Genomic DNA, 71,603 nt, shown 5'->3' on the forward strand with positions numbered 1-71,603 from the left:
TTTCGTCCGTCTGCCTGTCATTTTCTTCACTGCCTCCTACTGGCCTGGATCCCTCCGCTGCCACCAAATGTTAGGGAGCCTGACCAGAGTGGCAAGAAGTTTGGTAGGAGGCAGACGACAGAGACTTGTCCCGGCATCACAAGAGGTGTTTTATTTACAAAAACAAGTGACACGGCTACATGTGCAACCAAAAATATATATATAAAACAAAAAAAAGAAATTAACAAGTAACTTGGCTTAACTGAACAAACTTCAAATCATAATAACAGAACTTAACAACGTCACGTGTACCCAGCTACATACTGACGTCCCAACTCCCCAGCAGCTAAACAGCAACTCTTTAAATAGGCCTTCAATCAACCCCTGTTGAGGAAATATTTTTTGTCTCTTTTCCTCCTCGTCCCTTTTACGTAGGTGAAGTTGTTTTGGCAGCAATGATGTTGAAGAAATATTCAGACTCAGTAGTTGCTCATTATAAATCTTTAGTTAAAAATAAAACAGATTAATCTGGGGAGTCTGTGCGCTCCAGAGAACTTCCAGAGATCAGATAATTCCAAAGTAACAGTAGGAAGTATCCTAGTCTTTATACATTATAGCTAACCAATCATTTGTCATAAATCATCACATTGTCTCTCTTAACCCGCCTAACTCTGTCACTCTATGAAAGCTGAGCTGTCTTAACCTTTCGCCTATATAATGATGCAGGCAAATTGAGCTGGTGATCAAAGACCCACATCTCTTGGGCTGCATCACAGAGTCAAAACAGGCTGCATCCAATGCCATGGTTTGTACCCAAGTGTTCTCTGCACTTTCATTAAACAGACTGTACTTTGCAGCTCAATGTGTTTTAACAGACACACAGTTCTAATTGCTCAAGATGACTGACTTATTCATTTTAACATAATTAATAATAATTCTTCAAACAGTATGGCTTATCATTGTAGTACCAAACAGCATTTGAAATATAGTATAGAAATATATAGTAACATTTAGGAAAGGGTATTTTTGCACATGATTCTGAAAGTATTTAAATCAAACTTCATCATTCCTGATTTTCAATAAAAAGAAAAGAAAGGTGGGGGAAGCAGTGGAGTGAGGCATTATCGCGCATACGTAGCAGTCTGTGATTATGTTAGCTTGTTCCCGTGCGGAGTAAATCATGTAACTCCACCAAACCTTTGAGTGGTAGGATATTCAGTTCCCTGGAGCCATGATAAATTTGTTAGAAGTGAGTTCTGCTGTCGTTTTTCCTTTCTCTGAGCTATAGGGTTGTTCTCAGGAGAAAAGGCAAAGAATATTAGCATAAGTAGTCCAAGATGTCCTATCCCAAAAGCCCATTTTAAAACCCTTTTACAGGGCCTAGGGGGTGAGAGTTCTGATCGTGGTCGGTTGGGTCTGGGGCATATATCACCTGATAGGGTCCCACTTGTCTGGGATGTTTCCACTTCCGCTTGAATTTTTTCACGTAGACCCAGTCACCGGGGATTACCTTCAGCTACTCTCCTTCCTCTGCTGTTGGTGGTGGTCCTTGGGCCTGTTTGTTCTGGGAATAAATGACACTGACAACCCGATTTAAGTTTTTCAAATACCCACCAAGTTCTGATTCTAACACCTGCAAACTTACTTCTCCCATCCTGGGCCTAGTTGCTGGGACATTCATTACCCTCCCAGTAATCATTTCATGGGGTGTCAAGTGTGTTATCCTGCTCCTGCTATTTCTCATGGCCATGAGAGCTAGGGGCAGGCACTTGACCCATGACATTCCTGTCTCTTTGCATGCTTTGATTATTTTATTTTTTAGAATGCCATTGCATCTCTCGACTATGCCGGCAGACTGTGGATGGTAAACTGTGGAGAATTTTTGTTTGACCCCTGTCATTAAACAAACAGATTTGACGACTTCTGATGTGAAATGTGTGCCATTGTCGGAAGACAGGGTCTGGCAGACCCCAAATCATATCTATGTAATCCATCACTAGATGGGTGAATGGGCCTTGGGCAGGGGGCATGCTTCCTGGTTGTGTGGGTATCCCTTTGTGCATTGTTTTCTTGGCAAATTGAACAGTGTGAAATCCAATTGGTAACTGTTTCGGTTAAATTTGGAGAAAACCAAAATCTTTGAATCTTCTCGATCATCTCCCCCCTTGCAGAGTGGCACACACCGTGAGCCGATCTGCATAGGAGTTGCAACAGGGAGTTTGGGGCAACAACTTTGCCTGTGGAGTTCTGGCGCCATATATTTGTGACAGGATCCTTAGAGCAACCTCTGAATTTCCAGAGTTCTTGTTCAGTTGTGGAGGCAGTCTGCTGGACCTCCAGAAGTTCTTGCAAAGTAAATTCCTGTATTTCAATTACAGGGGCCTGATTAGCAGGCCCAGATGGTAGGTCAGCAGCTCTTTTAGCTGTAGCGTTGCCCTGGGAAACAGGGTCTTGTTTTTGTGTGTGCTGTACATTTGATCACGGCTAGCTTTGATGGCAGTTTAATTGCCTCGAGTAAGGCAGAGATCTCTTTTTTATTTTTCACCGGTGTCCCAGTAGCTGTTAAAAACCCACGACGGGCCCAAGTGGCCCCCCAAGAATGTACCACCCCGCAAGCATAGGAAGAGTCACTATAGATGTTGACGGACTTCCCTTCTGCCAACTGGCAGGCTCTAGCCAGTGCTACTATCTCTGCCTGCTGGGCACAAGTTCCTGGAGCAGTGTGGTAAGTAAAAGGGGCGTGTTGAGTGACAATGGCACATCCTGACTTCCTACAGCCTTTGGGGTCAATAAACGATGAGCCGTCAACAAACAAAGTCATGTCAGGGGTACTGAGGGGGTTTGTAAACAGATCAGGTCTAGCAGTTGAGTCTTCTTCAACTGTGGCTGTGCAGTTGTGTGGTTCTCCATCGAGGGGAGTGGTCATGAGAGTGGCTGGGTTTACAACCTGGCAGCGAGTGATTGTGATGTGTGGTTGAGTCAACAAAACTTCGTAGCCAGAAACTCTTCGGTGGGTTAGAGCAGATTTTCCTCTGGACAGCATGGAGTCCACAGCGTGTGACACATATAGCGTGGTTGGGTGTCCGGCCAGTAAAGGGTTTGCCTTGTTCATGGCAAACGCAGCTGCTGCTAAGCCTCTTTCACATGGGTGCAGTCCTCTTTCCACAGCGTCTAGCCTGGTGCTGTAATAGGCTAGCGGTTTGAACTGTTTCATGACAAGCTGTGCCAGTACGGCTGTGGCGAACCCTGCGGCTTCAGCACAGAAGAGATGGAATGGTTGAGTGTAATCGGGCAGGCCTAATGCTGGTGATAATTGCAGAGCCTTTTTAAGTTTAGAACAGCAGTCCAGGTGTATTTTTCTAGTTCTGGATGTGATGCTTTGACTTGTGGTAGAACCTATGCACTTGTAAGTCGCTTTGGATTAAAAGCGTCTGCCAAATGACTAAAATGTAAAAAAATGTAAAATGTAAGTTTGTCAAATGCTCCATCAGCTTCTGTAGTCCAGGCTAATTTTTGCATGTCTTTAGCCGTGCGAGGCCGTGGGACTTCAGTGATAGCTTTGATGCGATCAGGTGAGATGCTTTTGTTGCCTTTGTTCAGATTGTGTCCTAAATATTTCACTTGTTCTTGACAGAACTGTAATTTTGTCTTTGAGACTTTGTGACCTTTGTTGGCCAGCGTGGTAAGGAGTGCTCTGCTGTCTTGCTCACATGCTTCTTTGGATGGGCTGCAGAGCAGGAGATCGTCTACATACTGAATGAGTGTGCTCCCGTTGGATGGAGCAAAATCGGAGAGATCTTGTCGGACAATTCGGTTGAACACACTTGGTACACCTTGCGGCAGCCTGGAGTACGTGTATTGCTGGCCTCTGTAGGTGAAGGCAAAAAGGGCTTGGCATTGTTCATGTATGGGGATGGAGAAAAAAGCTGAGCATAAATCTATGACAGTGTAATGGGTTGTTGAAGGTGGGATGTTAGTGAGTATTGTTGATGGGTCCGGTACAATAGGAAACTCTGCTTTGACTTGAGAATTCAAAGGTCTGAGGTCTTGAACCATTCTCCATTTCCCATTTGATTTCTTTACTGGCAGGATGGGTGTGTTGTAAGGGCTAGCAGTCGGGTATATTACTCCAGCTTTTAGTAAGTCCTCAATTGTTCCTGCAATGCCTTCCTCTGCTTCCTTCTTCAGGGGATATTGTTTTATCTTCGGGCCTTCCATTCCGGGTTTGAGTTCCACCAGCACAGGGCCGGTGGATTTGATGAGTCCAATGTCCGAAGAGTCTGTGGCCCAAAGGCAAGGTGGCACATCTGCTAAGAACTATTCTTCTTCTTCAGTAAGCATCATGTGAGCCACAATATCCAGTGGGCGGCTCTCCAGTGTGATGGGGATGGTCAGGTCGGTGTAAATAAACCAGTCCTTTTGATTCTGGCCATTTATCAGTCCGCAAATGCCAGTATTCTTGTAAGTTTGTGAGCACATTCTCTTGACCATGGGGCCTACGTCTTTCGCATGGAAGCCAGGGTGGACCCCTAAGGTGATATGCGGTACTGAAAGGTTGTCCATCATGTAGGGTCCAAGTTCTGAGGGTAGTATTGAATTTGGTAGGTCCACTAGGGCTCCCACTCCTTCTTGTCCAATGTAGATGCCTCTGATTTTCACGGCTCCTCTCATTCCGTCCAACTGTCTCCAGTCTTCAGCATATTCTTTGTCTTCCCCAGTCCCCCAGGCAGAGGTTTGAGTGGGAGTTCTTCTGCTGGAATGCAGCGATCCAGGGGTCCGCCCCTTGCTGTAGCTTGGGCAGAGACTTGATCATGGTTTCCATGTCTGTATGGGACCATGGTTGGTACTTATGGAGTGGTTGCCCCCCGCCAGGCTGGGGTAGGGCAATGAGGGGGCATTGATTGTCTCCCTCATCGTTTTCACTGTTATCTTCAAACCCCAATTTCCTTCTTCCTTGATCCTTCAATCTGTGACTTTTCCTGGTGGGAGACTGTTTCTTCTTTTCCTGCCTTCGGACTTTCTTCTGGGCTCGTCGTGCAGCGGCCTCGGCCTGGTTTGCGAAGTGCTCTAATTCTTTCTGGTCCTCAGGGCTTCCTCCCGATTTTTGGTGTTTTTTCCGACATCTTTCTGGCTCTATGTGCGTTCTCACTAAGATGCAAGGCTTGCATCGTCAGTGCAGTGGTGCTTGGTTCTCTGTCGTCATCGGATGAAAAGTCCATCAGGTCTTTGTCTTCCCTTCTCTTGGGGTAGATTCTTAACTTCCCTTTGAGGATGCAGTCATCTCCATCCCTGTCCTCATCCATGCTGCTGGTGTCAAGGTACCAGGATATTATTTTTCTCCTTTCCGCCATCTGCAGGGTCTTCTCGCTGCCACTTGCCAGTCTCTGCTTTTCCCCACCTTCATCAGTGATGCACCGAAGTTGGGGTTCTTCTTCACATTGACTTGCTCTTTCCTTTTCTCGTCTCTCTTTTTCCTCCCTTCCTTTCCACAGGATAAAAGTCTCGTTCCCAGTACTAGCCTTCAGGGAGTGCTCTTGCTTCTGGCAGGGTTGCTCAGGTCTTGCTTCTGACAGGGATGGGGCAATGGATCTTCCAAACAGCTGGCTCTCACGGTCATCACTCTGCAATGAACAGAATGGTCTTGCCTCAAGGGGTGTTGAATTCTGGAAGGGCTGCTGACGTCCCTCTAGTGGGGAGGACAGGAGGTGCTCAGCTGGCCTTATAAGTCCCTTCACGCTGAGTTGTCCTTCCACCCGCAGGTCTCCTTCCATCTGTAATCCAGTGTCAGATGTATTCGCTTGACTTACCATCATTTGGACCTCCTCAATGTCAGGATACAATTTTCCGGTAGGGGGAGCTCCAGCATAAGGTGGTGGTCTCCCAAGAAGGGCAGGGCCGCTTGGTTTTGCATCACAGAGAAGCTCCTCCTTCGCAGGTGCCCCTCCCTGCTTCTTCCTGGTAGCTTCAGTCTCTCTGGCAAGCCTGTTCTGCGACTCAGCTCTCCATTCCTTGAAATGTTGTCGGTACATTTTCAACTCAATTTTGCTCCCCCAGCCTGGTTTCTTTTCCTTCTCGGTCAACACAGCATCAACACACTTCAAGTAATCAGGTTTAAATGTTCCAGTCTTATCTGGCCACACATTGTTGTAACCCTCCGTCCATTTTTTCCAAGTAGACATTGTTTTGCTATATTCAGTTTCAAAATGTTTGGACATATAGTCCAGGGGGGTAACAATCTTATCCGACATTTCTGAGCAGCCCGTTAACATCACAAGATCAACCTTTCTTCGTTGCATTTGCTTTTCCCCAATACTGAATAAAAACAACCAGAAAGAGGAAAGAAAAATAACCCTTTAAATGGAACTATGGAACTATGGAACTGTATGTGTTCCTCTTGCACCACTTTTTTATTATATATTTTTATTATATTTGAGAACAACCAATTTGTGCTAGCTCTTGGAAAATTCACAATATTCTTTAATATTTTTATTATCGTATCCTGATATGTATATTATAATTATGTATGAGAACAACCAATTTGTTCTCCCCCCTTGGAAATCCACAATATTTAATATTATTAACGCATATATTTACACAAGATTCTCAAACCTTAAAATAATGTAAAAAATATGTCAATATGACACACAAAAAACAAAGAGCTATAGTAGCTTGTGAAAGCAAGTATTTTACAAAATACCGGCAAAACTTCTCGTATGCGGCCTGTACCCGTGCAGCAGCCTGCCTTGCCCCTCTCTGGGTTGCTAAGGTCTTTCCAAAAGATAGGAAGCGATATGTACAATCCTCTGCACGGTGACTCTCCTCTAAAAGGAGTCTTTCGCCTTTAAATTATTAAGTCCCTGTTCCACATAAAATTCCACGTATCTCGAGTCAGTATGGGCAAGTCTGCCCGCCCGCATGCGTGCACTGCACCAACCGTCAGTATGCCCAACACAACTTCTCACTGGTTTTGGTTAGCTGTAAGGCTCATTTCTTATCATTCATGCTTTTCAACATCACACTTTTAAAAAGGCCACAACTCACCCACAGGTATCCGTCACTCCTTTACAGGCACTGCCAAAAGCTGATGGACCACGGGTAACGCCCTCACAGTCTTTTATAAAAAAGGTGACTGCTTACCTGTATCTTAGTTGTGCACTGGTCCTATTCAGGGAAGAACACCGTGTCCCATCAGCTGTCAGCAGTCCCGCTTCAGAAGATTGGATCCCGGGTTTCGGCACCAAATGTTGAGGAAATATTTTTTGTCTCTTTTCCTCCTCGTCCCTTTTACGTAGGTGAAGTTGTTTTGGCAGCAATGATGTTGAAGAAATATTCACACTTAGTAGTTGCTCATTATAAATCTTTAGTTAAAAATAAAACAGATTAATCTGGGGAGTCTGTGCGCTCCAGAGAACTTCCAGAGATCAGAGAATTCCAAAGTAACAGTAGGAAGTATCCTAGTCTTTATACATTATAGCTAACCAATCATTTGTCATAAATCATCACATTGTCTCTCTTAACCCGCCTTAATATTTTCTGTCACTCTATGAAAGCTGAGCTGTCTTAACCTTTCGCCTATATAATGATGCAGGCAAATTGAGCTGGTGATCACTAACTCAAAACATCTCTTTGCAAAGACCCACATCTCTTGGGCTGCATCACAGAGTCAAAACAGGCCGCATCCAATGCCATGGTTTGTACCCAAGTGTTCTCTGCACTTTCATTAAACAGACTGTACTTTGCAGCTCAATGTGTTTTAACAGACACACAGTTCTAATTGCTCAAGATGACTGATTTATTCATTTTAACATAATTAATAATAATTCTTCAAACAGTATGGCTTATCATTGTAGTACTAAACAGCATTTGAAATATAGTATAGAGATATATAGTAACATTTAGGAAAGGGTATTTTTGCACATGATTCTGAAAGTATTTAAATCAAACTTCATCATTCCTGATTTTCAATAAGGGCATTTTGATCAAACTTCAACACCCCAAACCCAGACAATCTAGGTTATACCAATCCCGCAAGTGTCTCTCCTGAACACAGGTAAGTGATACAATTATTAACCATTCCTTGTCCTCATTTAGCCCAACCGAAACCGTTCACATGGCTTACTATATAACATATACCTTTAAAACCAGGAGCAGGGCCCTATTTAACATTGTGCCAGCCTGCTTAAAGTGGAATTAACTGGATACTGGATTAGTGGAGTTACTGGATAACTGCACTGAGTGAAACCTGGAACCCTCCCAAATCTGGAGCATAGACCTAAGTAAAAAGAGCTGTTCTGGGCTTTACTCAGTGCAGTTATCCAGCATACTCAGTAATCCTGCTTTGTGAAATACCCCCCAGAGCTTTTAGCAAAGTACAAATGGTTTTGGTATTGAAATTAAGGCTCCATTTTCAGTCACCATTTGAAAGACTCTCTTTCAAGGCCTGTCTCCTATATTCCAAATCTGTGGCTTGTGTGCCATGTTTTCCTTTGGCTACATCATGAGATCAACTGTATCAGAAAGCAGGATTACAGAGTTAGAGTAAAGCGCTTTCTATTGCTGTCCATGTTCCAGATTTGTGTGTGGTCCGTGTTTTTGCTCAGCAATCCTACTTCATGAAACAGGGTCAAGTTTGACTCTGAAGTGCTGTGTGGAAAATGTATGGTTGAAAGATGGTGGTTTCAGAGCGGGATCCAGCTACTGCCCAGGCTCCTCCTCCTCCTCCTCCTCTCCAGCAGTGAGCTCACAGCTTGGCTGTCAATCTCTCACAAATGTCAAAGTCCTTGGCGGCGAGGGCGGGGTCTCTGGCCAAGGGGGCGGGGAGGACGAGGGAGCAGTCACTGTGGAAGTACTTCCCAGTGATCCCCTCCACGTCCTCGGACACGGCGCAGTAGATGGTGCTGACAGCCCCCTCCTCGGCCGACTGGGGGGGGGGGGGAGAAGGGGTACAGGGTTAATGAGTTTTTAAGGAGGGGCGGTACTTATGTTCTTCCCCCCATTAACAATGCCATGACCTCTCTTTCCTGTGAGTCACAGTCAGAAAATGCAACTAAAAGGTGCTTCAACTGTCCTTCATAAAAATGTTGTAAATGTGGAAAAATACAGTACTGTAACGTCTGAAACAATAATCATTTTCCATCTCCATCTTGTGAAAAGTTGCAGCATCTCAATACATTAACAAATATATACATTTCAATTTATTTCATTACCACCAGGGTTGTGGATGTTTGATTTGTGTTATCATAGATATTGCAGGGACAATGGGCCTTATGTGAAAACATTCTCATATTCTTACCCTAACCTTCTCATACCTTGTTTGTAAGATTCATTTGTAATACATTTGATATTATTTTTAAGATTATTATTACATCATTTTTAGCAGTGTCAATATTGGAATTAAGGGACCTGCAAAAGCCAAGGAATGGGTAAAAATGACTAATGCTCTAAATGTAGTGCCCGAACAGTCGGGGAGACGAGGTACAGTTGCAGCACTTTCCAGGCTTTGCGGTATTTCTCTGGCATAACTTGTGTTATAATATTCTAACCAGCAGAAAAAGAAAGGCGAAGCACTCTTATAATCATATATATGGTATGTTGATGTTAAAGTCAGCCCCAACATTGGTTTGACACAATGTTAAACAAACCCGTTCTCACGAGTGGTTCTTGAACGAGGGCTAATCTTCCAACAGTGACTCACAAATTTCAAGATAAAAACATATCACTTAGGGGGTTTTATAAACATAGTGGTGGGTCATTTTTGACCCTCAAGACAACACAAGGGTCAAGTCATTGAGGGTCAGAGGCATCAAACCAGCCCCTGTGCTGCCAGTAGAGACAGTATCTGTCTTAGATACTTAAGCTTGTTTTTCCAGCGTAGCCGGCCATTTCAATGTTTGAGACAAATGAACAGAATGTCAAATAAGAGTCATGCTTTTTGTTTGGTTGCATATCCTTTGCATGCCATGACTTCCTGAAGTCGGCGACTGGATATCTAGGAGTCCGGATATCTTACATTAAGTATCTTACAAGCGATACTAAAAACTCTTCGCATTTCAATGGATCTCGATGGGAATTGGAGAGTGGGACTAGACTCAGTAGATATGTTGTCTAGTTCTTTAACACATAGGACAGTTTTCCTAACAACGCTTTCCTGTTATGAAAAATAGTCAGGAGAAACAACTCTTATAAAGGATATGCAACCAAACACAAAACATGACTATTTTATTTGACTTTCTGTTAATTTGTCTCAAACATTGAAATGGGGGGCTAGGTATAAAAAGTCCTGCAATTGCTACATGGTGAAACAAAAAATAAGCAATAATTGTCACGTCCGTGCCCTTTGCCTGTTGTTTCTTCCCTTTTGTCTGTGTGCCTGTGCTTCTCTCCTTGTTTCTCTCTGTATAAGTCCATTGTGTTTTGTCTTTTATATCCTACTTTGCTTTCCGTAGTTCTGTTTTGTGTTCATTATTTGTTTCACCTGCTCCTCCCTCTCCTTATATGTATTTCCTACTTGTCATTATCGCTCTCACCTGTTTCCCGTTGTCTTGAGTATTAGTTTTGTTTTTAAGCCCACCAGCTTGCTCTTCTCCTTGGCTAGTTTGTCTTTTTCCTGTTTCAGAGTCTGCCTTTGTTTATTCCTTTCTCCTGGTTCTACCCTGTATTTTCTGACCAGTTTTCCCTGTGTGTTTTTCTGTGTATTCGTTTTTGGATTTTCTGGTTGTGATCTTTGTCTGGTTTTTGAACTCTGCCTGTTTGGTTGGTATGGTTAACTCAGAGTGTCAGGCATGTATAGCACGCTAGAGGCAGTATGGTTAACTCAGTGTGCCAGTCATGTATAGCACGCTGGAGGCAGTATGGTTAACTCAGTGTGCCAGTCATGTATAGCATGCTAGAGGCAGTATGGTTAACTCAGTGTGCCAGTCATGTATAGCACGCTGGAGGCAGTATGGTTAACTCAGTGTGCCAGTCATGTATAGCACGCTAGAGGCAGTATGGTTAACTCAGTGTGCCAGTCATGTATAGCATGCTAGAGGCAGTATGGTTAACTCAGTGTGCCAGTCATGTATAGCACGCTAGAGGCAGTATGGTTAACTCAGTGTGCCAGTCATGTATAGCACGCTAGAGGCAGTATAGTTAACTCAGTGTGCCAGTCATGTATAGCACGCTAGAGGCAGTATGGTTAACTCAGTGTGCCAGTCATGTATAGCATGCTAGAGGCAGTATGGTTAACTCAGTGTGCCAGTCATGTATAGCATGCTAGAGGCAGTATGGTTAATGGGCAGCGCTGTTACTTCAGTGTGCCAGTCATATATAGCACGTTAGCGGGCAGTGCAGTTACCTCAGTGTGCCAGGCATGTTTAACACGTTAATGGGCAATATGGTTAAGTACTGTATGCCAGCCATGTTTAGCACGTTAGCAGGTAGTGCCGTTACCGCAGTGTGCCAGCCATGTTTAGCACGTTAGCGGGCAGTGCAGTTACCTCAGTGTCCCAGTCATGTATAGCACTTTAGAGGCAGTATGGTTAACTCAGTGTGCCAGTCATGTTTAGCATGTTAACGGGCAGTGCATTTACCTTGAAGAAGAAGATTCCCACCATGTTGAAGAGGAACCTGACCAGCCAGCTGTAGTTCCTCATCACTTCAGTCATCACTACTCCTGGGTGCAGGGAATTTGCCGTCACTCCTGAGCATTGGCACACGGAGAGTACATGAGGAGATAGTGAACCACAGTTCAGCAGCATAGATGGCCCTTGTCTGTGGGCAGGCCTCTAGCATAGTGGTAAAGGTACATGACCGTTGGGCCCTTGAGCAAGGTCCTTACCCACATTGCTCCAGGGTAGGGGTGACTCCAGTTAATCGATTGTAAGTCCCTTTGCGTCAGCGAAATAACTTCTATCCTAAATCGTGTCGTGTGTGCTGAAGAGCACTGCGAAATAAGCTGTGAGAAATTCGTTAGATGTAAGCTGCTTACCTAAGACAGGATTTCATGGAGTGTCCGCTAAGCGTAACTAACTACTGAGTTGAGTTAATCTGTACAGCTTTGTTTAAGTATTTGTACATCATTCATTTGCCAATTCATATTGGAATGAAAAAACAAAAACACTTAATATATGTTAATGGGGTTAACCAATTATACTTTTATCCTATAGTCACACAACACGGAGAGTCAGACACATCTGCGTCACGCCCTCCCCCCACACCCCTGCTGGTGATACCTGTGCCTTGCAGCCGCCGGGCCAGCTCGTTGGTGCAGATGATGTTGTGGAGTTTGGTGTGGTTGTAAGTGCTGTCCATCCTGTAGGTCAGGTTGTCCCCACGGAAATGCGCAAAGTTGACCTCGCCTCTCCAGTGATTGAAGGAGGAAACGTTCACAATGCGCGCCGGGGCCGAACTTTTCATCAGGTCTGGGGGAGAGAGAGATGGAGAGATAGACACAGAGAGGGGAGGAGAGAGAGATAGACAGAGAGGGGAGAGAGAGACGGAGAGATAGACACAGAGAGGGGAGGAGAGAGAGATAGACAGAGTGGGGAGAGAGATAGAGATAGAGATAGACACAGAGAGGGGAGGAGAGAGAGATAGAGATAGAGAGAGACAGAGAGGGGAGAGAGATAGAGATAGAGAGAGACAGAGAGGGGAGGAGAGAAAGATAAAGATAGAGAGAGACACAGAGAGGGGAGGAAAGAGAGAGATAGATACAGAGAGGGGACTAGAGGTAGCCAACAGCCAACAGAGAGGACTGCTGGCTGAGCCAATAGCAAACAGAGTGGACTGTTTTCTCAGCCAATAGCAAACAGAGTGGATTGTTTTCTCAGCCAATAGCAAACAGAGTGGACTGATTTCTCAGCCAATAGCAAACAGAGGGGACTGATGGCTGACCCAATAGCAGGTTGGTGAGCAGGAAGGGTCCCAGATGATTGGTGGCAAAGGAAATTTCCAGCCCATCAGGAGTGATCTGTCTGCTCAGGCCTGCGGGAGAAATCAAGAGTCACCCACCACTGGGAGTCACACACATAAGAGTCATACACACCACTGAGAGTCACGCACCACTGAGAGTCACACACAACTGAGAGTCACACACAACTGAGAGTCACACACCACTGAGAGTCACGCACCACTGAGAGTCACACACAACTGAGAGTCACACACCACTGAGAGTCACACACAACTGAGAGTCACTCATGTAATCCAAAGTGACTCATAGTTGGTATTAGACTAAGCAGGAGAAAAGCCTCCCCTGGAGCAATCCTGCCCAATACCGCTTTGGGGGCAGGAGACGAGTAGAGGAAAGGAGGATACATTCTTTCCAGAAGTTGCCAGTTGCCACACTATTTATATTATTATTGTATAAAAAGGGGCTGGGCTCTGTATGCAGGAAGGAAGCAGGGCAATCAGAGGACCATGCTTCCTGGTTAAGTAGGCACACACACCTGAGTGGCATTATGAATCAGTCCAGGCTACGCAAAGCTACCAGTGCCACTCCTAAAATCTCATTGGCCACCCCAGGGCCATCCCAGTGCCACCCCTGCTTTTTTACCAAGACTTTCCTGGCTTTCCTGTTTTGCTGCCTTCCAAATGTGCATCAAAAGCGCACCTGTCAGAAGCACCAATCTGATTTGCACTCTATTCATTTATGTTTAGTCTTAGTAGACTAGTAATGCATAGTGTTTTTTTGCACATGAAACAATAAAAAAACAAGAGCAGCTTTACCACAGTCTCTCAATAACTTAATCGGTTCTGAATGTGAGCAAAACCCAACAGAATTACAAGACTAGGGTGAGCCAATAAATAGCCAAGCAAAAATGTATCTTAGGTGAACATTGGTCTAGCAGGGAGGGGGGGTGTTGAACCGAACACCACCTGAGGCCCCGGCATTGTTAACCAGTATGTGGAGCTGCTTCTCCTGGCGCAGGATGCCCTCCGCGAAGGCCCTGACGGAGGCAAGGGAGGAGGTGTCCAACAGGCGCAGGTGCACGTCCTGGTTCCCGGAAAGGCGACGAATCTCTTGTAGAGCCGCGGAACTTCTCGCCTCGTTTCGGCATGCAAGGATTACACGAGCGCCCCGCCGCGCAAAGTCCAGGGCAATAAACTTTCCTATTCCTTAGAGAAAGAGTAAAGAGACAGTAGAGAGAGAAAGAGATTCAGGAATACTGGGTTGTAAGAACTGATAACATTATGAAATTACACGTTTAGTTGTAAATGTAAGCTCTCACTGTGGCCTTTTATAATAGAATCCCAAGCAAGATTTCGAGCACTACAGTCGCTTGTTAAAAAACAAAAAATAAAAGGCGGAAAAGTGACAGACCACGGCTGAAATTGCATTCTTAGCATACAACTCATAAATCAATGAAAATCGCATGCTAGTATGCGGTTTCGAACGCAGCGCACGACTGCCTAGTAGATAAAAAAAAGTAGTCGGGAGATCACACATGAGATGGAGCAACAGGGGCTACTGCACTTATAAACTATACCAAATGTTCAACATTAATCGGATTAAAAGTACTTTAATTGCAACTACCAGTATTGGCCCCAGTGACGATGGCCGTCTTCCCTTTAAGTTCCACGGGACACGCGCGCGGATTCCACGGTCCCCTCCGTTGTGAGCGCAGGACGAGCCCAAAGACCAGCGTGGAAAAAGCCCACAGTGGATGCGAGAAGAAATCAGTCCACGCCATCTGGATGATGCCAAAACCACAAGTTCACGAACTCGAGCGAATGACACAACTGAGCGTAGTAAACCTAACTGCACAATATTAGCCTACAGTGTATCGCTGTTATCATAGTTGCACCCTACACCGTCCCATTCCACCACTTGATGAAAAGCCAAGGCTGTTGCCAGTCAGCGACGTCTGATTCACCGCGAGGTCTTAAAGTCAGTAGTACGTCTAGTTCAGCTTCAGATCTGTGTCTGAGTGATCTTGAATGCGTATTATGTCCGTATGCACGGCTCATTAATGGAAAGCCTCTTGTTTGGAGTAGATGCAACTCTTGGATTTTACGAATTAGGCTACATTAAAGGGGACTTAAAGGTGTACATAAAGTGCGTCAGGTTTTGTGTTCTGGGAAATGAAAAAGAGACATTGGAACTCAGATTGAAATGCGGGTCCACTTTAGTTTCAGTGAAGCTAAGTGAAAAAGGTGAAGTCAGGTGAATTGAGCCACCAGTTAAAATGGGCCAGATAAGGTTGGGGCGCTTTAGCGCTGTAAGATTTAATAGTCAATCACTGAAAATAATCTTTACCTGTTGCCACGTAGAAACTGATTTGATTGGTATCACATCACCAACGTTTGATACGGAGACTGGTGAAGAAAACGGCGTGATGAGTGTCCTGACATGCTAAGTTTTAGCTTTCAATGATGAAGTTGATATAAGAATGAGCAACGAATGGACACCTAGAAGTGAAGTTTTATGATCCATGGTCTGTTTCAATAGAATTGCGATATTTTGCAAAACAAACTTTTTTAAATGAAATACATTTTTAGTTACTGGCCCATTTCAGCTTACAATTTTTTTCTGGTTGCTTACACACAAAAATAGAATGCTTAGACCAAAATCATCAAAACCTTCACTTTTGTAACCATGCCATAAACAAACCAACCGTACAAACAAATGTTTTACTTTGCCCTTCGTTTGCAATTCTGCAACACACTTTTTTGCAAAACACTACACACTGTTTCTCACATTAGACACTTCGTTCAAGAATGAAACCTTCAAAATACAAAACATGGCGGCACACACACACATGAAAACACCAATCAGTCTGAGCCTTAGCACTACAAATAAACCTCGGGTAAGGTCACCTCTTTTGTGGGAACTTTGCGAACATGGAGGCAGTGAGAGTGAGAGGAAGAGAAAGAGAAAGAGAAAACAGAAGAGAGGAGGACTAGCAGCAGGAGGAGGAGGACGAGGACAAGAACAGAGAAGGGGACCAGCGAATAGACGGAGACATATTTCCGATGACATTAGGGCCGCTTTGGCGAACCGTGTCATAAATCATGAAGAGGGAGGCTGGGCAGAGAGTCCAGCCCGACCTGAGTCACTATACGGTTGCATCCATAATACGGACATTTATGTGGCCCTTAGCTACAAAAACCCAGTTCCATTATACCACCATATGTTATGATTACGCCACTCCCATCTATTTGGCGGGGATGGGAGAACCCACTGATACTCTACAGTAAAGATCCCTCCCCACGCTAGTGTTATTCAAATGAATGAAACCATTGGAGGCTGATGTATCAAAAGCAATACGGTAATACCTTATTTATAACATTCGTTCAGAGTAATTAAAATATTTGTTGTGTAGAGGAGCAACCTTTACTTACAGCAGTGTATTAGGGGTACATACATGAGTTCTCATAAACACAAGTTTATATGAAAGATTCCAATAAATAATGTTGGGCAGGACCCCAGTGCTCAATATTGACAGGGCTCCCCAGTGACCCAACACCCCAAGCACCGCAACCAAGGTGACACCATGTTAACCATAAAAGGCTTGGTCAATACACACCAATCGTACTCACACCATACGGGGGGTCCCCGTAACACATTGAGCATCGAGCCCTGCCCACTAAATATGAGAACTCAAGCAAAGCCAATTAAGATTTAGAACAAGTAATGTAGTAACAAGTAAAGTGCATAAAGTGCCAAGATAATCAGTTAGATTAGATTAGTTAGATTAGTTAGACAATTGTCCAAATTACACCTGCCCACTGGCACCTCCCCTTGTCCCAGCCTTGATATTGCACACTGCCCCCATATAATGGTTGATTACAATAGTACAGCCCACCCTTGGTATTGCACACTGCCCAAACACAACAAGTTGCATCAATAGTAAAACATCAATGATTAAAAGAGCTTATTTTCATAGACATGATATAAATAAATAAACATATACAAACTTCATATGTGGGAAAACAGTGACTAGCTGTCCAAACAAAATGGCAAAAACTACGAGTGGCAGGGTTCATTCACAAGCCGGCTCCCAGGCCATCCGCCCCCCCGCAGGCAGCAGCAATTAGGCAAACACTCTTAACACCAACACGATCTGTTGAAAGACATTAAATATGCATATTGTCAGCGCGCACAGCAGGGCACCGCTTCAATGCTTTGTTTATTATACACCCCTTACTGCTATTAAGAGGGAATCACTAGCGGAGATTTAAGAATCGTTCTATTTACCTGCAAATTCCACAAAACAGACCATAGCAAAATCACATTACGGCCCATCCCAAGGCTCACATCAAAACCACACACTTTATGGGAAGCATACCTACCCTCGTTAAACCCAACAAAATGCCTCCGTACTTCAGTGACTGCACACGCACACCCTTTAACACACGGAACGCCAATGCCCGGATTGTCTTCGTCCTTCGGTAATCTACAAGAACCCACATACTTATAAGCGTCGTACTCTATTATAAGGCAGCTAATGTTGGCCTAGTATAACAGCATGCCAAACAATTCCAACTTACCACACTTTCCACTCTGCTCCCCTTGCTAAGCAGCTGACTGATGACGCAAGAATCCTGCCCCTATGCACACCTCGTCATTTAAGCCCTTACTATTCGCCCCTGGGTGCTAAAGTCCCACTGGCTACATCTACCCCCCTTTTCAAATGTCACCGTCCCGGTGACAGTGCTCATACTCCAAGAACTGAGCAACCCCTGTGGATGAGACATTGAACACGGTAGCGTCAAGGGCTGTTTTAGACTATAGCCTTCTCCGCCTACACCTGTTACTATACCACTGACCGGGGTAGGTTGAAAGGGTTAGGATGGTAACCTGCTGTTACACGAGATGTTCGCCTAACCGCCTCCGAGCCCACCACCTCCTGTGCCGCAGGGGAGGGTGAGAAGCTATTGTCCTGGGTCACTGGTGACTGAATCACACTTTGCGGTTGTGTCTCTGGCCTTATTATTACCCAATCGCCAGATTGCTCTTCGTCATACCTCTGTGTGACTGGCTCATCAGGGACAGTGCTATCCTCTACCAAGGGGGCAACATCAGGCAAAGTCAGGGGTTCCACCATACGTGGGAGGGGTCTTAATTCAGTTCGGTGAATGTTTTCCTCTGGGCCTGCCTGGTCCCGTGGCTTGATTTTATACAAGGTCCCCACGTCATCCAGACACTGAACCACCACATAGGGAACGGAGTCCCAAATAACTTGGGGCTTCTAAATGTTTGCGAGCGTCCTTATAGACTGAGGTCAAGTGCTTTTGATGCTTATTGACCCAATCACTTACCCCCCCCTCCACTGGCTCGTCTTCCTCCACACCGAGGAGGGAGTCAATTGGTAGGTGGGGCTTACGACCAAACATTAGCTCATATGGAGAATGCCCTGTAGACTGGTGAACCGTGGTATTGTACGCAAACAGTACATGCGGTGGGTGGACTGGCCACCCCTCTTCTTTTCTGCAGGCAACGTACGCAAGAGGTCGTGTAGGGTCCGATTGAACCTCTCGCACTGCCCGTTACCCGCTGGGTGATAGGGGCTTGTGCGAGACTTTTTGACCCCATACAACTGGCACAGGCATTTAAGAAGTTCTCCCTCAAACTGTTTACCTTGATCAGTATGGATGCGTTGCGGAACGCCATAATTATAAAACCACTTCTCTGTCAGCACTTTCACTACGGTTCCTGCCTTCTGGTCTGGTGTAGGAAACGCCTGTGTATATTTAGAAAATACACCCGTGATCAATAATAGGTTTTCCGATCCATCACTGGACCGCTCAAGTGTGGTAAAGTCCAATGCAAGGATTTCCAAAGGCCTGGAAGCCATTAGGCTTCCGATAAAAGTCCTGATTTTTGGTTGTACTACTTTAGCGGTTACACACCGGTCACAGTTTTTACACCACTGCTCAATGTCTCTCCACATAAACGACCAATAGCCACGCTGTCGGGTCAGGTTGGTGGTGTGTTCTACCCCCTGATGCCCATGGTTATTGTGAAGACTCGTCAGTACTTCGGTCTGAAGGACCTGCGGTACCAGAAGCTGCAAGACTGGCTCCCGTCCACCTGGCTCAGGGGTGGCCTGATACAGTACCCCGTCTCTCTCCCGGATCCGGGCCCACTGTCAGACTAGCTCCACGACAGCGGGTGGTTCCTGTGCTCGCTCAGTCACTGTAGGAGGTAAACCCGTTTGCCAGTAACTTCTAAAGGCACTAATAACCGGGTCTAAAGTCTGCAGATTTTGTAAGTCTGTCTTTTCCCGACCGGGCACGGCCTCGATGACCAAGGAGGTGGCCAGCCATGACCCGCAAAGCCCCACAGAGTGGCTTTGGGTCTCCACTGGAGCAATAATTCCAGTTGCTACGTCTTCCATAGAGCAAGGGGTAAGATCCTCTGGCAGTCTTGATAGGGCATCTGCATTGTTGTTGGTGGACCCTGGCCTATACACAATTCTAAAATTAAACAAAGCCAACTGTGATGCCCAACGCTGTTCTACAGCCCCAAGCTTCGCTGTTTGAAGATAACAGAAAGGATTATTGTCGGTGTATATGGTAAATGGGGATATTCCCGAAACTTTTCTGTGACGGCCCATTTAAGGGCAAGCAACTCCAATTTCATTGCACTATAATTGGACATCTTCTTTTCGGTTGGTTGCAACCCCCGACTTGCATAAGCGATCGGACAGCGTTGCCCCCCCTGGTCCTGGGATAGCACTGCCCCCAAACCCAAGCTGCTGGCATCAAACTCCAACACAAAAGGCTTGGAGAAATCAGCATAACCCAAGACCGGTGCACTAACTAGCTTATCCTTTAATGTTTTGAATGCTTGGTCGCAGCTCCAGTCCCAATGGCTCTGCAAAGCGCCGCTGGGTCACGATTGTGATCTCTTACGTCCAGGCTGTAACTTCGACGCTAGTTTGTGGAGGGGTGCCGCATATTATGGGTAGCAATTGAAATTGTACTTCCCTCTAGGGTCTTTCAGCGCACTTATCCCTGGTTATGGGTATGCACTTTGTTGTACGTCACTCTGGATAAGAGCGTCTGCCAAATGCCAATAATGTAATGTAATGTAATGTTTCACCTGTTTTTCACTTCCTGATTGTTTTGTATTTTCTTTTTGTTATCTGTGTATATAAACCCCTCTGTTTGTCTTACTCGATGCTAGATTGTCATGTGCTATAGCCATACCTGCCAGCGTTTGTTTCTCTGCCTGTCTGTTTTCTACCCTCATTCATATCTTTGGGATACCCCCCTCTTCAGTTCAGACCACAGGTTTCATGGGATTTAAGTCTGGTGATTGATAACCATTGCAGAACAAGGCTGTTGTTTTTACTTAACCATGTATGTGTGGATTTTGATATATGTTTGGAGTCATTGGAGTTTGGAGTCAAATCTACCTATGTCTCAGCTTCCTAGCAGAAGAACCAGATTTTCTGCCAAGCTTTCCTTGTACTTTGTTGAATTCCTTGAGCCTTTGGTCTTAAATGGACCAGTGGCTGAAAAACATCTCTAAAACATCAATGACTCACTGCCATATTTGAAAGTAGGTATGAACTGCTTCAAACATTCAAGTTTGGCCTCACCTGACCATAGCACTCTCTTCCAGTCATAACACCAATGCAAACTCAAGATGCTTAGTTTTGTTTATTGTGCTCAGTGAGGGCTGTCTTCGTTGCATGCTTGTTACCTCATTTTTATACTCCAGTGAAACGAGAAGTGATGGAATGACAGAGTATAGTTCCTTCAGACTGGGATTAACTACATTTATTTCCAATTTCACTTAGCTTTATTTTCTCTATTTTTATTAAGGTAGAGCCTACTGTTTCTGAATAGACCTCTACCCTGTTTATGGAACAAAATAAAAAAAGACTTCACACCCTTCTGTTTCATATCCTACCTCATCACAACTCCTCTCAATGGCAGGTGTTTTCCCAAAATGTACAACCCTAAAGGCATACTATGCAGGATTCTCACCTTGAAAATATTATAAAACAAACATGCTCATTACCATGATACACTCACAACCTGTGTATGAGTTCGCTTCTGCCCAATACCTTGCTTTTCTACTTGTATTTGCTTTTAGAAAAACTCCTCGCAACTTCTGGGTTTACATATCTTTACTGTGCATTACTGTGTATCTGAAAAGCATGTGTCAAATACTCTGAAATCACATGCTCTATGATCCAATAGAAGGAGGAGGGCAGGATGAGATGTGTATGGACTGGCTGTTGCTGGGTTTGTGTACAGTGGTGAGCTGGGTTTGTGTGCAGTCGAGCTAGTGAGACAGTCAGAGCACGTGAAGTGTCAGGTTAGCGAGCAAGGAGCAGCGGCTAACAGTAGCGCCCAGCTAGACGAAGCGACAAGCAGCAGATTCACATCCCGTGGTGGTGAGAGAGGGAGAACAGGTTACGACAGGTCTGGACAAAGAAGAGGCACATATGCACAGGGAAGAGGTAACACAAACGGATACACGTGTAATAGATGCGGCAAACCTCATGGAAAAGCAGACTTCTGTCCAGCAAGAAATGTAGAATGTAGAAACTGTAGAAAGATAGGCCATTATGCTGCAGTATGTCTCACCTGTGTGGTCAACAAAGTAATTACACCACAAGAGGAGGGAGAAGTGGGATATTTTCTCGGAGAGATAAACCAAACAACTGACTCAGACAAAGCATGGACTGTGAAGCTGACAATAAAAGGGACTGATGTAAACTTTAAAATAGACACGGGGGATGACGCGACTATCATATCTGGAAGCACCTTTCAAAGCCTAAAATACAAACCCCGACTGCAGAATGCTACGGCCAACCTAGTGAGCCCAGGAGGCAAACTGATGTGTGTAGGACAGTTCACAGCCTCAACTACAGTAAAAGATCCCCAGTTTAGGTTTACAGTATTTGTGATAAACGCATCAAATGTGAACAATCTGCTGGGCAGAAACGTAGCAGTCGCCATGGGCTTAGTGAAAAGAGTAGAGGAGCTCAGGAGTGCTTGCCCATCCCAGATAGGTCTCTTAAAGATAGAGCCAATCAAGATAAGCCTGAAAGAAGATGCTGAGCCGTATAGTGTCAGTACATCTCGGCGTGTCTCAGTACACATGCTTCCTAAAGTGAAAAAGGAACTGGACAGGATGGTCCAAAGTGGCGCGATAGAGGAAATCCTAGAGCCAACACCTTGCTGCGCAGCCATGGTTCCTGTCCCAAAGAAGAACGGAGAGGTGAGAATCTGTGTTGACCTCAAGCAACTTAACAAGTCGGTCAAAAGAGAGAAGTTAGCTAATGCAAAGGTCTTCTCACTCTTAGATGCAGCCAGTGGCTTCTGGCAACTGCCACTAGATGAAGAAAGCGCCAAGCTCACTACTTTCATCACACCGTTTGGAAGGTACTTTTTCCATCGGGTACCGTTCGGTATTACTAGTGCCCCAGAAATATTCCAACGTGAAATGTCAAAGGTCCTACAGCACCAGGAAGGCGTCGCCGTCTTCATGGATGACATCCTTGTCTATGCAAACACGCCAGAGGACCATGAGCAAAGACTTCAGAACACACTCAAGACGCTCGAAGAGGCAGGATTACAGCTCAACACAGAAATGTCTCCTGCTCTGCTACCTAGGACACATCATAGACAAGGATGGGGTCTGCCCAGACACTGCGAAGGTCGAGGCCATCACACTGCTGGAGCCACCGAAGAACACCACAGAACTCAGACGGATGCTAGGTATGGTCCACTACCTGGGCAGGTACCTTCCACATCTATCGGAAGTGACAAAACCACTCAACGACCTGGTAAGAGGTGACACAGCATGGGTCTGGAGCGCAGCACAAGACGAGGCCTTCAGAAAGGTGAAGCTGCTCATCTCAGAGGCACCAGTGTTAGCTTTCTATGATACTACCAAGCCCACAATAGTCAGTGCCGACGCCAGTAGCCACGGCATAGGGGGGGTTCTACTATAAGACCATGATGGACAGTTAAAGCCAGTAGCATATTGCTCACGACACAGAGGTGCGCTATGCACAAATAGAAAAAGAATGTTTGGTAGCTGTGTGAGCATGTGAAAAGTTCTCTAGGTTCCTCTATGGTTTAGATAGCTTTACCCTTCACACAGACCATAAACCACTCGTGCCACTGTTCAACAACAAAGACCTTGATTCAGTGCCGTTACGCTGTCAGAGGCTACTTATGAGGATGATGCGGTTCAATCCACCGGCAGTGTATGTTCCAGGCAAGCTGCTGGTTTTTGCTGACACTCTCTCCAGACATCCAAGAGCGGCACTCACCCAAGAGATTGTGGAGCTCATCAGCGACATTGGGGCCCTTGAGGAGGCAGTCCACACCCCGTGGCCCATATCACCCACAAAGCTGGACTTGATCAAAGAGCAGACCGAGCAAGATGAGGAACTACAGATGGTGAAGCAGTACATGCGTGCAGGGTGGCCCAGGCACGCAGCCGACACCCACCAGGTAAAGCCATTCTACACCGCACAACAGCACCTCTCATACTCCCAAGACCTGTTGTTACATGGAGAAAGAATAGTCATACCGCGAGCTATGCGCAGGGAAATACTGCAGCGCATTCACGATGGCCACCAAGGCATCGTTAAATGCAGGGAGCGTGCCCGACAAAGTGTCTGGTGGCCTGGGATAAGGAAAGATATTGAGAACATGGTCAGTAGTTGCAAACACTGTCAAGAGTCAAGGCCAAGTCAAAGGAGAGAACCCCTCGTGACCACTCCATTACCAAACCGCCCATGGGAGAGGGTTGCTGCTGACATCTGTGAAGTAGACAAGAAACATTACTTGGTAGTTGTGGATTACTTTTCCAGATATATTGAAATTGCCTATCTGCAGAACCTGTCAGGAGAGACTACCAGAGCACGACTAAAAAACATGTTTTCACGCTGGGGATGCCCTGATGTTCTCATCACAGATAACGGGCCACAGTTCACTGGACAGGCTTTTGACCAGTTTGCTACAGACATTGATTTCCAGCACATCACCTCCAGTCCTCACTATGCTCAATCCAATGGAGAAGATAGGCGGTGCAGATAGCGAAAACGATCCTGAGACAGCCCGATCCCTTCCTAGCTCTGATGAGCTACAGAGCAACCCCACTCCAAGCCACTGGTGTGAGCATCCTGCATAGTATACCTTTAAAACCAGGAGCAGGGCCCTATTTAACATTGTGCCAGCCTGCTTAAAGTGGAATTAGCTGGATACTGGATTACTTGAGTTACTGGATAACTGCACTGAGTGAAACCTGGAACCTTCCCAAATCTGGACCTAAGTAAAAAGAGCTGTTCTGGGCTTTACTCAGCGCAGTTATCCAGCATACTCAGTAATCCTGCTTTGTGAAATACCCCCCAGAGCTTTTAGCAAAGTACAAATGGTTTTGGTATTGAAATTAAGGCTCCATTTTCAGTCACCATTTGAAAGACTCTCTTTCAAGGCCTTGTCGTGAGCCACGGACCCCTTGCCGAGCTCAGACCTCACGTTCCCACGAGCAGTACCTCACCATGAGGTGTCTCGGGGACGAACTCAAGTACTCCAAACGTTCTGGAGCCCTGGTAAGTTCTACTGAACTTCCAGCCCAGTCTCGAAGTGAAGGGTGTGATGCAAATCTGGTATTCGATGTCCTGTATTCAATGTATTCCTCTAAAGAATCTTTATCACATATGATTATAGTAAGATATACTTTATTATAATCAATCAAAAGAATAGAGTTATACAGATTACAGTGTAAATATCATCTTTCAGTTTGCTGATCACATGCAAGTTACATATACCCCTTTAGCTCTTTCTAATTTACCTTTCCACCATGATGTTTAAAAGTCAAGGTACACCCCTCAAATACCCATCCTCCTCTTTGGCCTTTACCTTATCTTATGGCTCCCCCTTCACGGAGATAAAAGCTACTGAACTTCCATTAATACAATGGGTACGAACACCCCTAAAGTCTACTACTTATTTATATCGTACATAGTATCTTACTAAAAAATAAAAGACATAAAAATGAAAGGAAACTTATAACGTTGAGCTTCTATGTACTACTTTTCCTACTTTTACAAGTAATATAGGTTATAATTACCACCCATGCCCTAAATATAGCCAGCTCGTTTTCTGCGGGATTTGATCCCTCCTCCTTGCTGTTGATGAGCTCTTTGAACAGCTGCATTGGTTTGGGAATCTGGGGCAGGATCAGGACCCAGACTTTCGAAAGACGTGACTTTGCACTTCGTACTTCTCCTGCCAGTTGTATGGGATGTGCACTGGTATGTCTTCGAACACGTCGGGGGTTTTGCAGTGCAGCCGCAGCATATGCCTCTCCTCACTGACACTGAGGTTAGGGGGGGAGGCTTCAGGTTCTTGGGTGGGTCCAGCAGGAAGGTGTTCTGTAGCGTGGAGGAACCCCGCGTCCCGTCTGTTGGCCTCCAGGTGCAGTTCACGGCTCCAAGCATGTCGTAAAAGCCCTTTAACTCTTTCACCAGCTTTTCTGTATGATGAGGGATGCGCATGAACACCTCTTCGACATCAGTCCTGCTGCCACAACTCTTGGGCTGAGTCCGCACTGCGTACGTCACTCCTCTCTCCATATCCATATCCTGGAGTGGCGCGCAGAGGGAGCGCGCCACTCCAGCTTGACTACAGCTGTCTTGCGTTGCTCTCTCTTCAACAGCCCATAGATATCTTCTGAAGCAAAATTCTAAGATGCCATCCTAAGGTCTAAAAGCTTATTCCTTATATATCTTTTTTGCATACAAAAGTGTACCTTTTTGATAAGAAATGTCCCCAATATTTCAAGCGGGAAGACATTTATCTCTTATGTAACTTGTTTTTTAATGACCATATTCATCATTTCTGTTTTTCCCACTGTCATTTTCTCATACCTCAAAAGAAATTTCCCCAATACTTTATCTCATGTGCCCCTCCGGTTGGGAATTTCCACCATCTTAATATACGAGTGGAAAAACACTAGCTTTTTTGTATTTTTTTAAGGAACCTATTCATCACTGGTGTCTGTTTCAATTTCATAGTCTCTCCTTGACTTCCTCCACACCTTGATCTCATGCAAGCCAGAAGTTAATGCCTGCCACCATCTCAATACACTCTTCAAGTGCCCCTTTTTGTGGTGCCTTAAGGGATCTACAAAGGACATCCAGCTAATAGCTGAGTGTAATTCATCATTTAACTCCTCCACTGTTAGTCCTTTGAATCTATCCGATAAATTATTTGTGCTATAATCAGGAAGGCCCTTGAAGCCTCTTAATCTTCTTTCGGTATTGACATCCCTTCCGTTTTCCTTATCTTTTTGCTTTAGCCAGGCATTGTGCCCCTCCCTTGTAGGGTTGGGGTATTCTCAGTCAGAACTTTAACCTTGCTCCTTAAAACCCTAAATCTAAGTCCCCCGACTTCAGACTCCTCTACTGACAAGTATGGCTGCTCATTATCTCTGAACCACATATTTTTCTTCTTACGGGCGTTCTTACTACCACCTCGATGGCGTGTGCGAGGGGTTAACAATGCATTCCTTCCTAACCCATCCCCCGTCAATCTCTCATCAGGGGGGCCTAGGGCCGGGTCCTCGACAGCCTGTCCCCTATATTCCAAATCTGTGGCTTGTGTGCCATGTTTTCCTTTGGCTACATCATGAGATCAACTGTATCACAAAGCAGGATTACAGAGTTAGAGTAAAGCTCTTTCTATTGCTGTCCATGTTCCAGATTTGTGTGTGGTCCGTGTTTTTGCTCAGTAATCCTGCTTCATGAAACAGGGCCAAGTTTGACTGAAGTGCTGTGTGGAAAATGTATGGTTGAAAGATGGTGGTTTCAGAGCGAGATCCAGCTACTGCCCAGGCTCCTCCTCCTCCTCCTCCTCCTCCTCCTCCTCCTCTTCCTCCTCTTCCTCTCCTGCAGTGAGCTCACAGCTTGGCTGTCAATCTCTCACAAATGTCAAAGTCCTTGGCGGCGAGGGCGGGGTCTCTGGCCAAGGGGGCGGGGAGGACGAGGGAGCAGTCACTGTCGAAGTACTTCCCAGTGATCCCCTCCACGTCCTCGGACACGGCGCAGTAGATGGTGCTGACAGCCCCCTCCTCGGCCGACTGGGGGGGGGGTGGGGGTGGGGGTGGGGGAGAAGGGGTACAGGGTTAATGAGTTTTTAAGGAGGGGCGGTACTTATGTTCTTCCCCCAGGTAACAATGGCATGACCTCTCTTTCCTGTGAGTCACAGTCAGAAAATGCAACTAAAATGTGCTTCAACTGTCCTTCATAAAAATGTTGTAAATGTGAAAAAATACAGTATACTGTCACGTCTGAAACAACAATCATTTTCCATCTCCATCTTGTGAAAAGTTGCAGCATCTCAATACATGAACAAATATATACATTTCAATTAATTTCATTACCAAACATTCTCCTATTCTTACCCTAACCTTCTCATACCATATTATTTTTAAGATTATTATTACATCATTTTTAGCAGTGTCAATATTGGAATTAAGGGACCTGCAAAAGCCAAGGAATGGGGAAAAATGACTAATGCTCTAAATGTAGTGTCTGAACAGTCAGGGAGACCAGGTACAGTTGCAGCACTTTCCAGGCTTTGCGGTATTTCTCTGGCATAACTTGTGTTATAATATTCTAACCAGTAGAAAAAGAAAGGCGAAGCACTCTGTTATAATCATATATATGGTATGTTGATGTTAAAGTCATGTTGTGCACTTATGCAAACCAGCCCCAACATTGGTTTGACACAATGTTAAACAAACCCGTTCTCACGAGTGGTTCTTGAACGAGGGCTAATCTTCCAACCGTGACTCCAGGTGACAAACCAGACGAGCGATAATGAACAACCCCGACACAATAATGGAAACAATGCAGAGTTATCAGTCAGGAGAATCAGCCAGCAACGTTTTCGCAACTGAGGGTTCAGAGAGCGCTGATAAGAGTCTGGAGGAAAGGCTGCTGACTGTGACTGAGAACACAGGAATCACATTACATTACATTACATTATTGGCATTTGGCAGACGCTCTTATGCAGAGTGATGTACAGTTCATGGGACTAAGCAGGAGACAATCCTCCCCTCGGTTAAGGGCCTTGCTCAAGGGCCCAACGGCTGTGCGGATCTTATTTTTGCTACACCGGGATTAGAACCACCGACCTTGCATGTCCCAGTCATTTACCTTAACCACTACGCTACAGGCCGCCCCTTGCATAGTCTTAACATTCTGCATACTCCCCTTGTCCTAAGCGCCTTCACTAAACCCCTAAAATAAAGCAGCTTCATTGAATTTTAAATGATCTTCATTTAATCTATTTTGTATGAAGAAAGAACCTCTCACTCATCACAAACTTCAAATTTCAAGTTAAAAAAATATCACTTAGGGGCTTTTATAAACATAGTGGTGGATCATTTTTGACCCTCAAGACAACACAAGGGTCAAGTCATCGAGGGTCAGAGGCATCAAACCAGCCCCTGTGCTGCCAGTAGAGACAGTATCTGTCTTAGATACTTAAGCTTGTTTTTCCAGCGTAGCCGGCCATTTCAATGTTTGAGACAAATGAACAGAATGTCAAATAAGAGTCATGCTTTTTGTTTGGTTGCATATCCTTTGCATGCCATGACTTCCTGAAGTCGGCGACTAGATATCTAGGAGTCCGGATATCTTACATTAAGTATCTTACAAGCGATACTAAAAACTCTTCGCATTTCAATGGATCTCGATGGGAATTGGAGAGTGGGACTAGACTCAGTAGATATGTTGTCTAGTTCTTTAACACATAGGACAGTTTTCCTAACAACGCTTTCCTGTTATGAAAAATAGTCAGGAGAAACAACTCTTATAAAGGATATGCAACCAAACACAAAACATGACTATTTTATTTGACTTTCTGTTAATTTGTCTCAAACATTGAAATGGGGGGCTAGGTATAAAAAGTCCTGCAATTGCTACATGGTGAAACAAAAAATAAGCTATAATTGTCACATCCGTGCCCTTTGCCTGTTGTTTCTTCCCTTTTGTCTGTGTGCCTGTGCTTCTCTCCTTGTTTCTCTCTGTATAAGTCCATTGTGTTCATTATTTGTTTCACCTGCTCCTTATTTCAGATCTCCGCCTCCCTCTCCATATATGTATTTCCTACTTGTCATTATGGCTCTCACCTGTTTCTCGTTGTCTGAGTATTAGTTTTGTTTTTAAGCCCACCTGCTTGCTCTTCTCCTTGGCTAGTTTGTCTTTTCCTGTTTCAGAGTCTGCCTTTGTTCATTGCTTTCCCCTGGTTCTAGCCTGTATTTTCTGACCCGTTTTCCCCGTGTGTTTTTCTGTGTATTCGTTTTTGGATTTTCTGGTTGTGATCGTTGTCTGGTTTTGGACTCCCGGTGTTTTTTTGATTTCGTGTTTGTACTTTCGCCTGTGTCGACTGCCTTCCTGTTTTTGAACTCTGCCTGTTTGCTGACTACTCTTCTGATCACCCTGCATGTATCTGTCTGGTTGGATTATGACCATTGCCTGTTCTGCCCTTTGTTCATAAAGCCTGCCGCATTCTAATCCTTGACTTTCCACGGTTGTTCTGTCTCACATCCCGACTTAATATAGAGCTTTAATAAAAGCAGAATATCTGCACTTTTGACTTTTGTCAATTTCCCCCTTTCTCAACAGAAATTGAAAGAAAGAAAAACCTGTTTTTCCATTTTTTTTCTCATTACAGTAGGTAATCTGGTAACAAACAAAACCAGAAAACAATGTAAGTGTTTGTTTTTGAGGTTTTGAGGTTAGCATATAAATTAAAAAAAAGAAAGATATGTTTGTAATAGACTGTAGCCAAAACTAACTGAAATGTCTACCGATTACGTATCACGACACATACATACATAAATATCGCTCATGTGACTGTTTGATAAGAAGGGCACCTCAGTGTGCGTTGTATGTGGCCACAGATAAATCTTCTTAGAATGATGACTCGGCATATTCTGCATGTTTTTTTCATTAATATGGCTCACATTCTCAACGTGTTTATATGCTATATGAGCCCTTGCCTACTTATCTATGTGTTACACAGCTCAAAAGCATTAACACTACCTTTTTAGCAAAACACAGGCCAATCCACGAGCGCACACACCTGCTGTTCTATCGTTAAACGGTTTTAACACGCACCTTCCAGCCAGTCAAAGTGGAGTATTCACTCAGACCATGGGGTAACATTAGAGTTGTATTTGTGCAGGTAATTATGGTTTATTGTTGTCACATGGGAGTGTGCTATGGAAGTCTCCTCTTTCACTAATTAAAGCCTATTGATTTACCACAGCCTTTAATTCATTAATAATAATAATAATAATAATGTTACATATTTTAATGTAATTGTTTGCAATATAGCATAGCAAACATCCAGCATACAGAGAGGGGGCCCAGGATCGAGGTTGGGAACCACTGGTCTCGCCTTATCTAAAACCTCACTTTGTTTGTTCCCTTCAACGAGTTCCCAGGACAGCACATCAAACTGGAAAAAAAGGTTTTCCTTTCTTTTCAATTCCCATTGAGAAATAGAATATAACTCCTGAGCAATCTGGATTCAGTAACAGACTATGGAGCTCATTCACTGAGAAACTGCCTTACCAACACATACCATGTCTGCAGAATTCTATGATTGAGTAGTTTATCTTTTTTTACATAACTATTTAATCAAGCTAATTTTCCAACGTCTTCTTGAAACCAACATATATTTTCATGTTTTTTTCAGGGAATAGTCTTCGTTTGTAGTTTATATATGTACTTTATATCCAGAATGTAGGTCACACAACATTGCTTCTCTGAAAGCATTCCTTTGTAGTGGTTCAAATGTAGACAGAACTGTGTTATGCAAGACAAACATCTGTGCGAAAGCTGTTTAAATAGTTACAGTTACTCTTGTTCGAGGGCACAGTGTTTAGCACGTTAGCGGGCTGTGCAGTTTCCTCAGTGTGCCAGCCATGTTTAGCACGTTAGCGGGCAGTGCTGTTACCTCAGTGTGCCAGCCATGTTCAGCACGTTAGCAGGCAGTGCAGTTACCTCAGTGTCCCAGTAATGTATAGCACTTTAGCGGCAGTATGGTTAACTCAGTGTGCCAGTCATGTATAGCACGCTAGAGGCAGTATGGTTAACGGCCAGCACTGTTACTTCAGTGTGCCAGTCATATATAGCACGTTAGTGGGCAGTACGGATACCTCAGTATGCCAGTCATGTTTAGCACATTAACGGGCAGTGCAGTTACCTCTGTGTGCCAGCCATGTTTAGCACGTTAGCGGGCAGTGCAGTTACCTCAGTGTGCCAGCCATGTTTAGCACGTTAGCAGGTAGTGCCGTTACCGCAGTGTGCCAGCCATGTTTAGCACGTTAGCAGGCAGTGCAGTTACCTCAGTGTGCCAGGCATGTATAGCACATTAGCGGGCAGTGCAGTTACCTTGAAGAAGAAGATTCCCACCATGTTGAAGAGGAACCTGACCAGCCAGCTGTAGTTCCTCATCACTTCAGTCATCACTACTCCCGGGTGCAGGGAATTTGCCGTCACTCCTGAGCATTGGCACACGGAGAGTACATGAGGAGATAGTGAACCACAGTTCAGCAGCATAGATGGCCCTTGTCTGTGGGCAGGCCTCTAGCATAGTGGTAAAGGTACATGACTGTTGGGCCCTTGAGCAAGGTCCTTACCCACATTGCTCTAGGGTAGGGGTGACTCCAGTTAATCGATTGTAAGTCCCTTTGCGTCAGCGAAATAACTATCCTAAATCGTGTCGTGTGTGCTTAAGAGCACTGCGAAATAAGCTGTGAGAAATTCATTAGATGTAAGCTGCTTACCTGAGACAGGATTTCAAAAAGATTTTAAAAGTCATGGAGTGTCCGCTAAGCGTAACTAACTACTGAGTTGAGTTAATCTGTACAGCTTTGTTTATCTATTTGTACATCATTCATTTGCCAATTCATATTGGAATGAAAAAACAAAAACACTTAATATATGTTAATGGGGTTAACCAATTATACTTTTATCCTATAGTCACACAACACGGAGAGTCAGACACAACTGCGTCACGCCCTCCCCCCACACCCCTGCTGGTGATACCTGTGCCTTGCAGCCGCCGGGCCAGCTCGTTGGTGCAGATGATGTTGTGGAGTTTGGTGTGGTTGTAAATGCTGTCCATCGTGTAGGTCAGGTTGTCCCCACGGAAATGCGCAAAGTTGACCTCGCCTCTCCAGTGATTGAAGGAGGAAACGTTCACAATGCGCGCCGGGGCCGAACTTTTCATCAGGTCTGGGGGAGAGAGAGATGGAGAGATAGACACACAGAGGGGAGGAGAGAGAGATAGAGATAGAGAGAGACAGAGAGGGGAGGAGAGAAAGATAGAGATAGAGAGAGACACAGAGAGGGGAGGAAAGAGAGAGATAGATACAGAGAGGGGACTAGAGGGAGCCAACAGCCAACAGAGTGGACTGTTTTCTCAGCCAATAGCAAACAGAGGGGACTGATGGCTGACCTAATAGCAGGTTGGTGAGCAGGAAGGGCCCCAGATGATTGGTGGCAAAGGAAATTTCCAGCCCATCAGGAGTGATCTGTCTGCTCAGGCCTGCGGGAGATATCAAGAGTCACTCACCACTGGGAGTCACACACATAAGAGTCATACACACCACTGAGAGTCATGCACCACTGAGAGTCACACACAACTGAGAGTCACACACCACTGAGAGTCACACACAACTGAGAGTCACTCATGTAATCCAAAGTGACTCATAGTTGGTATTAGACTAAGCAGGAGAAAAGCCTCCCCTGGAGCAATCCTGCCCAATACCGCTTTGGGGGCAGGAGACGAGTAGAGGAAAGGAGGATACATTCTTTCCAGAAGTTGCCAGTTGCCACACTATTTATATTATTATTGTATAAAAAGGGGCTGGGCTCTGTATGCAGGAAGGAAGCAGGGCAATCAGAGGACCATGCTTCCTGGTTAAGTAGGCACACACACCTGAGTGGCATTATGAATCAGTCCAGGCTATGCAAAGCTACCAGTGCCACCCCTAAAATCTCATTGGCCACCCCATGGCCATCCCAGTGCCACCCCTGCTTTTTTACCAAGACTTTCCTGTCTTTCCTGTTTTGCTGCCTTCCAAATGTGCATCAAAAGCACACCTGTCAGAAGCACCAATCTGATTTCATCTCTATTCATTTATGTTTAGTCTTAGTAGACTCGTAATGCATAGTGTTTTTTTGCACATGAAACAATAAAAAAACAAGAGCAGCTTTACCACAGTCTCTCAATAACTTAATCGGTTCTGAATGTGAGCAAAACCCAACAGAATTACAAGACTAGGGTGAGCCAATAAATAGCCAAGCAAAAATGTATCTTAGGTGAACATTGGTCAAGCAGGGAGGGGGTGTGTGGAACCAAACACCACCTGTGGCCCCGGCATTGTTAACCAGTATGTGGAGCTGCTTCTCCTGGCGCAGGATGCCCTCCGCGAAGGCCCTGACGGAGGCAAGGGAGGAGGTGTCCAACAGGCGCAGGTGCACGTCCTGGTTCCCGGAAAGGCGACGAATCTCTTGTAGAGCCACGGAACCTCTCGCCTCGTTTCGGCACGCGAGGATTACACGAGCGCCCCGCCGCGCAAAGTCCAGGGCAATAAACTTTCCTATTCCTGAGAGAAAGAGTAGAGAGACGGTAGAGAGAGAAAGAGATTCAGGAATACTGGGTTGTAAGAACTGATAACATTATGAAATTACACGTTTAGTTGTAAATGTAAGCTCTCACTGTGGCCTTTTATAATAGAATCCCAAGCAAGATTTCGAGCACTACAGTCGCTTGTTAAAAAACAAAAAATAAAAGGCGGGAAAAGTGACAGACCACGGCTGAAATTGCATTCTTAGCATACAACTCATAAATCAATGAAAATCGCATGCTAGTATGCGGTTTCGAATGCAGCGCACGACTGCCAAGTAGATAAGAAAAAAGTAGTCGGGAGATCACACATGAGATGGAGCAACAGGGGCTACTGCACTTATAAACTATACCAAATGTTCAACATTAATCGGATTAAAAGTACTTTAATCGCAACTACCAGTATTCGCCCCAGTGACGATGGCCGTCTTCCCTTTAAGTTCCACGGGACACGTGCGCGGATTCCACGGTCCCCTCCGTTGTGAGCGCAGGACGAGCCCAAAGACCAGCGTGGAAAAAGCCCACAGTGGATGCGAGAAGAAATCAGTCCACGCCATCTGGATGATGCCAAAACCACAAGTTCACGAACTCGAGCGAATGACACAACTGAGCGTAGTAAACCTAACTGCACAATATTAGCCTACAGTGTGTCGCTGTTATCATAGTTGCACCCTACACCGCCCCATTCCATCACTTGATGAAAATCCAAGGCTGTTGCCAGTCAGCGACGTCTGATTCACCGCGAGGTCTTAAAGTCAGTAGAATGTCTAGTTCAGCTTCAGATCTGTGTCTGAGTGATCTTGAATGCGTATTATGTCCGTATGCACGGCTCATTAATGGAAAGCCTCTTGTTTGGAGTAGATGCAACTCTTGGATTTTACGAATTAGGCTACATTAAAGGGGACTTAAAGGTGTACATAAAGTGCGTCAGGTTTTGTGTTCTGGGAAATGAAAAAGAGACATTGGAACTCAGATTGAAATGCGGGTCCAGTTCAGTTTCAGTGAAGCGTGAAGTGAAGTGAAGTGAAGTGAAGTGAAGAGAAAAAGGTGAAGTCAGGTGAATTGAGCCACCAGTTAAAATGGGCCAGATAAGGTTGGGGCGCTTTAGCGCTGTAAGATTTAATAGTCAATCACTGAAAATAATCTTTACCTGTTGCCACGTAGAAACTGATTTGATTGGTATCACATCACCAATGTTTGAGACTGGTGAAGAAAACGGCGTGATGAGTGTCCTGACATGCTAAGTTTTAGCTTTCAATGATGAGGTTGATATAAGAATGAGCAACGAATGGACATCTAGAAGTGAAGTTTTATGATCCATGGTCTGTTTCAATAGAATTGCGATATTTTGCAAAACAAACTTTTTTAAATGAAATACATTTTTAGTTACTGGCCCATTTCAGCTTACAGTTTTTTTTCTGGTTGCTTACACACTAAAATAGAATGCTTAGACCAAAAGCATCAAAACCTTTTCTAACCATGCCTTAAACAAACCAACCTTACAAACAAATGTTTTACTTTGCCCTTTGTTTGCAATTCTGCAACACTACACACTGTTTCTTACATTAGACACTTCGATCAAGAATGAAACCTCTTGCAATAATTGGGAAAACACTTCTATTCAAAATACAAAACATGGCAACGCACACACACATGAAAACACAAATTGAACACCAATCAGTCTGAGCCTTAGCACTACAAATAGACCTCGGGTACGGTCACCTCTTTTGTGGGAACTTTGCAAACATGGAGGCAGTGAGAGTGAGAGGAAGAGAAAGAGAAAGAGAAAGCAGAAGAGAGGAGGACTAGCAGCAGGAGGAGGACGTGGACAAGAACAGAGAAGGGGACCAGCCCATAGACAGAGACATATTTCCGATGACATTAGGGCCGCTTCATAAATCATGAAGAGGGAGGCTGGGCAGAGAGTCCAGCCTGACCTGAGTCACTATACGGTTGCATCCATAATACGGACATTTATGTGGCCCTTAGCTACAAAAACCCAGTTCCATTATACCACCATATGTTATGATTACGCCACTCCCATCTATTTGGCGGGGATGGGAGAACCCACTGATACTCTACAGTAGAGATCCCTCCCCACGCTAGTGTTATTCAAATGAATTAAACGATTGGAGGCTGATGTATCAAAAGCAATACAGTAATACTGTCACGTTTCAGGTCTGTCTCGCCATGTTTTATGTTTATTCATGTTGTCTTAGTCACGTAGTTTCTTATCATGTATTATGTTAGTCTAGGTTCGTCATGTTGTTTAGTTTATTTCTTGTAACGATTTATTTTCTCGTCATGTCTAGTTATGTTTCATTACGATTATATTACCTTGTTATGTTGAATGGTTATCGTCTTAGTTTCGTTTTGTATTATGTTTTGATTTATGTTTATTGTTACGTTAACTGGTCGTTGTTTATGCATACACTTTTACATGTCTTTCCGCAAACCTTGCGTTCCGCCTTTTCTCTCTCGCTCCTTCTGTCATTCACTCCCTAATTATTTCCATTTGTCTATTTACTAAAACGACTAACGCTAGATCAGGATTGGGTAGAAACTAACAAGACTAATCATGTGTTCATGTTACCTTACGTTTCTCGTGCATGTCATTTACTAATTTACTAATGCTAGGGCAGGATAGGTTTATTACTAACGATTACTAATCTCCTTGTTAAACTTGTCATCCATCGCACCTGTTTTCCATTTCCTTGCTACGCTCTAACTAATTGTCTACACCTGTCTACACCCGCATTTATAGCCCAGTCGCGCAACTGTTCTTCGCGAAATTGTCTGCCTCTGTTTTCCACGCAACTCTTGAGCATTTACTGTTTTGATTACACGTTACGATCCAAGCCTGTTTACCGACCATAGTTTATTGATTTCTGTTTTGTGACCATCGTTTGTTTTTTGACTACGTCCTCGCCTACCGTTTTTGTACTTTTGCCCCGCTGATTGTTTCATGGTTTCGACTCCCGCTTCGCCCACGACTACGCCTCTGCCTGCCGTCCGCCTGTTCATCTGCCCCGCTGACAGCTCTCCTGCTACCGGACCTCCCTGCACGTCTACCGACTACGAGATTGCCTCTTCCCTCGGCACCGTGCTTTTTGTTTGTTTTATATTTGTTTGGCTGGATCTTCGTGTATGGACTTTGCTTGTGTTTACTACGCTCCTGGGACTCGTCCCGAATAAAGCCCTAACGGGACTTTATTTAACTATTGTTTCTGAGTCGTGCATTTTGGGTCCAACCCCCACGCACCCGTCTCAGAACAATTTCGCCAAAATGGACCCTGCTGACTCTACTGCCATGTTCCACGCCCTCCAGGAACAAGGAGCCATCGTCCGGCAGCATTCACAAGGAATCTCCGAACTTCACCTGGAGATTCGTGAACTGTGTGCGGAGATGAGGAGGCTCGCCGTCGCGGTCCTACCACAACCACGGGAGGAGCCTTCCCACCCACCCACATCCCCAGCGCTCAACCCCACGGGAACCTGCCAATTCCGTGAGCCCCAACAACCCCCTCCGGAGAGGTTTGGTGGAGAACCTGAGAGATGCAAGGCTTTCCTTCTACAATGCGACTTCGTGTTCAGGCAACAGCCCCAGACCTACAACAGCGACGACCGTCGGATTGGCAATGTGATGGGGCTACTCAAGGGGAGGGCGTTGGACTGGGCTACGGCGGTGTGGTCCGGGGATTCATTCCCTCCTCTTTACCCAGTCTTCGCCGATGAGATTCGGAAGGTCTTCCAACACGCATCCAGCGACCAGGAGCCATCCCAGAGACTGATTGCTCTGCGCCAAGGACGGAAGACCGCGGCAGACCACTCCATCGACTTCCGCACCCTCGCGGCGGCTACTAGCTGGAACGATGCGGCGTTGGCAAATCTCTTTTTGGCCAGCCTGAGTGAGACGCTCCAGGACGAGTTGGCGCGACTGGACCCCATCACCCAGTTCGACCAGCTCGTGCACACCACGATCCGCCTGGACAACCGTGCCAGACAACGTCGGTCGGAGAGACCGATCCTTCCTGGCAACCATTACCCCAGGCAGGGGCCAAGTCCTCGACTGGAGGAGCAGCAGTCTGAGGGATCCGAACCCATGGACCTGTCCCGGGCCGGTACAAGGATCTCTACCGAGGAACGAGCACGCCGCAGAACCACTGATTCGTGCTTCTACTGTGGGAGGCCGGGTCACACCCAGGCTCGGTGCTCCTTCAAGACCAGGAGACCAGTGGAGGTGAGAGCTGTCGACAGACATAAGGGGTCTGACAGAGACAACCATCGTCCCACGCTCACGACTCTCTTAATTCTGCCCGACAGAACGACCCGGATTAACGCGTTGGTGGATTCTGGAGCGGACGCCAATCTCATTGACGAAGTTTTGGTGTCTGAACTGAACATCCCCACCCTCCCTCTACCCCACCCTGAGAACGCGCGGTCGCTGGATGGAAGGACCTTCTGCCGCATGACACAAATCACCATTCCCTTACAACTGATCATTTCTGGGAACCATCGGGAGATGATCCAGTTCCGCGTCATCCAGTCCCCTAATGACCAACTCATCTTGGGATTACCCTGGCTCCAGAAACACAACCCCACGATCAACTGGAGTTCTAACCAAGTGCAAGCATGGGATCCGAAGTGCCATCTGTCCTGCTTGCGTTCCGCCTCACCACCAGCAGAGGGAGTGCCAGCTCTACCACAGACTCCCAAACCCTCCCTGGAGAGGGTCCCCTCTCCTTACCATGACCTGGGCACAGTGTTCTCCAAGACACAAGCTCAGTCTTTGCCGCCTCATCGACCCTACGACTGCGCCATCGAGCTCCTCCCTGGTTCGTCACTTCCCTCAAGTCGCCTATACAACGTCTCCAGACCAGAGAGGGAGGCGATGGAGAAATACATCCGTGACTGCCTGGCTAACGGACTAATTTGCCCTTCTTCCTCTCCCGTCGGTGCGGGATTCTTCTTCGTTCAGAAGAAAGATGGCTCCCTACGCCCGTGCATCGACTACAGGGAGCTGAACAACATCACGGTGAGGAACAAGTATCCTCTGCCCCTGATGGACTCCGCGTTCCACCCACTTCACGAGGCCACCATCTTCACCAAGTTGGATCTCCGCAACGCTTACCACCTGGTCCGTATCCGCGAGGGCGATGAATGGAAGACCGCCTTCAACACCTCTCTCTGACACTTCGAATACCTGGTCATGCCATTCGGCCTCACCAATGCTCCTGCTGTGTTCCAGGCCCTGGTGAATGATGTTCTTCGGGACTTGTTGGGTCGCCATGTGTTCGTCTACCTGGATGACATCTTAATCTACTCCACCAATGCCAAGGATCATGAATACCACGTCAGGCAAGTCCTACAGAGACTCCTGGAGAACAGACTATTCGTCAAGGCGGAGAAGTGCGTTTTCCACTCCGACACAGTTGAGTTCCTGGGGTTTATCCTTGAGAGGGGACGGATCAGGGCGGATCCCAAGAAGATTCTGGCAGTTACCAACTGGCCCACACCCACCTCACGTAAGCAGCTCCAACGCTTCTTGGGATTCGCCAACTTCTACCGAAGGTTCATTAGATCCTATAGTCAAGTGGTCTCTTCTCTAACCAAACTCACGTCCCCTGCGGTGCCATTCCGGTGGAGCTCCGAAGCTGAGACGGCCTTCACCAAGGTCAAGAGACTGTTCTCTTCCGCTCCCATCCTGGTACACCCCGACCCCACCCGCCAGTTTGTGGTCGAGACGGATGCTTCCGACACAGGGGTGGGAGCAGTGCTCTCTCAGGTGGCGGCCGCTGACAACCGACTACACCCCTGCGCCTTCTTCTCCAAGAAGCTGTCCCCGGCGGAGAGGAACTATGACGTTGGGAACCGAGAGCTGCTAGCAGTCAAACTGGCGTTGGAGGAGTGGAGACATTGGCTGGAGGGGTCCGAGAAGCCGTTCATCGTTTGGACCGACCACAAGAACCTGGCATACCTCCAGACAGCCAAGAGGCTGAACTCCCGACAGGTCAGATGGGCACTGTTCTTCGGGAGGTTCAACTTCTCACTCACCTACCGCCCGGGTTCTAAGAACGTTAAGCCTGACGCCCTTTCTCGCCAGTTTAACACCTGTCCTGAGCGTGAGGTTCCAGAGAACATCCTTCCGGCCTCCTGCACCGTTGGGTCCGTCACCTGGAAGATCGAGTCGGTGATCCAGAGAGCTCTATGGGATGAACCCGATCCTAGGCCCAACCCCGGATTACGCCTATACGTTCCCGCAGCCGCTCGGACACAGGTGCTGCAATGGGCCCATTCATCCCTCCTTTCCTGCCACCCCGGCTTTACCCACACCTTGGCGGTGCTGAAGAGGAGATTCTGGTGGAGCTCCATGATCCCTGACACCAGGCGCTTCATCAAGGCATGTACCACCTGTGCCAGAAGCAAGGCCTCCCACCAAGCCCCTGCTGGTCTACTCCAACCTCTGCCTGTGCCCAGCCGACCCTGGAGCCACATCGGCGTGGACTTCGTTACCGGACTTCCCCCTTCCGAAGGTAACACCACCATCCTCACTGTGGTGGACCGATTCAGCAAAGTGGCACACTTCATCCCCCTGGCTGGATTGCCCACCGCCCAAGAGACCGCAGAGGTTCTGGTGAGAGAAGTATTCCGCATTCACGGACTTCCCTCGGACATCCTTTCTGACCGCGGCCCCCAATTCATCTCCCAAGTTTGGAAGGCGTCCTGCGTGGCCCTCGGGGCCACAGCTAGCCTCTCTTCGGGCTACCACCCTCAGTCCAATGGCCAAACGGAGAGGGCCAATCAGGATCTGGGGGCCGCTCTACGCTGCGTATCGGCAAAGAATCCAGCCGGCTGGAACAAGATGCTAACCTGGGTGGAATACGCACACAACACCTTACCCTGCGCCGCCACCGGGAAATCTCCGTTTGAGGTCTCCTTGGGCTACCAACCTCCACTGTTTCCTGACCAGGAAGCCGAGATCGCTGTTCCCTCCCTCGCCATCCACATGAAACGGTGCTCCAAGGTTTGGAGGGATGCCAAGGCCGCGCTGCTAAGCACGGCAGATCGTAATCGGCGTTTTGCTGATCGCCATCGCACTCCAGCTCCGGCCTACAAACCAGGTGACTCCGTCTGGCTGTCCACTAAGGACATTCCCCTCCTAGCCACTTCCCACAAGCTGCAACCCCGCTTTATTGGTCCCTTTAAGATCCACAGAATCATCAACCCTTCCTCTGTTAAACTGTCACTCCCTGCTTCCCTTAAGATTCACCCCACATTCCATGTCTCATGTATTAAGCCTGTATCCTCTCACCCCATTTGTCCCCCCGATCCCCCACCCCCTCCCCCCCGCATCATTGATAACCACCCTGTATTCACTGTGAAAAAGCTTTTGAACATTCGTAAGAGGGGCCGTGGTGTGCAATACTTGGTTGACTGGGAGGGCTATGGCCCTGAGGAGCGTTCCTGGGTCGCTGCCAGTCTCATTCTGGACAAATCGCTCATCAGAGACTTCCATCGTGACCACCCTGATAAATTCCAAGGACCGCCAGGAGTCGGTCGTTAAGGGGGGGGGGTCCTGTCACGTTTCAGGTCTGTCTCGCCATGTTTTATGTTTATTCATGTTGTCTTAGTCACGTAGTTTCTTATCATGTATTATGTTAGTCTAGGTTCGTCATGTTGTTTAGTTTATTTCTTGTAACGATTTATTTTCTCGTCATGTCTAGTTATGTTTCATTACGATTATATTACCTTGTTATGTTGAATGGTTATCGTCTTAGTTTCGTTTTGTATTGTGTTTTGATTTATGTTTATTGTTACGTTAACTGGTCGTTGTTTATGCATACACTTTTACATGTCTTTCCGCAAACCTTGCGTTCCGCCTTTTCTCTCTCGCTCCTTCTGTCATTCACTCCCTAATTATTTCCATTTGTCTATTTACTAAAACGACTAACGCTAGATCAGGATTGGGTAGAAACTAACAAGACTAATCATGTGTTCATGTTACCTTACGTTTCTCGTGCATGTCATTTACTAATTTACTAATGCTAGGGCAGGATAGGTTTATTACTAACGATTACTAATCTCCTTGTTAAACTTGTCATCCATCGCACCTGTTTTCCATTTCCTTGCTACGCTCTAACTAATTGTCTACACCTGTCTACACCCGCATTTATAGCCCAGTCGCGCAACTGTTCTTCGCGAAATTGTCTGCCTCTGTTTTCCACGCAACTCTTGAGCATTTACTGTTTTGATTACACGTTACGATCCAAGCCTGTTTACCGACCATAGTTTATTGATTTCGTTTGTTTTTTGACTACGTCCTCGCCTACCGTTTTGGTACTTTTGCCCCGCTGATTGTTTCATGGTTTCGACACCCGCTTCGCCCACAACTACGCCTCTGCCTGCCGTCCGCCTGTTCATCTGCCCCGCTGACAGCTCTCCTGCTACCGGACCTCCCTGCACGTCTACCGACTACGAGATTGCCTCTTCCCTCGGCACCGTGCTTTTTGTTTGTTTTATATTTGTTTGGCTGGATCTTCGTGTATGGACTTTGCTTGTGTTTTTACTACGCTCCTGGGACTCGTCCCGAATAAAGCCCTAACGGGACTTTATTTAACTATTGTTTCTGAGTCGTGCATTTTGGGTCCAACCCCCACGCACCCGTCTCAAATACTTTATTTATAACATTCGTTCAGAGTAATTAAATTATTTGTTGTGTAGAGGAGCAACCTTTACTTACAGCAGTGTATTAGGGGTACATACATGAGTTCTCATAAACACAAGTTTATATGAAAGATTCCAATAAATAATGTTGGGCAGCACCTCAGTGCTCAATATTGACAGGGCTCCCCAGTGACTCAACACCCCAAGCAACCAAGGTGACACCTTGTTAACCATAAAAGGCTTGGTCAATACACAGCAATCGTACTCACACCACACGGGGGGTCCCCGTAACACATTGAGCATCGAGCCCTGCCCACTAAATATGAGAACCCAAGCAAAGCCAATTCAACAAACAGCAATACAACAAACAGACTGGCTCAAGCCCTAACCTCAGATTGTTCAAATGAGCAATAACGAAATTACACTTTACCGTATCTAGTGGACGGTCCGCAGCAATACCACACACCTGGTTACAATGATGCACTAATGACGAAGGACTACTACCGCGAGGCTAATATACGCTGGCGTCGCTCTGAAGACGCCTATTTAAAGCACCTACAAATCGCTCACAAGCAGTATCAAATCAGCGCTAATCTCCTGACAAACTCCTGACAAACTCAGCAATTTCAAACAAACGTTCAGTCTTAATTCAGTTCGGTGAATGTTTTTCTCTGGGCCTGTTTGGTCCCATGGCTTGATTTTATACAAGGTCCCCACGTCATCCAGACACTGAACCACCACATAGGGAACGGAGTCCCAAATATCGTGGATCTTGTGTCTTGTGTCTACCTGGGGGATGGTTCTTCCTATACACTAAAGTACCAGGCACCAGAATAGAAACCAAGCTTGGATTGTCTTTCCCCCTACGGACGGCTGCCGCTTCTAAATGTTCCCGAGCGTCCTTATAGACTGAGGTCAAGTGCTTTTGATGCTCATTGACCCAATCACTTACCCCCCCCCTCCACTGGCTCGTCTTCCTCCACACCGAGGAGGGAGTCAATTGGTAGGTGGGGCATACGACCAAACATTAGCTCATATGGAGAATGCCCTGTAGACTGATGAACCATGGTATTGTACGCAAACAGTACTCTTCACAGCCTCTTCTTTTCTGCAGGCAACGTACGCAAGAGGTTGTGTAGGGTCCTATTGAACCTCTCGCACTGCCCGTTACCCGCTGGGTGATAGGGGCTTGTGCGAGACTTTTCGACCCCGTACAACTGGCACAGGCGTTTAAGAAGTTCTCCCTCAAACTGTTTACCTTGATCAGTATGGATGCGTTGCGGAACGCCATAATTATAAAACCACTTCTCTGTCAGCACTTTCACTACGGTTCCTGCCTTCTGGTCTGGTGTAGGAAACGCCTGTGTATATTTAGAAAATACATCCGTGATCACTAATAGGTTTTCCGATCCATCACTGGACCGCTCAAGTGTGGTAAAGTCCAATGCAAGGATTTCCAAAGGCCTGGAAGCCATTAGGCTTCCCATAAAAGTCCTGATTTTTGGTTGTACTGCTTTAGCGGTTACACACCGGTCACAGTTTTTACACCACTGCTCAATGTCTCTCCGCATAAACGGCCAATAGCCACGCTGTCGGATCAGGTTGGTGGTGCGTTCTACCCCCTGATGCCCATGGTTATTGTGAAGACTCGTCAGTACTTCGGTCTGAAGGACCTGCGGTACCAGAAGCTGCAAGACTGGCTCCCGTCCACCTGGCTCAGGGGTGGCCTGATACAGTACCCCGTCTCTCTCCCGGATCCGGGCCCACTGTCAGACTAGCTCCACGACAGCGGGTGGTTCCTGTGCTCGCTCAGTCACTGTAGGAGGTAAACCTGTTTGCCAGTAACTTCTAAAGGCACTAATAACCGGGTCTAAAGTCTGCAGATTTTGTAAGTCTGTCTTTTCCCGACCGGGCACGGCCTCGATGACGAAGGAGGTGGCCAGCCATGACCCACCAAGCCCCACAGAGTGGCTTTGGGTCTCCACTGGAGCAGTAATTCCAGTTGCTACGTCTTCCATAGAGCAAGGGGTAAGATCCTCTGGCAGTCTTGATAGGGAATCTGCATTGTTGTTGGTGGACCCTGGCCTATACACAATTTTAAAATTAAACAAAGCCAACTGTGATGCCCAACGCTGTTCTACAGCCCTGAGCTTCGCTGTTTGAAGATAACAGAGAGGATTATTGTCAGTGTATATGGTAAATGGGGCGCCAAGAAGATATTCCCGAAACTTTTCTGTGACGGCCCATTTAAGGGCAAGCAACTCCAATTTCATTGCACTATAATTGGACATCTTCTTTTCGGTTGGTCACAATCCCCGACTTGCATAAGCGATTGGACAGCGTTGCCCCCCCGGTCCTGGGATAGCACTGCCCCCAAACCCAAGCTGCTGGCATCAACCTCCAACACAAAAGGCTTGGAGAAATCAGCATAACCCAAGACCGGTGCACTAACTAGCTTATCCTTTAATGTTTTGAATGTTTGGTCGCAGCTCCAGTCCCAATGGCTCTGCAAAGCGCCGCTGGGTCGCGATTGTGATCTCTTACGTCCAGGCTGTAACTTCGACGCTAGTTTGTGGAGGGGTACTTTGTTGAATTCATTGAGCCTTTGGTCTTAAATGGACCAGTGGCTGCAAAACATCTCTAAAACATCAATGACTCTCTACCATATTTGAAAGTAGGTATGAACTGCTTCAAACATTCAAGTTTGGCCACACCTGACCATAGCACTCTCTTCCAGTCATAACACCAATGCAAACTCAAGATGCTTAGTTTTGTTTATTGTGCTCAGTGAGGGCTGTCTTTGTTACATACTTGTTACCTCATTTTTATACTCCAGTGAAACGAGAAGTGATGGAATGAGTATAGTTCCTTCAGACTGGGATTAACTACATTTATTTCCAATTTCACTTAGCTTTATTTTCTCTATTTTTATTAAGGTAGAGCCTACTGTTTCTGAATAGGAAACATCAGGGATTTATCATACTTCATCGTCAGCTAGCTGTTAGTCATCAGCCGCACTTCTTTTGTTTTTTCACCCTGAGTGAAGCCAGGTGCACGAAACGAGGGCGTGTGTATAGGACAGGAAAGCATTTTGCTCTAAATGGGGCTAAACGCGACAGATGTTTATGTGGTTGTACAATGCTAGTTTATTCAGGCAGGAACGTTGCCTTTTATGTGAGTTCATGCATTTTGTTTTTCCAACTACTTCAAGCTCTGGTTGGAATGGAATTTCATGAAATGGGCCTATATTTTTTCCTGTGTCAAAAAGATTTTTTGTTGTAATAGAATCAAATAATGAAATAAACATTAGCAGAATTTGGAGAAAAATTTAAAATGGGAGAAAATCGGAAACAAATTTAAAAATGTTTTAATTAAAATGAAAAAAGAATCATGGCGAACATTGTTGTGGAAATGAACCACTCTGGATTTCACTTGGAGAATATTTATTCATGCAACATCATCATACAGTGTGCAATGAGGCTCTGAAAAATCCTTCCACAAACTTTTCTTCCACAACATCGTAATGTTATAGAAACAGGATATTCACTGTGATTTTTTGTCAGTTGCCAGTGGATCCACACTTTGCAGTTGCAGTGCTAGTTTTTGTAATGGACTCAATATCAATATCTTTTTAGTGACTGGAATAATCTAAAAGTGAAGGAATTTGAGCAATTTCCTGGAAAGGAAATGGTGGAAGTTATAATCAGTTATCTGGAAGAAACCACCTAATTTTTGTAAAATCTTCGAATAAAGTTTTATGGTCTCCCCTCCCTGCTGTACTGATTGTGTGTGTGTTCTGTTTGTGTAACACCTGAATGATTGTGACACAATGCAGCTATATGACACAATGTCACTACATTTAAAAAACATATTGTGCATTGCATGTCAACAAAAATATAGAATTTGCGCTACCCTGTTTATGGAACAAAATAAAAAAAGACTTCACACCCTCCTGTTTCATATCCTACCTCATCACAACTCCACTCAGTGGCAGGTGTTTTCCCAAAATGTACAACCCTAAAGGCATACTATGCAGGATTCTCACCTTGAAAATATTATAAAACAAACATGCTCATTACCATGATACACTCACAACCTGTGTATGAGTTCGCTTCTGCCCAATACCTTGCTCGCCTACTTGTATTTGCTTTTAGAAAAACTCCTCGCAACTTCTGGGTTTACAAATCTTTACTGTGCATTACTGTGTATCTGAAAAGCATGTGTCAAATACTCTGAAATCACATGCTCTATGACCCAATAGAAGGAGGAGGGCAGGATGAGATGTGTATGGACTGGCTGTGGCCGGGTTTGTGTACAGTGGTGAGCTGGGTTTGCGAGAGATTAGCCTTGGTGGCTAACCATTAAGCAATGGGCCAGCTAGCATTTGGTCCATTACAGTAAGTAGCTGCAGTTATTACCTAACTAAATTCAGTTTCGTATGTCAGCTGGTTGGCCATGATAGCTCGGTCCCACTGTGCAGAACTGCTGCTTATATTTTTGGGAGATTTCCACTCCTGGGCAGGGAGCTCATGCCTAAATCATAGACTCCCAGACATTCTGAATGTCTGATGAAAATAAATCGATGTGTTAGTGAGTATGCACGCTTATGTTACAGAATTGTACAATGCTTCCTTCCAGGCACACGAGAGCAGACTGAAATCCCCTGGTGTTAGAGTAACGTCAGTGAAATGGCTTGTGTGGAAAGTGACAGAGTCGATGTTTCATGAATCATATTAGACCATGTGTTGTGGGACTACTTTATGGTTCGCAGGAATACATTGCCTATAAATGCTAGGGTGCCGCGAGAGGGCGGAGGGAGTGAAGGGAGATGACATCAGAAGATAATGTACCAGCAGTTGTTCATTAAACAAGTAAACAAATATCTTGCTTCCTCGTGTGATATTGCAACTTACAATACAGACCACAGTCGTCTTGGCTGATTGCTATCACATGGTAGTCTGCAACAGATAGAATCATCCTGCATAGTATACCTTTAAAACCAGGAGCAGGGCCCTATTTAACATTGTGCCAGCCTGCTTAAAGTGGAATTAACTGGATACTGGATTAGTGGAGTTACTGGATAACTGCACTGAGTGAAACCTGGAACCCTCCCAAATCTGGAGCATAGACCTAAGTAAAAAGAGCTGTTCTGGGCTTTACTCAGTGCAGTTATCCAGCATACTCAGTAATCCTGCTTTGTGAAATACCCCCCAGAGCTTTTAGCAAAGTACAAATGGTTTTGGTATTGAAATTAAGGCTCCATTTTCAGTCACCATTTGAAAGACTCTCTTTCAAGGCCTGTCCCCTATATTCCAAATCTGTGGCTTGTGTGCCATGTTTTCCTTTGGCTACATCATGAGATCAACTGTATCACAAAGCAGGATTACAGAGTTAGAGTAAAGCTCTTTCTATTGCTGTCCATGTTCCAGATTTGTGTGTGGTCCGTGTTTTTGCTCAGTAATCCTGCTTCATGAAACAGGGCCAAGGTTGACTCTGAAGTGCTGTGTGGAAAATGTATGGTTGAAAGTTGGTGGTTTCAGAGCGGGATCCAGCTACTGCCCAGGCTCCTCCTCCTCCTCCTCCTCCTCCTCCTCCTCCTCCCTATCCTCTCCAGCAGTGAGCTCACAGCTTGGCTGTCAATCTCTCACAAATGTCAAAGTCCTTGGCGGCCAGGGCGGGGTCTCGGGCCAAGGGGGCGGGGAGGACGAGGGAGCAGTCACTGTCGAAGTACTTCCCAGTGATCCCCTCCACATCCTCGGACACGGCGCAGTAGATGGTGGTGACAGCCCCCTCCTCGGCCGACTGGGGGGGGGGGGGGGGGGGGGAGAAGGGGTACAGGGAGTTCCTGTGAGTCACAGTCAGAAAATGCAACTAAAATGTGCTTCAACTGTCCTTCATAAAAATGTTGTAAATGTGAAAAAATACAGTATACTGTAACATCTGAAATAACAATCATTTTCCATCTCCATCTTGTGAAAAGTTGCAGCATCTCAATACATTAACAAATATATACATTTCAATTGATTTCATTACCACCAGGGTTGTGGACGTTTGATTTGTGTTATCGTAGATATTGCAGGGACAATGGGCCTTATGTGAAAACATTCTCATATTCTTACCCTAACCTTCTCATACCTTGTTTGTAAGATTCATTTATAATACATTTGATATTATTTTTGAGATTATTATTACATCATTTTTAACAGTGTCAATATTGGAGCCAAGGAATGGGGAAAAATGACTAATGCTCTAAATGTAGTGTCCGAACAGTCGGGGAGACCAGGTACAGTTGCAGCACTTTCCAGGCTTTGCGGTATTTCTCTGGCATAATTTGTTTTATAATATTCTAACCAGTAGAAAAAGAAAGGCGAAGCACTCTGTTATAATCATATATATGGTATGTTGATGTTAAAGTCATGTTGTGCACTTATGCAAACCACCCCAACATTGGTTTGACACAATGTTAAACAAACCTGTTCTCACGAGTGGTTCTTGAACGAGGGCTAATCTTCCAACAGTGACTCACAGTGACAAACCAGGTGAGCGAGAATGAACAACCCCAAAGCAATAATGGAACCAATGCAGAGTTATCAGTCAGGACAATCAGCCAGCAATTTTTTCGCAACTGAGGGTTCAGAGAGCGCTGATAAGACTCTGGTGGAAAGGCTGCTGACTGTGACTGAGAACACAGGAATCCTTTGCTGTGAAACTCCCCCCCTCCTTCACCCTTGCATCACATTACATTACATTATTGGCATTTGGCAGATGCTCTTATCCAGAGCCATGTACAGTTCATTAGACTAAGCAGGAGACAATCCTCCCCTGGAGCAATGCAGGGTTAAGGGCCTTGCTCAAGGGCCCAACGGCTATGCGGATCTTATTTTTGCTACACCGGGAATAGAACCACCGACCTTGCATGTCCCAGTAATTTACCTTAACCACTACGCTACAGGCCGCCCCTTGCATAGTCTTAGGCATCAAACCAGCCCCTGTGCTGCCAGTAGAGACAGTATCTGTCTTAGATACTTAAGCTTGTTTTTCCAGCGTAGCCGGCCACTTCAATGTTTGAGACAAATGAACAGAATGTCAAATAAAAGAGTCATGTTTTTTGTTTGGTTGCATATCCTTTGCATGCCCGGACTTCCTGAAGTCGGCGACTGGATATCTAGGAGTCCGGATATCTTACATTAAGTATCTTACAAGCGATACTAAAAACTCTTCGCATTTCAATGGATCTCGATGGGAATTGGAGAGTGGGACTAGACTCAGGAGATATGTTGTCTAGTTCTTTAACACATAGGACAGTTTTCCGAACAACGCTTTCCTGTTATGAAAAATAGTCAGGAGAAACAACTCTTATAAAGGATATGCAACCAAACACAAAACATGACTATTTTATTTGACTTTCTGTTAATTTGTCTCAAACATTGAAATGGGGGGCTAGGTATAAAAAGTCCTGCAATTGCTACATGGTGAAACAAAAAATAAGCTATAATTGTCACGTCCGTGCCCTTTGCCTGTTGTTTCTTCCCTTTTGTCTGTGTGCCTGTGCTTCTCTCCTTGTTTCTCTCTGTATAAGTCCATTGTGTTTTGTCTTTTATATCCTACTTTGCTTTCCGTAGTTCTGCTTTGTGTTCATTATTTGTTTCACCAGCTCCTCCCTCTCCTTATATGTATTTCCTACTTGTCATTATCGCTCTCACCTGTTTCTCGATGTCTTGAGTATTAGTTTTGTCACGTTTCAGGTCTGTCTCGCCATGTTTTATGTTTATTTATGTTTATTTATGTTGTCTTAGTCACGTAGTGTCTTATCATGTATTATGTTGTCTAGGTTCGTCATGTTGTTTAGTTATGTCTCGTTACGATTTATTTTCTTGTCATGTCTAGTTATGTTTTCGTACGATTATATTACCTGGTTATGTTGAGTGATTATCGTCTTAGTTTCGCTTTGTGTTATGTTTTGATGCATGTTTATTGTTACGTTAACTGGTCGTTGTTATGCATACACTTTTACATGTTTTTCCGCAAACCTTGCGTTCCGCCTTTTCTCTCTCTCTCTCTCTCTTTCTGTCATTCACTCCCTAAGTGTTTCCATTTGTCTATTTACTAAAACTACTAACGCTAGATCAGGATTGGGTAGAGACTAACAAACTAATCATGTGTTCATGTTACCTTACGTTTCTCGTGCATGTCATTTACTAATTTACTAATGCTAGGGCAGGATAGGTTTATTACTAACGATTACTAATCTCCTTGTTAAACTTGGATCGTACCTGGATCGCACCTGTTTTCCATTTCCTTGCTACGCTCTAACTAATTGTCTACACCTGTCTACACCCGCATCTTGAGCATTTATTGTTTTGATTACACGTTACGATCCAAGCCTGTTTACCGACCATAGTTTATTGATTTCTGTTTCGTTTGTTTTTTGACTACGTCCTCGCCTACCGTTTTTGTACTTTTGCCCCGCTGATTGTTTCATGGTTTCGACTCCCGCTTTGCCCACGACTACGCCTCTGCCTGCCGTCCGCCTGTTCATCTGCCCCGCTGACTGCTCTCCTGCTACCGGACCTCCCTGCACGTCTACCGACTACGAGATTGCCTCTTCCCTCGGCACCGTGCTTTTTGTTTGTTTTATATTTGTTTGGCTGGATCTTCGTGTATGGACTTTGCTTGTGTTTACTACGCTCCTGGGACTCATCCCGAATAAAGCCCTAACGGGACTTTATTTAACTATTGTTTCTGAGTCGTGCATTTTGGGTCCAACCCCCACGCACCCGTCTCAGAACAATTTCGCCAAAATGGACCCTGCTGACTCTCCTGCCATGTTCCATGCCCTCCAGGAACAAGGAGCCATCGTCCGGCAGCATTCACAAGGAATCTCCGAACTTCACCTGGAGATTCGTGAACTGTGTGCGGAGATGAGGAGGCTCGCCGTCGCGGTCCTGCCACAACCACGGGAGGAGCCTTCCCACCCACCCACATCCCCAGCGCTCAACCCCACGGGAACCTGCCAATTCCGAGAGCCCCAACAACCCCCTCCGGAGAGGTTTGGTGGAGAACCTGAGAGGTGTTTCCTTCTACAATGCGACTTCGTGTTCAGGCAACAGCCCCAGACCTACAACAGCGACGACCGTCGGATTGGCTATGTGATGGGGCTACTCAAGGGGAGGGTGTTGGACTGGGCTACGGTGGTGTGGTCCGGGGATTCATTCCCTCCTCTTTACCCAGTCTTCGCCGATGAGATTCGGAAGGTCTTCCAACACGCATCCAGCGACCAGGAGCCATCCCAGAGACTGATTGCTCTGCGCCAAGGACGGAAGACCGCGGCAGACCACTCCATCGACTTCCGCACCCTCGCGGCGGCTACTAGCTGGAACGATGCGGCGTTGGCAAATCTCTTCCTGGCCAGCCTGAGTGAGACGCTCCAGGACGAGTTGGCGCGACTGGACCCCATCACCCAGTTCGACCAGCTCGTGCGCACCACGATCCGCCTGGACAACCGTGCCAGACAACGTCGGTCGGAGAGACCGATCCTTCCTGGCAACCATTACCCCAGGCAGGGGCCAAGTCCTCGACTGGAGGAGCAGCAGTCTGAGGGATCCGAACCCATGGACCTGTCCCGGGCCGGTACAAGGATCTCTACCGAGGAACGAGCACGCCGCAGAACCACTGGTTCGTGCTTCTACTGTGGGAGGCCGGGTCACACCCAGGCTTGGTGCTCCTTCAAGACCAGGAGACCAGTGGAGGTGAGAGCTGTCGACAGATATGAGGGGTCTGACAGAGACAACCATCGTCCCACGCTCACGACTCTGTTAATTCTGCCCGACAGAACGACCCGGATTAACGCGTTGGTGGATTCTGGAGCGGACGCCAATCTCATTGACAAAGTTTTGGTGTCTGAACTGAACATCCCCACCCTCCCTCTACCCCATCCTGAGAACGCGCGGTCGCTGGATGGAAGGACCTTCTGCCGCATGACACAAATCACCATTCCCTTACAACTGATCATTTCTGGGAACCATCGGGAGATGATCCAGTTCCGCGTCATCCAGTCCCCTAATGACCAACTCATTTTGGGATTACCCTGGCTCCAGAAACACAACCCCACGATCAACTGGAGTTCTAACCAAGTGCAAGCATGGGATCCGAAGTGCCATCTGTCCTGCTTGCGTTCCGCCCCACCACCAGCAGAGGGAGTGCCAGCTCTACCACAGACTCCCAAACCCTCCCTGGAGAGGGTCCCTTCTCCTTACCATGACCTGGGCACAGTGTTCTCCAAGACACAAGCTCAGTCTTTGCCGCCTCATCGACCCTACGACTGCGCCATCGAGCTCCTCCCTGGTTCGTCACTTCCCTCAAGTCGCCTATACAACGTCTCCAGACCAGAGAGGGAGGCGATGGAGAAATACATCCGTGACTGCCTGGCTAACGGACTAATTTGCCCTTCTTCCTCTCCTGTCGGTGCGGGATTCTTCTTCGTTCAGAAGAAAGATGGCTCCCTACGCCCGTGCATCGACTACAGAGAGCTGAACAACATCACGGTGAGGAACAAGTATCCTCTGCCCCTGATGGACTCCGCGTTCCACCCACTTCACGAGACCACCATCTTCACCAAGTTGGATCTCCGCAACGCTTACCACCTGGTCCGTATCCGTGAGGGCGATGAATGGAAGACCGCCTTCAACACCTCTCTCGGACACTTCGAATACCTGGTCATGCCATTCGGCCTCACCAATGCTCCTGCTGTGTTCCAGGCCCTGGTGAATGATGTTCTTCGGGACTTGTTGGGTCGCCATGTGTTCGTCTACCTGGATGACATCTTAATCTACTCCACCAATGCCAAGGATCATGAATACCACGTCAGGCAAGTCTTACAGAGACTCCTGGAGAACAGACTATTCGTCAAGGCGGAGAAGTGCGTCTTCCACTCCGACACAGTTGAGTTCCTGGGGTTTATCCTTGAGAGGGGACGGATCAGGGCGGATCCCAAGAAGATTCTGGCAGTTACCGACTGGCCCACACCCACCTCACGTAAGCAGCTCCAACGCTTCTTGGGATTCGCCAACTTCTACCGAAGGTTCATTAGATCCTATAGTCAAGTGGTCTCTTCTCTAACCAAACTCACGTCCCCTGCGGTGCCATTCCGGTGGTGCTCCGAAGCTGAGACGGCCTTCACCAAGGTCAAGAGACTGTTCTCTTCCGCTCCCATCCTGGTACACCCCGACCCCACCCACCAGTTTGTGGTCGAGACGGATGCTTCCGACACAGGGGTGGGAGCAGTGCTCTCTCAGGTGGCGGCCGCTGACAACCGACTACACCCCTGCGCCTTCTTCTCCAAGAAGCTGTCCCCGGCGGAGAGGAACTATGACGTTGGGAACCGAGAGCTGCTAGCAGTCAAACTGGCGTTGGAGGAGTGGAGACATTGGCTGGAGGGGTCCGAGAAGCCGTTCATCGTTTGGACCGACCACAAGAACCTGGCATACCTCCAGACAGCCAAGAGGCTGAACTCCCGACAGGTCAGATGGGCACTGTTCTTCGGGAGGTTCAACTTCTCACTCACCTACCGCCCGGGTTCTAAGAACGTTAAGCCTGACGCCCTTTCTCGCCAGTTTAACACCTGTCCTGAGCGTGAGGTTCCAGAGAACATCCTTCCGGCCTCCTGCACCGTTGGGTCCGTCACCTGGAAGATCGAGTCGGTGATCCAGAGGGCTCTACGGGATGAACCCGATCCTAGGCCCAACCCCGGATTACACCTATACGTTCCCGCAGCCGCTCGGACACAGGTGCTGCAATGGGCCCATTCATCCCTCCTTTCCTGCCACCCCGGCTTTACCCGCACCTTGGCGGTGCTGAAGAGGAGATTCTGGTGGAGCTCCATGATCCCTGACACCAGGCGCTTCATCAAGGCATGTACCACCTGTGCCAGAAGCAAGGCCTCCCACCAAGCCCCTGCTGGTCTACTCCAACCTCTGCCTGTGCCCAGCCGACCCTGGAGCCACATCGGCGTGGACTTCGTTACCGGACTTCCCCCTTCCGAAGGTAACACCACCATCCTCACTGTGGTGGACCGATTCAGCAAAGCGGCAGACTTCATCCCCCTGGCTGGATTGCCCACCGCCCAAGAGACCGCAGAGGTTCTGGTGAGAGAAGTATTCCGCATTCACGGACTTCCCTCGGACATCCTTTCTGACCGCGGCCCCCAATTCATCTCCCAAGTTTGGAAGGCGTCCTGCGTGGCCCTCGGGGCCACAGCTAGCCTCTCTTCGGGCTACCACCCTCAGTCCAATGGCCAAACGGAGAGGGCCAATCAGGACCTGGGGGCCGCTCTACGCTGCGTATCGGCAAAGAATCCAGCCGGCTGGAGCAAGATGCTAACCTGGGTGGAATACGCACACAACACCTTACCCTGCGCCGCCACCGGGAAATCTCCGTTTGAGGTCTCCTTGGGCTACCAACCTCCACTGTTTCCGGACCAGGAAGCCAAGATCGCTGTTCCCTCCCTCGCCATCCACATGAAACGGTGCTCCAAGGTTTGGAGGGATGCCAAGGCCGCGCTGCTAAGCACGGCAGATCATAATCGGCGTTTTGCTGATCGCCACCGCACTCCAGCTCCGGCCTACAAACCAGGTGACTCCGTCTGGCTGTCCACTAAGGACATTCCCCTCCCCTCGTCGTTAAGGGGGGGTCCTGTCACGTTTCAGGTCTGTCTCGCCATGTTTTATGTTTATTTATGTTTATTTATGTTGTCTTAGTCACGTAGTGTCTTATCATGTATTATGTTGTCTAGGTTCGTCATGTTGTTTAGTTATGTCTCGTTACGATTTATTTTCTTGTCATGTCTAGTTATGTTTTCGTACGATTATATTACCTGGTTATGTTGAGTGATTATCGTCTTAGTTTCGCTTTGTGTTATGTTTTGATGCATGTTTATTGTTACGTTAACTGGTCGTTGTTATGCATACACTTTTACATGTTTTTCCGCAAACCTTGCGTTCCGCCTTTTCTCTCTCTCTCTCTCTCTCTTTCTGTCATTCACTCCCTAAGTGTTTCCATTTGTCTATTTACTAAAACTACTAACGCTAGATCAGGATTGGGTAGAGACTAACAAACTAATCATGTGTTCATGTTACCTTACGTTTCTCGTGTATGTCATTTACTAATTTACTAATGCTAGGGCAGGATAGGTTTATTACTAACGATTACTAATCTTCTTGTTAAACTTGTCATCCATCGCACCTGTTTTCCATTTCCTTGCTACGCTCTAACTAATTGTCTACACCTGTCTACACCCGCATTTATAGCCCAGTCGCGCTACTGTTCACTGCGAAATTGTCTGCCTCTGTTTTCCACGCAACTCTTGAGCATTTACTGTTTTGATTACACGTTACGATCCAAGCCTGTTTACCGACCATAGTTTATTGATTTCTGTTTTGTGACCATCGTTTGTTTTTTGACTACGTCCTCGCCTACCGTTTTTGTACTTTTGCCCCGCTGATTGTTTCATGGTTTCGACTCCCGCTTTGCCCACGACTACGCCTCTGCCTGCCGTCCGCCTGTTCATCTGCCCCGCTGACTGCTCTCCTGCTACCGGACCTCCCTGCACGTCTACCGACTACGAGATTGCCTCTTCCCTCGGCACCGTGCTTTTTGTTTGTTTTATATTTGTTTGGCTGGATCTTCGTGTATGGACTTTGCTTGTGTTTACTACGCTCCTGGGACTCGTCCCTAACGGGACTTTATTTAACTATTGTTTCTGAGTCGTGCATTTTGGGTCCAACCCCCACGCACCCGTCTCAAGTTTTGTTTTTAAGTCCACCTGCTTGCTCTTCTCCTTGGCTAGTTTGTCTTTTCCTGTTTCAGAGTCTGCCTTTGTTTATTCCTTTCCCCTGGTTCTACCCTGTATTTTCTGACCCGTTTTCCCCGTGTGTTTTTCTGTGTATTTGTTTTTGGATTTTCTGGTTGTGATCTTTGTCTGGTTTTGGACTCCCGGTGTTTTTTTGATTTCGTGTTTGTACTTTCGCCTGTGTCGACTGCCTTCCTGTTTTTGAACTCTGCCTGTTTGCTGACTACTCTTCTGATCACCCTGCATGTATCTGTCTGGCTGGATTATGACCATTGCCTGTTCTGCCCTTTGGTCATGAAGCCTGCCGCATTCTAATCCTTGACTTTCCACGGTTGTTCTGTCTCACATCCCGACTTAATATAGAGCTTTAATAAAAGCAGAATATCTGAACTTTTGACTTTTGTCAATTTCTCCCTTTCTCAACAGAAATTGAAAGAAAGAAAAACCAGTTTTTCCATTTTTTTTCTCATTACAGTAGGTAATCTGGTAACCAGACAACCAAAACCAGAAAACAATGTAAGTGTTTGTTTTTGAGGTTAGCATATAAATGAAAAAAAAGAAAGATATGTTTGTAATACACTGTAGCCTAAGCTAACTGAAATGTCTACCGATTACGTATCGCGACACATACATACATAAATATCGCTCATGTGACGTTTTGATAAGAAGGGCACCTCAGTGTGTGTTGTATGTGGCCACAGATAAATCTTCTTAGAATGATGCATGTTTTTCACATTAATATGGCTCACATTCTCAACGTGTTTATATGCTATATGAGCCCTTGCCTAATGATCTTTGTGTTACACAGCTCAAAAGCATCAACACGGCCTTTGTAGCAACACAGGCCAATCCACGAGCGCACACACCTGCTGTTCTATCGTTAAACGGTTTTAACACGCACCTTCCAGCCAGTCAAAATGGAGTATTCACTCAGACCATGGGGTAACATTAGAGTTGTATTTGTGCAGGTAATTATGGTTTATTGTTGTCACATGGGAGTGTGCTATGGAAGTCTCCTCTTTCACGAATTAAAGCCTATTGATTCACCACAGCCTTTAATTCATTAATAATAATAATAATAATAATGTTACATATTTTAATGTAATTGTTTGCAATATAGCATAGCAAACATCCAGCATACAGAGAGGGGGCCCAGGATCGAGGTTGGGAACCACTGGTCTCGCCTTATCTGAAACCTCACTTTGTTTGTTCCCTTCAACGAGTTCCCAGGACAGCACATCAAACTGAAAAAAAAAAAAGGTTTTCCTTTCTTTTCAATTCCCATTGAGAAATAGAATATAACTCCTGAGCAATCTGGATTCAGTAACAGACTATGGAGCTCATTCACTGAGAAACTGCCTTACCAACACATACCATGTCTGCAGAATTCTATGATTGAGTAGTTTATCTTTTTTTACATAACTATTTAATCAAGCTAATTTTCCAACGTCTTCTTGAAACCAACATATATTTTCATGTTTTTTTCAGGGAATAGTCTTCGTTTGTAGTTTATATATGTACTTTATATCCAGAATGTAGGTCACACAACATTGCTTCAATGAAAGCATTCCTTTGCAGTGGTTCAATTGTAGACAGAACTGTGTTATGCAAGACAAACATCTGTGCGAAAGCTGTTTAAATAGTTACAGTTACTCTTGTTCGGGGGCACAGTGTTTAGCACGTTAGCGGGCTGTGCAATTACCTCAGTGTGCCAGCCATGTTTAGCACGTTAGCGGGCAGTGCAATTACCTCAGTGTGCCAGGCATGTTTAGCACGTTAGCAGGCAGTGCTGTTACCTCAGTGTCCCAGTCATGTACAGCACTTTAGAGGCAGTATGGTTAACTCAGTGTGCCAGTCATGTATAGCATGCTAGGGGCAGTATGGTTAACTCAGTGTGCCAGCCATGTTTACCACGTTAGCGGGCAGTGCTGTTACCTCAGTGTGCCAGCCATGTTTAGCACATTAGCAGGCAGTGCAGTTACCTCAGTGTGCCAGTCATGTATAGCACTTTAGAGGCAGTATGGTTAACTCAGTGTGCCAGCCATGTTTAGCATGTTAACAGGCAGTACGGTTAAGTACTGTATGCCAGCCATGTTTAGCACGTTAGCGGGCAGTGCAGTTACCTCAGTGTGCCAGGCATGTATAGCACGTTAGCAGGCAGTGCTGTTACCTCAGTGTGCCAGGCATGTTTAGCACGTTAGCAGGTAGTGCCGTTACCGCAGTGTGCCAGCCATGTTTAGCATGTTAACGGGCAGTGCAGTTACCTTGAGGAAGAAGATTCCCACCATGTTGAAGACGAACCTGACCAGCCAGCTGTAGTTCCTCATCACTTCAGTCATCACTACACCCGGGTGCAGGGAATTTGCCGTCACTCCTGAGCATTGGCACACGGAGAGTACATGAGGAGATAGTGAACCACAGTTCAGCAGCATAGATGGCCCTTGTCTGTGGGCAGGCCTCTAGCATAGTGGTAAAGGTACATGACTGTTGGGCCCTTGAGCAAGGTCCTTACCCACATTGCTCCAGGGTAGGGGTGACTCCAGTAAATCAATTGTAAGTCCCTTTGCGTCAGCGAAATAACTTCTATCCTAAATCGTGTCATGTGCGCTTAACAGCACTGCGAAATAAGCTGTGAGAAATTCATTAGATGTAAGCTGCTTACCTGAGACAGGATTTCATGGAGTGTCCGCTAAGCATAACTAACTACTGAGTTGAGTTAATCTGTACAGCTTTGTTTATGTATTTGTACATCATTCATTTGCCAATTCATATTGGAATGAAAAAACAAAAACACTTAATATATGTTAATAGGGTTAACTAATTATACTTTTATCCTATAGTCACACAACACGGAGAGTCAGACACATCTGCGTCACGCCCTCCCCCCACACCCCTGCTGGTGATACCTGTGCCTTGCAGCCGCCGGGCCAGCTCGTTGGTGCAGATGATGTTGTGGAGTTTGGTGTGGTTGTAAATGCTGTCCATCGTGTAGGTCAGGTTGTCCCCACGGAAATGCGCAAAGTTGACCTCGCCTCTCCAGTGAGTGAAGGAGGAAACGTTCACAATGCGCGCCGGGGCCGAACTTTTCATCAGGTCTGGGGGAGAGAGAGACGGAGAGATAGACACAGAGAGGGGAGAGAGAGACGGAGAGATAGACACAGAGAGGGGAGGAGAGAGAGATAGAGACAGAGAGATAGACAGAGAGGGCAGATATATACAGATAGATATAGACACAGAGAGGGGAAGAGAGAGATACAGAGAGATAGACAGAGAGGGGAGAGATAGAGATAGAGATACACAGAGAGGGGAGGAGAGAGATAGAGACAGAGAGATAGACAGAGAGGGAAGAGAGATAGAGATAGAGATAGACAAAGAGAGGGGAGGAGAGAGAGATAGAGACAGAGAGATAGACAGAGGGGAGAGAGATAGAGATAGAGAGAGACACAGAGAGGGGAGGAAAGAGAGATAGAGATAGAGAGAGCAGAGAGGGGAGGAGAGAAAGATAGAGATAGAGAGACACAGAGAGGGGAGGAAAGAGAGAGAGATACAGAGAGGGGACTAGAGGGAGCCAACAGCCAACAGAGAGGACTGCTGGATGAGCCAATAGGAAACAGAGTGGACTGTTTTCTCAGCCAATAGCAAACAGAGTGGACTGTTTTCTCAGCCAATAGCAAACAGAGTGGACTGTTTTCTCAGCCAATAGCAAACAGAGGGGACTAATGGCTGACCCAATAGCAGGTTGGTGAGCAGGAAGGGCCCCAGATGATTGGTGGCAAAGGAAATTTCCAGCCCATCAGGAGTGATCTGTCTGCTCAGGCCTGCGGGAGAAATCAAGAGTCACCCACCACTGGGAGTCATACGCATTGAGTCATACACACCACTGAGAGTCACAAACCACTGATACACACACTCAGTCACACACAGGACAGGAATCATTAGTCGGTGTATTAGTCGCTAATATTAATTATGTGAATTAATTCTTTTTTTTTTATTAATGAAAATAAAAAACAGACTAAAGTCTTTACAGTGACAAAAAGGCAACAGTAGAGAGAACACTTTTTCATAACGACACAGATTGGTGAGTTGCAAGCTGGTGTCGCTTATTTACTCTCAATCTACTGCCTGCTATTACTTTCGTAAGCTATTTTTATTGAAAGCTAGTAGCCTCACATCAGGATATAACGACTGGAAAAATATTACCTGTCACTTATGCTCAGTGAGCACTTTATTAGGTATTTATTAGACTTATTTTTTAGACTTAAGTCTTATGCTTGCTGTAGCCTATCCAATTGTAAGTTTGACGTGTTGTGTGTTCAGAGATGCTCTTCATACCACTGTTGTAATGTGTGGTTAATTGCGTTACTGTCACCTTCCTGTCAGCTTTGACCAGTCTGCCACTTCTCCACTGACCTCTCTCATTAACAAGGTGTTTCTGTCTGCAGAACTGCTGCTCACTGGATTTTGTCCAGAGTGACTCATAGTTGATATTAGACTAAGCAGGAGAAAAGCCTCCCCTGGAGCAATGCTGCCCAATACCGCTTTGGGGGCAGGAGACGAGTAGAGGAAAGGAGGATACATTCTTTCCAGAAGTTGCCAGTTGCCACACTATTTATATTATTATTGTATAAAAAGGGGCTGGGCTCTGTATGCAGGAAGGAAGCAGGGCAATCAGAGGACCATGCTTCCTGGTTAAGTAGGCACACACACCTGAGTGGCATTATGAATCAGTCCAGGCTACGCAAAGCTACCAGTGCCACTCCTAAAATCTCACTGGCCACCCCAGGGCCATCCCAGTGCCACCCCTGCCTTTTTACCAAGACTTTCCTGGCTTTCCTGTTTTGCTGCCTTCCAAATGTGCATCAAAAGCGCACCTGTCAGAAGCACCAATCTGATTTGCACTCTATTCATTTATGTTTAGTCTTAGTAGACTAGTAATGCATAGTGTTTTTTTGCACATGAAACAATAAAAAAAACAAGAGCAGCTTTACCACAGACTCTCAATAACTTAATCGGTTCTGAATGTGAGCAATACCCAATAGAATTACAAGACTAGGGTGAGCCAATAAATAGCCAAGCAAAAATGTATCTTAGGTGAACATTGGTCAAGCAGGGAGGGGGTGTGTGGAACCAAACACCACCTGTGGCCCCGGCATTGTTAACCAGTATGTGGAGCTGCTTCTCCTGGCGCAGGATGCCCTCCGCGAAGGCCCTGACGGAGGCAAGGGAGGAGGTGTCCAACAGGCACAGGTGCACGTCCTGGTTCCCGGAAAGGCGACGAATCTCTTGTAGAGCCGCGGAACCTCTCGCCTCGTTTCGGCACGCGAGGATTACACGAGCGCCCCGCCGCGCAAAGTCCAGGGCAGTAAACTTTCCTATTCCTGAGAGAAAGAGTAGAGAGACAGTAGAGAGAGAAAGAGATTCAGGAATACTGGGTTGTAAGAACTGTTAACATTATGAAATTACACGTTTAGTTGTAAATGTAAGCTCTCACTGTGGCCTTTTATAATAGAATCCCAAGCAAGATTTCGAGCACTACAGTCGCTTGTTAAAAAACAAAAAATAAAAGGCGGAAAAGTGACAGACCACGGATGAAATTGCATTCTTAGCATACAACTCATAAATCAATGAAAATCAGTCGCATGCTAGTATGCGGTTTCGAACGCAGCGCACGACTGCCTAGTAGATAAAAGAAAGTAGTCGGGAGATCACACATGAGATGGAGCAACAGGGGCTACTGCACTTATAAACTATACCAAATGTTCAACATTAATCGGATTAAAAGTACTTTAATCGCAACTACCAGTATTCGCCCCAGTGACGATGGCTGTCTTCCCTTTAAGTTCCACGGGACACGCGCGCGGATTCCATGGTCCCCTCCGTTGTGAGCGCAGGACGAGCCCAAAGACCAGCGTGGAAAAAGCCCACAGTGGATGCGAGAAGAAATCAGTCCACGCCATCTGGATGATGCCAAAACCACAAGTTCACGAACTCGAGCGAATGACACAACTGAGCGTAGTAAACCTAACTGCACAATATTAGCCTACAGTGTGTCGCTGTTATCATAGTTGCACCCTACACCGCCCCATTCCATCACTTGATGAAAATCCAAGGCTGTTGCCAGTCAGCGACGTCTGATTCACCGCGAGGTCTTAAAGTCAGTAGAATGTCTAGTTCAGCTTCAGATCTGTGTCTGAGTGATCTTGAATGCGTATTATGTCCGTATGCACGGCTCATTAATGGAAAGCCTCTTGTTTGGAGTAGATGCAACTCTTGGATTTTACGAATTAGGCTACATTAAAGGGGACATAAAGGTGTACATACATTGCGTCAGGTTTTGTGTTCTGGGAAATGAAAAAGAGACATTGGAACTCAGATTGAAATGCGGGTCCAGTTTAGTTTCAGTGAAGCGTGAAGTGAAGTGAAGTGAAAAAGGTGAAGTCAGGTGAATTGAGCCACCAGTTAAAATGGGCCAGATAAGGTTGGGGCGCTTTAGCGCTGTAAGATTTAATAGTCAATCACTCAAAATAATCTTTACCTGTTGCCACGTAGAAACTGATTTGATTGGTATCACATCACCAACGTTTGAGACTGGTGAAGAAAACGGCGTGATGAGTGTCCTGACATGCTAAGTTTTAGCTTTCAATGATGAGGTTGATATAAGAATGAGCAACGAATGGACATCTAGAAGTGAAGTTTTATGATCCGTGGTCTGTTTCAATAGAATTGCGATATTTTGCAAAACAAACTTTTTTAAATGAAATACATTTTTAGTTACTGGCCCATTTCAGCTTACAGTTTTTTTCTGGTTGCTTACACACTAAAATAGAAGGCTTAGACCAAAAGCATCAAAACCTTTTCTAACCATGCCTTAAACAAACCAACCTTACAAACAAATGTTTTACTTTGCCCTTTGTTTGCAATTCTGCAACACACTTTTTGCGAAACACTACACACTGTTTCTTACATTAGACACTTCGATCAAGAATGAAACCTCTTGCAATAATTGGGAAAACACTTCTATTCAAAATACAAAACATGGCAACGCACACACACATGAAAACACAAATTGAACACCAATCAGTCTGAGCCTTAGCACTACAAATAGACCTCGGGTAAGGTCACCTCTTTTGTGGGAACTTTGCAAACATGGAGGCATTGAGAGTGAGAGGAAGTGTTGGGGAAAATTCCCTTTGAGTTAGGAGAGACTTTTTGCAAGCAACCTTTCCCGTTTAAAAGAACCCAGTTCTTTCACAGCAAGCAGAGTTTCAATAATACAAACTTTATTAACCCTATAACAAAGCACGGAGAAGGCCTCACACCAATGTGAGAAAACACTCTAGATTTCTCTCTCTACTCTATTCTATTCTTATACCATTACACATCCTAAGTTATCACATGAATACATTACGGTGAAAGCCAATCATCTTCAGACAGTGTCTCTGTATTTTTCCCACGCGTTGTACTCCTAGGCCCACATCTGCTCCTTAAGTCATATAACATTTGTTTTGCAATGAACCCACTGCTACAGTATCTTCAAAGGCTATATTTATCATCCATGGTTCCTCCTAGGCTGGTTAAGGAGGAACCGACCTTGGATGCGCTTCCTCCTCATTCTTTTCTAACAAGCACCTGAGAGCATCCAACGATGGGAGGGTGTTCTGCCTTATCTCCTGAAGCCGAGCACTCACCCCTCCCTTACATTTTTGCTGGTTATCTGTCACAAGCACAATGTATTCTTTTTAAGCAGTTTTCTAACTATATGCATTGTACATATCTGGATACATATATCCTAGGTTACATTGTACTACATTATATTTTTCTCCCACAGAAGAGAGAGAGAAAGCAGAAGAGAGGAGGACTAGCAGCAGGAGGAGGAGGAGGAGGAGGAGGACGAGGACAAGAACAGAGGAGGGGACCAGCCAATAGACGGAGACATATTTCCGATGACATTAGGGCCGCTTCATAAATCATGAAGAGGGAGGCTGGGCAGAGAGTCCAGCCCGACCTGAGTCACTATACGGTTGCATCCATAATACGGACATTTAGACTGGAGAACAGGTATGTCTTCAACTTTCCACACAATACTGTACCTATGTAATTGTTGCATATTAGCTATGTGCTCCTCAGTGAACACAAAATAGGTATAGTGCTGTGAAGTACATGTAATACAGTTTTCATGTTGCTGTGTACAGTATGACAGGACAGTATGTAAAACAGAACCTAACCCATGACGTCCTCAGGGTGGAAGGCAACGTCTGTTCACCCATGAACAGAAACTGGCCATTGTCAATATAGTGTTGACAAACAACACCAGCCGCTTACATGAACTATGAGAGCAAATCTTAGCAGATCACACAACATTCCAAAATATCAACCGTGTCAGTATTGACACTTATGTCAACACCGAATTATAATGAAACAGCTGTACAGAGCTCTATTTGAGAGGAACGGCGTTAGAATCAAAGACCTTCGCTATGACTATGTGTAAATGTCACTGCACTATACTGCAATAGTAATGGCAGTAGATTGTGTTGTATTGACACTGCATAGATACATTCAGACAAAGCAGTATGTGCCATTTTGGGGGTTAATATTTGCCCTGTTGCCCAGCCAGGGATGACCTTGCTTGTGATGTGGATGAGGTGATGTGGCCAGACCCTAACAGAAGGCGGGATCCATAAAACATCCACCCCATCCCTTACAATCCCTTACAATCCTATGTAATTATTTTTGAGAAACAAGGCCACCTCTCTGAAGGAGTGCTTGTCGTCTGCCATTCCATTGACCACCTCCACCTCCTCTTCCTCCTCCTCTCACTGTTGATCTGTATTCTAACATGGATCATCTGACTGCTCCATGTTGGTTTATGTATATTGTATCCAAGCAATGAAAAATGTTTTGAGTTTTGTGTCTACAGTTTAAAAAAATGATCTCAAGATTCTGAAATTAGTGTCAAAGTGATTGTAAAAAACTGTAAACAACATCTCCTCATCAAATTCCAACAAGGAGAAATTTGCGCCAACATTTCAAGTGCACAAATTACAATTACACAGATGTCTATTTGGTAGTCTATTATTTTACAATTTAGTCTACCTACTGTTTTCGGAAACAGATCAATTTTATCGGATTAAAATCTCAGGAGTAGCCTAATTACAATGACAAGACATCCTGCCATAAAACTCCCCATTCGTACAGTGATAAAATCAGCTAGTAATGAGAAATTTGAGTTACGAGGATTACAAAAATGTCCAAAAATACCTTTCCAAATTGTCTTTTCCCTTACAGTTAGTACTTCAAATGAAGGTCCAGACTCACTGTGGTCTTGGCTAAATTCCTAACCTGGCTCTCTCAACCTGCCACTTAATCATCCCCTGATTTAAATTGGTTAAAAATGTTCTCTCCCTCTCCACCTCTGGTGTGTGGTGAACATTCTGGTGCAAAATGGCTGCCATGCATCGCCCAGCTGGGTGCTACACGTTGGCGGTGGTTGAGGCGACACTTCCCTCTCATCATTGTAAAGTGCTATGAGTGTGATAAAAACAAAATATAAACACAACGATCCCTATCTTCACTCAGCCCCCTTTATCTATCAGATATTTAATGACACAGTGAATAAAAACATCTGTTTATTTGACACCTACTGCAGGCAATCACCTGACACTGCACTGTATTCGACGGTCGTTTGGCCAGTAGGTAACACTGCCCTCTGCTGGCAGAAAAGCGCCACTTCTTCTTCCTGATCCTCTCAGGCAGTTCAGTCCAGCGTTGAGGTTCTCAAACTCAGTCCTGGGGAACCCTGTGTATACTGGTTTTCGTTCCAACCGCAATTTGAAATACCTTAAATTTAGCAAGCTGTCATTTTTTATAAATAATACTTAATCATGCTTTTCGTGTTTTAAAGGATTATTTACATCTGACCACCAATGCATTTGATGGATTCAAATAATTCAAAGCAAATGATAATGACCCAAATATGCATTGTGCTAGCAAGTGTAATTAAAAACATTATGAGAGAACTTTAGCACACATTTCCCTCCTTCACTACATCCATCGCCCTCACTTCAAAAAACAAAAAATGGAAGTCAGTCTCAACAAGTATTTTAGTCTTATATTGAGACTTAAAAAATCTTATTTCTTTCACTTTTTTGTAAGTAAGACTTAACAAAATGATAATGGTGGAAGAACATTTCACTTATCAAGCAAACTGTAACTTAAAACAAGCTAAAATATAGTCTAAAAGAAGTCTTATTACAAGACTAAAATGACACTTGTTAAGACAGGTGGGTAGGCAGTCTTGAAAAGGGCCTCTTTGTGGAATCCCCTGGTTTTGAAAGCACTGTCCTGTGGAATGCTTCCTTCCCCAATATTTCACAATGTTTCCTGTTATCCACGCGCACGTCATTCCTCACGATCATGCGCTGTGGTTCTTCCGCACAGCACTGCGCAGCGACCTTGTCCTTCCTGTTGACTTAAGCTTGCAGTTAGTCGAAGCTGTCTCTTCTCAACAGGAGTTCAGCAGGAAAATTAATCCGGAAAAACAACTCTTGTATTATCTACTGCATATCAAGTTGCAGTAGCATGGTGGTTTGAGGCTCATTTGATGCCTTGGACCCTTGGTGACTTATAGTTTTTTACAATCAGTTCCACCCTAATCTCGCAAGCTTGTGTTCAATTTTCAAAACCTTAGACTCAACACTCAAAATGGTAAACACTTGTTTTGAACGAGCCTGTTCGCTTGTTCAAAACATGCATTCTGCATTCATATTTGAATAAATCTTGAACTTCCAAACTCATTGGTTCAAATTCCTTATTTTTCATTAAATACGATAGGAACATTTGTTTAGCTCTCCCACACAAAAGATACCTATAGCTTCACTGTTGAGTTGTTTTTACAATACTTTACTATAGCAGGAAAAAATACTTGATACATGTTTCAAAATGGTTATTCTTGTGGTTCTAAATGGTAAATGGCAGGCATTTATATAGCGCCTTTATCCAAAGCGCTGTACAATTGATGCTTCTCCATTCACCCATTCACCCATTCACACACTGACGGCGATTGGCTGCCATGCAAGGCCCTGACCAGCTCGTCAGGAGCATTTGGAGCAGCCCGGGCGGGGGATCGAACCGGCAACCCTCCGAATGCCAGATGACAGCTCTTACTGCCTGAGACATGTCACCCCTAAATAAGGGGAATAGTGGAAATGGTAGAAGAGAGTGGAATCATAGAAATCAGAATACTGTAAAATATATATATATTTACAACGTACTGTGGGTTTGTTTCACAGTTTTCGTTTACAATTGCAAACAAGCATTTTTTGATACAGTATACTTTTTTTTTGGAACTTTATACACAATTAGCACAAGAGCACTGTATGTGGACCAAACCAAATTATTTTTTCATTGCTTTTACAAAATATCAGGCTGAACCACCAAAATTTATACATTTCTACAGTCCAATTTGCTAATCACTGACAGAAAATAGTGCATCTACTGTAATGCCACTGGTTGTTAGTGTTTTTTAGATCATTGTTCTATGATTGACAAAATAAAACATAGCAACATAATTATAGATACAGGGTAGGAAAGAAATCCTCAACTGCAGTGAAAAACGCTGTCCTCTACCACGTAGAGGACAGCCCCCCCACCACAACCCCCCACCCCCACCTCTAAGATGAGACACAGGGCCACCTCTCTGAAGGAGTGCCTGTCGTCTGCCATTCCATTGACCTCCTCCACCTCCTCTTCCTCCTCCTCTCACTGATTGACTCTATTCCAACATGGATCATCTTTCCGCTCCATTTGTCGCTATGTTGTTGCAGGTGGACACACATCCTTTCTCCTGCTCTCAGCACTGTGTAAAATCAATCATTAACTATTTCAGCACCAGCTCAAACATGCGTGTCAAAAAAGGTTGAAAAGCGCCGTGCTGTGAAAAAGGATAGTGAGGAAATCTTACATTCAGTCATAATGTGGTAAAAATGATCCTGTTCCCAAGTAATTGATGTCAATTGATTTATGTATCCTAAAACATTCATGTTCTAAACATGGAATGTTGTTACAAGTATTCAGTTTCCATAAAACTATGCTTTAGGAGTAATGTTGCAGTTACTTATCATTTTGAGTCGTGGGATACATTGGTAGTTAGATGTGTTGTAATGAACGAAAACACAGTATTTTCAAATGGAATGTGTGTATTTAATTTTGAAATGCTAATAAGTGTTGTCATTGTGAACAAGTGATTTGGTTCAGCAAACAAATGGTTTTTCGTTGATGTATATTGTATCCAAGCAATTGAAAAAAGTGTTTAGAGTTCAGAAAAATTTTGACGATCCGTTTTGAGTTTTGTGTCTATAGTTTTTTAAAATGACCTCAAGGTTCTGAAATTAGTGTCCAAGCGATTGTAAAAAAAAACTGTAAAACCATTTAGCCAACAAATATGTTCCATTCTGTGTCAGCATAATCTACAGCTGAACCTAGTCCCACCCCATAATTCCCATAGAGATCCATTCAAATGCAAAGAGTTTTAGTATCGCTTGTAAGACAACCTGAAAGTAAGATATCCAGACTCAGGCGATATTGATAGGTCACTGCAGGAAGTCATGGTACGTAAACAATATGCAACCAAATACAAAACATGACTATTTTATTTGACATTATGTTCATTCTCAAACATTCAAACATATGCACAGATATTTCATGCCCATAACAGTCTCATTATAAATTGATCATCCTTAAAGATAATATTTGCTTATCCTAAATTAAGCTTACATACTGTAATTCACACATTACCCCTACAATTTAATTAATTCATTATTGTAGACTGATTCTAGGTCAATATTTTGGATTTTTTTGTATTTGTTTCAAATATGCAGGCTTCTTACAATAACAGATTAATCTAGCCCAGGAGAGTAGTACTTCTCAATAATGAATTCAGTGTCTTGAAACTGTATTTAAATGTGTTAAATGGCAGGTTGTTACTGTATGAACGGAGAAAGGAGAGAAATGGGGAGGAGTTTCTATTTTATGAAATTGAGCCACAAAAATATGATATTGCTAATCTTCAGCAAAAATCGTATAAACTTATAGCAAAAAGCAAAAATGAGTCTCATAGCCGAAATGGGGTAAACACAAACAATGGACTATGGAACTTTTAAGGAGAGCATGTGTTCTTTTGTTTGTAGACATTCTGTAAGGAAAACAAATCCCAAAGTGTTTACGTGTTCTGGAACATGCCTCATCGATTCCAGTCTGGTGCTGTACGCACATTCTATAATGCACATAGTTGGTTCCACTGTTCAAGCACTCTTGAATGTGAATGATTGGTTCCATATGTGACCTTTTCATATATTTATCTCAGAAATACAGTCAAAGTATTGTACCCCCCATATCCCCTCCCCTTGTTATGCCTCTACAGACAGACGGCTGTTTGAGGTGAGTGAGTTTGCCCCCTCCCCTCCCCTCCCCTGTTCTTGCTGCCTCTACAGACACAGGGCAGTTTGAGGTAAATGACTTTGCCTGCCCCCCCCCCCACCTCTCTCTCCCCTTTTTATGACTCTCCAGACATAGGGCTGTTTGAGGGGCGGACCGGAAGGGGCGGGGCAAAGAGGTCCCATATAAGGAAGGGACAGGAGGGAAGGATAGACCATGAGGGCAGGGGACAAGGAGGAAAAAGAGTTTCACAGGAAAACAAGTCCCAGCAGCATATCGATTGGTCCCGTGTACATGTATTTTGCTCAGCCGCGGCGAGCGTAACCTTGACAACCGTTAAAAAGTTTGAAGAGGAGAGCGAGACCAAGAGAAAGGGAGAGAGAAAGAGGAAGTGAGAGAGAATGAAATGTGCCTTGACTTCAGGGGAAGACCGTCACACTGGAGGAAGAATGCCGTTCACTTTTCGGATTAAAAACGAATGCTTCCGCATGGTGTTGGCAGAAATGCTCAGCACCTATGTCATGATGGTAAGCTGAAGGCATTGAGAATTTTACCATAGGACCACAGAAGTATGTCTGTACATGACTGTCTATTCATTCCTCCAGTACACAGTGACTATGGCTGATAAGTAAGTAATGAGTAACATGAGTATTTAATAAGTAAGATCAAATTAATGTGTACTTTGTATTACCAATATTTAGTTTGAACACATTTACATAATGGTGTCTAACATCTTGATGTCCAGTGTTGTTAATGTCACTGATATTAGTACTTCTATGACTATGCACGTATGCAGTCAGGATTTCATTCATGACGTGGAGTTATTGAGATATTCTCCTGCTGAGGTCCTTCCAATCAACGAATCAGACCTTAATATTTGAAACAGTTCATTTTATGCACCAGTACAATTCATTACACATTTAAAAAACTATAGACAATTGATCCAATATTTATGATGTATGAGCTTTTCTGATGATTTCATGCTTTGGTAAGTGTAGTAGCATGTCCAAACTTCCATGGGAGCTGTAAGAGTGTTTCAGACTTGTACCTGATCCAGTTCAGGCTCTAACACGTTGTTAGCACTAATGACAGACAAACAGTTTAGGGTCACACTGTCGGTCATTTATGGTGTTGACTTGTAATGTTTTACTATTGTATTCTCAGGATGTATCTGTTCGCTGACTAGCAAGTAAATCTGCCAACTGCTCTCACCACAAATCCTATTCTTAGTGCATGTGACCACCACCTGAATTCAGAAGACTTGCACATGACTCTCCACAAATTTCATATGTCTGCATTTATTTAGGAGGTCATTGTGCTAAAGGTTGGCCTATTTGCTTTGTTATCGACCGAAAAAGTTAATTTCTGTTTACTCTGGCCCACTTGTGGAAAACTAGTCTAATCACGAGAAGCTTTGCGCTTAACTTTGAGCAAAGAACTCTATGTTAAATGTCTTTATAAATTTTTCAGAACATTTTTGTTGCCAGTTTTAAAATAACCCCACAGTGTAAGGTGATATAAAAAGGTTGTTTTATTTAACAAATGTTTTTACATTATTCTGACAGTAGCCATGGAAACACCAATAGAAACATAGAGGAAGCACACCAACGTGGCAACCTTGCATAAACTTTTTAGATCGCTACTGTTCATCTGTTTTTATTTTGTCTGTCCCTTGTCTTTAATCTCGTTGGAAGGGAAAGGTTTCTGACACATAATAATTTTTTTTATTGTATATTTATATGTAATGGACAATGAAGTATCTATTTCTTACTCAAGCCTATGAAAGAAGCACTCCTAGTTTAGATTGAATCTGATTGGATGTGTTCCAGCTTTATTGACAGCTGTCTCATTGCAGTTTTCATGAGCTGAACCACCCCCATCCCATCCCGGCATGCAGTCTGCCGCTCTTCCATATGCTCTTACATCTGTTACACTTCCAAATGCATGGCCTTCTGATCTATAACCACCAATATACTGTATCAGGAGCCACTGACAGCAACTGGTATCCTTTCTGAAATCCTTTCAGAAACACACGCACGCACACTCACATGCACACACACCTACTCACACG

General features: G+C 45.3%; 3 protein-coding genes and 1 long non-coding RNA gene across 7 annotated transcripts in view; 1 reads left to right on the top strand and 3 right to left on the bottom strand.

The window, feature by feature from the left end:
- Nucleotides 1-7,322: 7,322 nt before the first annotated feature.
- Nucleotides 7,323-34,466, bottom strand: LOC133141860 (uncharacterized). 2 transcript variants are annotated; one of them, XM_061262654.1, is made up of 11 exons: nucleotides 33,992-34,466; nucleotides 33,332-33,571; nucleotides 32,419-32,508; nucleotides 32,007-32,195; nucleotides 31,350-31,459; nucleotides 14,492-14,648; nucleotides 13,834-14,073; nucleotides 12,853-12,942; nucleotides 12,192-12,380; nucleotides 11,550-11,659; nucleotides 7,323-8,899 (listed from the first exon to the last, which is right to left on the bottom strand). In XM_061262654.1, the coding sequence occupies exons 1-11, from the start codon at nucleotides 34,146-34,148 to the stop codon at nucleotides 8,720-8,722; spliced, it is 1,752 nt and encodes a 583-aa protein (XP_061118638.1). In that variant the 5' UTR covers nucleotides 34,149-34,466; the 3' UTR covers nucleotides 7,323-8,719. The 2 variants fall into 2 exon arrangements, 1 of the variants encoding a protein (XP_061118638.1); XR_009710134.1 differs by lacking the exon at nucleotides 7,323-8,899 and adding an exon at nucleotides 11,798-11,914.
- LOC133141861 (uncharacterized) lies at nucleotides 14,689-17,348 on the bottom strand. The gene is made up of 3 exons (XR_009710135.1): nucleotides 17,251-17,348; nucleotides 16,876-17,021; nucleotides 14,689-15,273 (listed from the first exon to the last, which is right to left on the bottom strand). It is a non-coding gene; the product is annotated as an uncharacterized LOC133141861 (long non-coding RNA).
- Nucleotides 34,467-45,681: 11,215 nt separating the features above from the next.
- On the bottom strand, nucleotides 45,682-62,246 carry zgc:64106 (uncharacterized protein LOC393348 homolog). 2 transcript variants are annotated; one of them, XM_061262766.1, is made up of 6 exons: nucleotides 61,902-62,232; nucleotides 61,240-61,479; nucleotides 59,830-59,919; nucleotides 59,008-59,196; nucleotides 58,366-58,475; nucleotides 45,682-48,057 (listed from the first exon to the last, which is right to left on the bottom strand). In XM_061262766.1, exons 1-6 carry the CDS (start codon nucleotides 62,056-62,058, stop codon nucleotides 47,878-47,880), a joined length of 966 nt encoding a protein of 321 aa, XP_061118750.1. In that variant the 5' UTR covers nucleotides 62,059-62,232; the 3' UTR covers nucleotides 45,682-47,877. The 2 variants fall into 2 exon arrangements, with proteins under 2 accessions (XP_061118750.1, XP_061118749.1); XM_061262765.1 differs by lacking the exon at nucleotides 45,682-48,057 and adding an exon at nucleotides 56,980-57,345 and having other exon boundaries at nucleotides 61,902-62,246.
- Nucleotides 62,247-69,727: 7,481 nt separating this feature from the next.
- aqp7 (aquaporin 7) overlaps nucleotides 69,728-71,603 on the top strand; it is an 8,845-nt gene continuing 6,969 nt past the window's right edge. For both annotated transcript variants that reach the window (XM_061261971.1, XM_061261970.1), the window contains exon 1: nucleotides 69,728-70,059. In XM_061261971.1, coding sequence (XP_061117955.1) covers nucleotides 70,011-70,059 — 49 coding nt within the window. In that variant the 5' untranslated portion in view covers nucleotides 69,728-70,010. The remainder of the gene's footprint in view (nucleotides 70,060-71,603) is intronic.

Source organism: Conger conger, chromosome 12, assembly GCF_963514075.1.
Source record: "Conger conger chromosome 12, fConCon1.1, whole genome shotgun sequence".
NCBI lineage: Eukaryota > Metazoa > Chordata > Actinopteri > Anguilliformes > Congridae > Conger > Conger conger.

Coding starts and splice junctions, on each gene's coding strand:
- LOC133141860 (XM_061262654.1), bottom strand. CDS start 34,148: ATGGCGTGGACTGATTTCTTCTCGCATCCACTGTGGGCTTTTTCCACG. Junction 33,572..33,991: donor CGTCACTGGGGCGAATACTG/GTAGTTGCGATT, acceptor TCTTTCTCTCAG/GAATAGGAAAGTTTATTGCC. Junction 12,381..12,852: donor GCTCACCAACCTGCTATTGG/GTCAGCCATCAG, acceptor TCTCTCCCCCAG/ACCTGATGAAAAGTTCGGCC.
- zgc:64106 (XM_061262765.1), bottom strand. CDS start 62,058: ATGGCGTGGACTGATTTCTTCTCGCATCCACTGTGGGCTTTTTCCACG. Junction 61,480..61,901: donor CGTCACTGGGGCGAATACTG/GTAGTTGCGATT, acceptor TCTTTCTCTCAG/GAATAGGAAAGTTTACTGCC. Junction 59,920..61,239: donor TAACAATGCCGGGGCCACAG/GTGGTGTTTGGT, acceptor TTTCTCCCGCAG/GCCTGAGCAGACAGATCACT.